The 71,788-nt window shown below is 41.9% G+C and overlaps 2 protein-coding genes and 1 non-coding gene across 4 annotated transcripts; 1 reads left to right on the plus strand and 2 right to left on the minus strand.

Moving 5' to 3' along the window:
* Positions 1–1,498: 1,498 nt before the first annotated feature.
* Positions 1,499–45,156, minus strand: PLRG1 (pleiotropic regulator 1). Of its 2 annotated transcripts, none has more exons than XM_075287791.1 (15): positions 45,054–45,156; positions 34,608–34,714; positions 32,246–32,379; positions 31,166–31,219; positions 29,242–29,335; positions 28,938–29,024; positions 28,040–28,139; positions 22,064–22,156; positions 19,858–20,007; positions 19,380–19,481; positions 18,969–19,071; positions 10,871–10,979; positions 9,217–9,356; positions 8,923–9,116; positions 1,499–1,976 (listed from the first exon to the last, which is right to left on the minus strand). In XM_075287791.1, the coding sequence occupies exons 1-15, from the start codon at positions 45,081–45,083 to the stop codon at positions 1,917–1,919; spliced, it is 1,557 nt and encodes a 518-aa protein (XP_075143892.1). In that variant the 5' UTR covers positions 45,084–45,156; the 3' UTR covers positions 1,499–1,916. The 2 variants fall into 2 exon arrangements, with proteins under 2 accessions (XP_075143892.1, XP_075143884.1); XM_075287783.1 differs by having other exon boundaries at positions 1,500–1,976; positions 28,040–28,141; positions 28,934–29,024.
* LOC142190951 (Z30 small nucleolar RNA) lies at positions 39,933–40,025 on the minus strand. Its single transcript, XR_012714589.1, has one exon. It is a non-coding gene; the product is annotated as a Z30 small nucleolar RNA (small nucleolar RNA).
* Positions 45,157–63,387: 18,231 nt separating the features above from the next.
* On the plus strand, positions 63,388–69,072 carry FGB (fibrinogen beta chain). The gene is made up of 9 exons (XM_075265649.1): positions 63,388–63,477; positions 63,588–63,608; positions 64,306–64,509; positions 64,831–65,014; positions 65,830–66,057; positions 66,240–66,353; positions 67,017–67,139; positions 67,732–68,017; positions 68,338–69,072. Exons 1-9 carry the CDS (start codon positions 63,388–63,390, stop codon positions 68,564–68,566), a joined length of 1,479 nt encoding a protein of 492 aa, XP_075121750.1. The 3' UTR covers positions 68,567–69,072.
* The last annotated feature ends 2,716 nt before the right edge of the window (positions 69,073–71,788 follow it).

Here is a 71,788-nt window from a genome sequence, read left to right on the forward strand (position 1 = left end):
GAGCCACTTTAGTGGGATTTTACTGTGTGATGGGACAATGAAGGGGTATTATATAGAATGGCATTACAATTGCATCCGTGCATCACGTAACTGCTGATGTCAGTCAGTCAGAGGCCCGAAAAAGACTGTGGTCACACCAGAATTTGGAGAGGTGAGTAACACTGTTTACCTTTGTCCACCTACCTTGGGCCTCCTGCTTATCATACTCTGGGCTCTGAGGAGACACCAGAGTATAATAATACAGTCTGGTTTGGGACATTTGGTTTTGGTTATTTTTTAATGCCCTTTCCCTATTATATGGGGACCACTAAGGATGCATTATGCTATGTGGGAGCTACTTAGGGGGGGATGATACCAAATGGGGGCAACGTAGGGGACATGTGTGTGGATGGAATTAAGGCGGCATCATAACTGTATGCTGTACATCGTAGGGCTCTATTATTGTGTTAGGGAGCCTTCACATGAAGTAAACGCACGTGTATTTTTGCAAAATACACGTGTAAAAATACATGTGTAAAAATAAGACTCCCATTGACTTCAATGACATTTTCCAGGCATATTTTTACAGGTGTATTTTTACACTTGTACCTGCACACTGTAGTGGTGGAGTCAGAGAAGTGCAGCTCTGCTCTCATTTACTTGAACCAGAGCCGAGTTGCTTATAGTCATATACAATGTATACAGCTTTTAGCAGCCAAATCAGCTGACTGATCAATGGGGGTCCAATACAAGACAAAAATAGGTTGTAAAAAACAATCCATCAATAACGTCTTATCTGATCCATGCGCAGTTAGTTGATGTATAATGTCTTGTATCAGACTGGCTGTGAAACATTTAAGAATACATGAGAATGTGTGCAGTATCCTGATAGAAGAAGCAGTATGCCGTGAGAGGAGGGCTTTAATGAAGACCATGTGCCAGTTTTGCAAGGTTCTGATTGTGTGGCTTTCCCTGGCATCCGCTGCCACACATTCTTCCATTTGGCTGATGAAGTGTAATTTGACTTGTGATATTCCCATTGATGTGCATGGTTCGCAGACCTCAGACTTAATCTGTCTGAAGGCATAAGCTGTAAATATCCTTCCTGGACTACTGCACAGAATTAGCATTTTTAGGAAGAAGCTGTTTTGTTTAGATAATGTTATAAAGCTTAACCACATTCATTGTTACATCATTTCCATTTTTTTCACCGCAGCTTTGGCCAAAAAAATGGGAATCATTGATTGTTTCCTGTGTTATGACTTGAAGACGTAATCTGACAATCCTGGCACGTTCCTACCAGCCATTGTCTCTTCTGCCTTGATAATAGCTAACATCTTACCTAAACAGCTTCCATCTTTGGGCAAACAGACTAAACGATACATTTATCCACTCCAGAGATTCCTCTTTAACAAGCGCGTCACTTCATAACCTCAAAATTCTGCATCTCGTCTTTCTAAACAGCTCATTAACTCACCAACATAATACAGTTGTAGACCCAGGCATACGTTTTATTGGGAAAAGGGAAATATAAGAACATTTTATGAAAAATATTGATGGCAGCAAAGAAAAAAAAAAAAAACTTTAAGGGTGACACTCACGAGAATTACTGAATTGAAAATTTGCAATATATATAATATATATGCTCACAACATGCTTGCGTCTAAAAAAAAAAGAAAAAAAAATACACAACAGGTTTTTGTTCCTACATTGGGAAGCCTCAGTCTTCAACAGGTTCTTTTTTTTTTTTTTTTCTAAAATGTGACAGCTTCCAGGGATCGTAGAAGAAATAGCCATAACAGGATGTAGTTGAATACAATGATGAAAGACAAAGGCCGCGGCCAATGTTAGGCCTAATGTCTGAAACAGAATCCATGCTATGTCAAACTGTGATAAACAAATTGTAACAAAAAAAAGAAAATTACAGATGCAGCTTATTAAAATCTTTTCCTTTTGATAATTTCAGGTTTCCAGTTGATTGGATGGGTTTCCTCGGACTGAAAGACAAAAATAAGAGCAAAAGGTTAACAAACAAGGCGAATGTATGAGGCGCAGTGTTGTATATATCCTGAATTGGTCAGTTACTCGTCTGTGGCTGCACACCTTGTTCATTGGGATAAGAATATGTACCGCACTGCACCACCATGTGACCACTCTAATATGTCAAGAGTAGAATTATCTGGATTAAAGCACAAAAACATATACCCTTACCAACAGTACAACAAATATCTAATAGCTAGGGGTTCTGCCAACAATCACAAGAGAGGGAGCCCACTGCATAAATGGAACAAAGCAGAAACATGGCCCCCTTCCACTTATTTCTAATAGGATTGATGAACTGCTATACTGCCCATCTCCCTCAGTCCCACAGGAGTGGTTGTAACACAAGCACTACTGTTCCACTCACACATCAGACTCTGGTACCCATGATATCAAGATCAGCTGTGGTAGGGTATAATGTTTATTTGTGGGGAAAAGCCCCTTAAGGCCCCCATGTAGCGAGCCACAGCAGAAACGCATTTCGATTGTTTCCACAGGACTTCACACAGGATTTTAAGGAATATAGGTTTGCAATGGAGCTGTATACTATAATGGTGACCTGCTTTAGCCAGAGACCGATTTCAACAGAATTTCTTTCAACAAAACGTAGAGGGCAGCAGGGAACAACAGTTTGGTTATCCTTCTTTCATTGTAACCTAACCCTATAATTTCTATCACTACACCATGTGCACAGATTACCTGGGGCAGCTCAATATTCACTGGTTTTATTTATTTTGCTTGAAGATTTTGCCAAAAAATTGACAAACGTATGGACGGTTTTCATTTTTAATCTCGTTTTGATTTTTCAGTGGTACTTGGTCTGTACCTCTTTACTTTTATATGTATGTATTAGAATAAAAAAGAGTGGAGCACCGGAATTTATTTTCCATATATTTTTTAAACTTTTAAATGGTTAAGTGAACTCAACGGAAACTGCCATGTGCACCTAAGGGGTTAAGTGCTTTGAATCGGAGCTGTCTCCAGTAGCAGTCTGTGCCAAAATTAAAGCCCTGGCATCGAGGAAAACCTAAATTAATGAACAGAATCCTCAGAAACCTTCAGGGCTAATTAATTGAAACAAGTCACTACATTCTGCAGTCCTTTACAGATATTGTCTTCATTCACTGTCTTAAAGGGGTTGGCCACTTTGAGACCAATATTGAGAAACAAATGTTATTGTTTGTACGATAAAAGGATATACAATTTTCCAATATACTTTCTGTATCAATTCCTCACGGTTCTCTAGATTTCTGCTTGCTGTCATTCATTCTGTTACTTCTAGTGGATAAAACTCTGACCATAGTCATGTGATTTACGGTCCATGGTCATGTGATGAGTACACAGGTGCACAGCTGATTACCAGGCAGATGTCTGATTACTGTGCTGTGACTATAACGAGCGGCGCCTGTGTGCTCATCACATGACCATGGAGCGTAAATCACATGACCATGGTCAGAGTTGTATCCTCTAGAAGTAACAGAATGAATGACAGCAAGCAGAGATCTAGAAAACCGTGAGGAATGGATACAGAAAGTATATTGGAAAATTTTATGTCTTTTTATTATACAAACCATAACATTTGTCTATCAATATTGACAACCCCTTTAAGTAGGATGGGAAGAAACCCGTGCAAACACAGGGAGAACATACAAACTCCAAGCAGATGTTGTCCATGGCTGGTTTTAAACCTAGTACTCAGCTCTAAGCACTGGGCCATCGTTTTGCTCACTGTGAATGGTTATCAGGGCTTTGAAATTGTTGGGCCAAGTCACTGACATTTTTCTCAGGCTAGGTTCACATCTGCACTGGAGTCTACGTAGCAGACTGTGCAGCAGATTCCATCTAAAATCATCAGAGAGAAAACTCCTGCACATAGGACTTTTAACCTGGTGGTCCCCATTATAGTCCACATTGTATCAGACGTGGTCTCCGTCTTTTGGATTCCCATGTGGACCCGAACAATAGCTTGAACCTAGCGTCAGACACCTTCACAAATGGCTGAAAAGGGATTAACTATTAGGGTCCATTCACACGGAGGAAAATGGTGAGGAATTTGGTGTAGAATTTTCTACACTGAAAAAAAAAGCCTCCCATTGATTTCAATGGGTTCTGCTAGCTGTTTTTTCATCTAGCGGAATATTCCTCACCATTTTCCTCCGTGTGAATGGACCCTTAAAGTAAATATGCAATAAGCTGTACATTTAATTATACAATATTAATAATTGACCACAAAAATGAATCATTTTATTTTAAAGCAGTCAGTGACTTCAGCAAAAATTGGTCCTGACTCCAAAGACCTGATTGTTATATGATTTGTGTTAGTTTTGTGTGCTCTATTGCATTTCTGCACTTCATGATTATTATGTTTCAGTGCAGAACTAACTATTTTTGATACCTGGTTGAAACTTTTTCATTGTACTGAAGTCATGTTGTGTTTAGCTATGTATTTACAAAGCTGCTAATCATTTAGGTGCAAATAGTCTTGAAAACAATGTTTTGCAGTCGCACGCAAAAGTACGAAAGACCATTCTCTTGTTGCTCCAAACTTCTGATTCTAGGCCTTCAAATCACATGGTTCATAACTGCTGAAAAATTACTAATTCCGCAAAAGATGGCGAGATACTGAACCTCCCACCGTCCAACAGTGGCGATTACATCATCTTTTACAATTTGAAGAACTCTGCAGTTAGGACAATGGCTCTAGAAAGACCTTCCTTAAAGGGGCTCTATCACTAGGAAAAGTCATTTTTAACTAATCACATCTTTGCATAGCCTTTAGAAAGTCTATTTCACACCTACCTATAGTATGTAGATTGCCTCAGTGGTTTCTGAATAAGTCCGTTTTTATTCATATGCTAATTAGACTGGTGCGTGATAGATGGTGCACACCTCTCCTATTGTTTTCTATGGCAGACTGCTGCTGCTGCTGATGATGATGATGACTCAGCTCCCCGTTTGCTTCACACACATAGAAGATAATAGAAAAGAGGAGGCTGCTGGGAACTTCCTGTGCCGGCTGGAGGCTCATTAGCATATGAATAAAAACGGACTTATTCAGAGACCACTGAAGCAATCTACAATGGGGCAAAAAAAGTATTTAGTCAGTCACCAATAGTGATGAGAGGCGTCTGTAATTTACATCATAGGTAGACCTCAACTATAAGAGACAAAATGAGAAAACAAATCCAGAAAATCACATTGTCTGATTTTGTAAGAATTTATTTGCAAATTATGGTGGAAAATAAGTATTTGGTCACCTACAAGCAATCAAGATTTCTGGCTCTCACAGACCTGTAACTTCTTCTTTAAGAGTCTCCTCTTTCCTCCACTCATTACCTGTAGTAATGGCACCTGTTTAAACTTGTTATCAGTATAAAAAGACACCTGTGCACACCCTCAAACAGTCAGACTCCAAACTCCACTATGGTGAAGATCAAAGAGCTGTCAAAGGACACCAGAAACAAAATTGTAGCCCTGCACCAGGCTGGGAAGACTGAATCTGCAATAGGCAATCAGCTTGGATTGAAGAAATCAACTGTGGGAGCAATAATTAGAAAATGGAAGACATACAAGACCACTGATAATCTCGCTCGATCTGGGGCTCCACGCAAAATCTCACCCTGTGGGGTCAAAATGATCACAAGAATGGTGAGCAAAAATCCCAGAACCACGTGGGGGGACCTAGTGAATGAACTGCAGAGAGCTGGGACCAATGTAACAAAGCCTACCATCAGTAACACACTACGCCGCCAGGGACTCAGATCCTGCAGTGCCAGACGTGTCCCACTGCTTAAGCCAGTACATGTCCGGGCCCATCGGAAGTTTGCTAGAGAGCATTTGGATGATCCAGAAGAGTATTGGGAGAATGTCCTATGGTCTGATGAAACCAAACTGGAACTGTTTGGTAGAAACACAACTTTTCGTGTTTGGAGGAAAAAGAATACTGAGTTGCATCCATCAAACACCATACCTACTGTAAAGCATGGTGGTGGAAACATCATGCTTTGGGGCTGTTTCTCTGCAAAGGGGCCAGGACGACTGATCCGGGTACATGAAAGAATGAATGGGGCCATGTATCGTGAGATTTTGAGTGCAAACCTCCTTCTATCAGCAAGGGCATTGAAGATGAAACGTGGCTGGGTCTTTCAACATGACAATGATCCAAAGCACACCGCCAGGGCAACAAAGGAGTGGCTTTGTAAGAAGCATTTCAAGGTCCTGGAGTAGCCTAGCCAGTCTCCAGATCTCAACCCTATAGAAAACCTTTGGAGGGAGTTGAAAGTCCGTGTTGCCAAGCGACAGCCCCAAAACATCACTGCTCTAGAGGAGATCTGCATGGAGGAATGGGCAAACATACCAACAACAATGTGTGCCAACCTTGTGAAGACTTACAGAAAACGTTTGACCTCTGTCATTGCCAACAAAGGATATATAACAAAGTATTGAGATGAAATTTTGTTACTGACCAAATACTTATTTTCCACCATAATTTGCAAATAAATTCTTACAAAATCAGACAATGTGATTTTCTGGATTTGTTTTCTCATTTTGTCTCTCATAGTTGAGGTCTACCTATGATGTAAAATACAGACGCCTCTCATCTTTTTAAGTGGTGGAACTTGCACTATTGGTGACTGACTAAATACTTTTTTGCCCCACTGTACATACTATAGGTAAGCGTGGAATAGCCTTTCTAAAGCCTATGCAAGCATGTGTTTAGATAAAAATGACTTTTCCCAGTGATAGAGCCCCTTTAAAACATGGGAACCCTGGCAACACACCTCCTCCATCACCCCCTCCAAATATCCATACCACCAGCCACCCTTCCTTTCCTGTACCCCGTTTTCTCTAATCCTAAATAGGTTCAGACATACTCATCTTCCCAAAAAGGCTACTGTTCTTCACACTGGTCACATGCCCATGGCCAAAATCACCTTCCACTAAAATTGTACTTTTGGTATTACCTGAAACCCTGTTTGTTATACTGTTTAATTTGCTATATCCACATCGACTACGTGACTGTCAGGAGCACTTATGCGCACACTGCCGCCTGACATCTACTCGATGTGATTTATTATTTATTTTATATATTCCTTTGTGTTTGTACAAAAATATTTTAATAAAAAATAATAATAATAATAATAAACAGTAGTAATAATAATAATAATTTTTAAAAAGTGGCACCATACAAAAACAAACAAACAAACATTGAACTGCTGCCATACAAGACTGTTGATTTTGGTGTATGAGATTGAATTTTGCCAATCGTATAAATTATGGCTTTGTACCAGATTTAATAAAAAATTGTTCAGGGTTGTATTGATCCAGGATATCTGTAACTAAAAGGTTACATAGACAACCATTCTGTGCCATGAATACACTTTCATAATGCTACAGAGAAATCATTTATTCAGCTGGTTTTAAAGCAGCTTCAATAATTTATCTGGCGCTTCGTATCAAACGTTGTCTCAATGTGATCCTTCTATCTAGTGACAGGAGCCCTTCACAAATCTAATTAAAAAGAAAGACTGCTGAGCGGAGCCTCATTACAGGCCTGCAGACATGCAAAGGACCAAGTTATGAAAGGAACGCAATGGTACCTGGCTTCAGAATGAACCCTGGCATTCAATACATGTCAGCAGAAATCCAAATCTCCACTAATAAGAAAGGCTACACACGAGGCAGTGTGTACACAGAGCAAGTCTCACATCAACTAAACAGCGGCAATAGCAAAAAATGCTTGAGCATTGCTAACCCTAGTAAAGAAATAAAACATACATAACTAGGGACACTTTATCCATAGGGCAAACGGTGAACTTGCACAGGGCTCCATGATAGCAGAGGCTCCCTTTGCATAGCCAACCAACTAGAGTGCTGCCCCGCTGTTATTGACCACCCCGGTATGTCATGACCCACTCCAGAAACAGATGAGTTTAGTACAATGGTGAAGCAGTCTGCTCCCTGCTCCACCATTCGGTTTCTGCCTCTGCTCCCGGAGTCTTGGGATCAATAGGAACAATGTAATGACGTCACTTCCATTGTGCCTGTTGCTCCCCGAAGCCTCTGGGAGCAGAGACTGAAGAGAACAAGGGAATGGAGAGTATTAGTAGGTTTTTGTCTGATATATGCTGTGGGGACAACCTGGAAGGGGGCATGAAACGGTCTCTCTTTATACAACCTATGGCTATAAAGTGTAAAATATGACCTTAGAATTACAGGGTTATCCCTAAGTGATGGCAAGTCATTAGGCTAGGGGTCTACAACCTCGAGCACTTCAGCTGTTGGGAAACTACAATTCCCAGATAGGTGTCAGGGGTATACATGCTGAGAGCTGAAGTAGCCAAGGTTGCAGATTCCTGAACTAGGCTATGTCTTTGCATTATGGTGGGAATGTGACCTTTCAGACTGTCACTGATTCAGATAAGGGACGCAACCCCTTCAAAATATACTGATGGAGCTGCATTGTGGGAAATACATTCCATCAAGTTGGGCTTGTAGATGTCTAGCTGCCATTTTCCAACTGAAGATGGTGAATGTAGTATAAAAAAAAAATGTATGTTGGTTCATGGTTGCAGCAACATTAGGTGCAAAAGTCACATAACTACTTGCCAACGGAGTATGTAGATGCTATTGAAAATTACTGCAGCAACGAGAACACATAAAACAGCACGTTAAAGTTTTATCCAAACATAGAGACAAACCCCATTCGCTTGTATTGAACTGTACTTTGTTGTGCTAAAGATTCTAGGTTTGAATGTAGCCTAAGGGGTTAAATGAGCAGCCGGATCATACAGTGATGATCAATTACATTAAAATCAAGATAAAAAAAAAACCCTCAGTACACACAATTTACAAGTCACACAAGACAAGATTTGTGAGGTCAACTTCCATTATGATACATACCGCAGTATCATCTTCTCTGTAGACTTTTACGGTTTTATCGGCTTCAGCCGTGATTAATCTGCTCTCTGATTGGTCAAAGGTGCAGGCAAAAATTCCAGATTCACTGTCTAGAGAGCCCGGCTGAACAGCAGCGTGAATTCTCTGGAAATTATAACCTGTCCGCCAGTCCCATAAGTGCATTGTTCCATTATCAGCTGCAAAACAAAATTGGGAGGTGTCAGACAAAAAGCACACTTAAATACTCTTACTACAAAAGGTAAGGAAAGGTATAGACATAGAAATAAAACGTGGCACCTCCTGACACCAGCACTCCGTCAGAGTTGACAGCTAAAGTGTTGATGATGGCATTGTGACCGGAGAGGTTCTGGATGAAGTTTCCATCAGGGAATTTCCACTGTTTAATATTATCTGGTGACCCAGATGCAAATGTGTACCTAGAAGAAAAGAAACGTTTATGGAGTGTAGAAATGAAGTGGATAATTTTGGAATACACACAGTGGCATAATAGGAGTTGTGCTGACTATTCTACAAGTCGAGAACTGCAGCCACGGCACTTATTGTGTCACACGCTATGCATCGAAGGCTATTTATGGCTCCTCTCCAGACTAACTGCTGGCATTCTGCAGAAAAAGGTTTTCAGAACAATAACTAGAAGCAATCTTTCCACATCCTTAGGGGTCTTTTACATGGGCTTATGTTCATTCTCGACCATGGCCCTGTGTAAGCTTATACAGAGATCCTCTGGCAAATGCTTGTCTGTCATTGATCGCCTGTCTACACAATAGTTAATAAGTGCCTGACTGGTGGGCATCTAAATGCTGGTACTCCCACAACACCGAACATGAAATTGGGGCTACTGCTCTGCTCAAACTGTATGGAACTGCTAGAGATGGCTGAGCACAATACTTTGCCATTGTCACTTTGCTGAACCACCGCTCCTTTCAAGTATGGGCACGGCACCCCCAGTCTCATGATTGATGAGGTCACAGCAGTAAGATACCCCTGCATTCACACTTATCACCTATTTTGAATATAAATTATCTTGGAAAATCCCCTTTAAAGGGATCCTATCATTAAAACTCAAATTTTTTGTTCCTAACACATCAGAATAGCCTTAAGAAAGGCTATTCTTCTCCTTCCTTTAGATGTCTTCTTCACGCTGCCATTTGGTAGAAATACCGGTTTTCATTGGTATGCAAATGAGTTTTCTTGCAGCACTGAGGGCAGGCCCCAGCGTTCAAACAGCACTGGGGGCGTTCCTAATGCTGCGAGAGAACTCTCCAGCGCCACCTCCATCTTCTTCAGGAACGGGCTCTCTTCGCGTCTTCTACCCGCGTTGGCTTCAAACTTCTAGGCCTCAGGTAGCCGACTGTGCATGCCGGCTGGCCACAAGAAAATGGCCGCTTACAAAACCGTGTAAGCGGCCATTTCCTTGTGGCTGGCGGGCAAGCCAAGTCGGCTTTGCCCTAGGCCAGAGGCCTAGAAGACGACGCAAAGAGAGCGCGTTCCTAAAAAAGATGGAGTCGGTGCTGGATAGTTCTCTCGCAGCGTTGGGGACACCCCTAGTGCTGTTTGAATGCTGGGGCCCACCCTCAGTGCTATGAGAGAACTCATTTGCATAGAGGACATCTAAAAGGTAGGAGAAGAATAGCCTTTCTTAAGGCTATTCCTACGTGTTAGGGCCAAAAAAAAAAAAAAAAAGAGTTTTAATGATAGGATCCCTTTAATTTTAAGAGGTACTGTCTCAGGCTTATCCTTATGAACAGGAGGATATGAGTGTTGTGCTATATTGAAATTACCAGATGTGCTCAAAGGACTCATGCTTCCCAACCCTAGGACTTAACTGGTTAAAGCTGAGGTTTGCAGTGTGAACGAAAATTTGGAAATTCTATCATAAATCATGAAATTAACATGTAATACTAAGTAGTTCAGGATGAAAAGCACTTACTGTCGTGGATGTAATACAACAGCTCTGACAGACTTCTTGTGATTTGTCAGTGTGACGCGAGTCTTTCCACCCACCATATCCCATAGTCTTATTGTGGTGTCATGGCTTCCTGGAAACAGAGGACAACATAAAGAACATCAACATGCATCAAAGTAAAGGCAAAGTAAAATGGCTCCCACAGCTTAAGGAGGAACGCTTCTAACTAACTGCAAAGATAGCAATTCTGTCAGCAGCACCAACAGGATCTAGAGTCATGGATGGAATGGTATGATGTTATTAAATAATACCGTAATGGAGAATGATAGGACATCTGCAGCATGACTACGCATGACTACATGTATAATGATGAATTCCCATTTATTATCATTGTACAGGTAATACTAGAGGTCTCTACTAGAGATGAGCGAACACTGTTCGGATCAGCCGTTCCGAACAGCAGGCTCCCATAGAAATGAATGGAAGCACCCAGCACGGCAACCGGCCGCCGGCAAAGTGTATGTGCCAGGTGCTTCCATTCATTTCTATGGGAGCGTGCTGTTCGGAACGGCTGATCCGAACAGTGTTCGCTCATCTCTAGTCTCTGCACATTCAGTGGATTGCAAGGCCACATGAAAGAGGACCTGTCATTTCTTTTGCCCTCACTCATTTTAGTAAATACTTGTATTTTCTAGGACACAACAATGCTGGAGCAACCTTGTATAACTATAGTACTGATCCTCTTTATGCCTCTGAAGGTTTATTAATATATTGACAACTAGATGTTGTCTATCTCAAAGGAATGGGTTTTATTTAGTTTATTACAAATGAGTATACCGATTTTTTTTTCTCAATAAATTATATAAACGTGTAAAAAATTATTTATAACAGTAGGTGAATATAAATCTGAAACGAGGTGTCAATATAGGCAGAGAGGTTATTTTGTATCAGCGAACTATGTCAAGGAGTTCTCCTAACAATATTAAATGCACTGTAGAATAAGTAGAGGATCAAAAACTCCATCAGGGACAATTATGCAGATTAATGCAGAGTTATAAGAAAAGCTAGTCTAAGTAAATAATTGTATTCCTCATAAAGGGGTTGTCCAGGATAAAATGCAATTTCTACACTAACCTAAACACCCTCTCCCCACCCACTTTCTAAAAGGCTCACTTTAGCAAAAACGTATATTTACGCATCCCTCGGGCTGTCATGTGACCGCCCCAGACACATTTTCTGATTATCCAGTGACCGCCCCCCACCCACACCATCATACCCGTCATCCTGACCAGACCTTTCTTCTGTGGGGATGGCTCCTGCTCTTCTTTGATGACTGCCAGCACGTGTGTAATAGTCCCGATATTGCACTGTATAGTCCCAGCATTGCACTGTAGCCGTGACTCTATCTCTATTGCGGAGGCGTGGGCCTGAGGAGCTACAGAGCAATGATGGGACTATTGCGCATGCGCCAGCAGATGTTGAAGAAGATGAGGAGCAGTCCCCACAGAAGGAAGTCTGGACAGGAAGACAAATAAGTATGATGGGGTGGGGGATGGGCTGAGTTAGTTAGGAAGGGCTAGTAGTTGGCAGGATAGCTAGGGAAACAGGGAGAGGGGTCTGAAGGATCGAAAGAGGGAAGGGGAGAAAGTGACAGGGAGGTAGTGCGAGTAGGCTCATGCAATGCATCATGGTAGTTGTAGACTAAGGCAGCAGGAAGCTACACCAAGTAAACAAATGCAGAGGATGCCAGGCGCTCCCAGAAATCACTCAAAACACTGTTAAAGATATTTGAATGCACTTATTAACACATTAATAGCACTAACAGGCCCTTTTTTGGCCAGAAAATCCCATTAAATAGACATATTAGAAGAGGTGATGAGTCCTCAAGACATGGACTCTTCAAAACTGAAGTCTACTAGGACCCCGTCACATAGCAGAGAAAGTCACAACACACACAATTTTTTTTAGCCCAATACTCACTAGAACAACACCTGTTTCAAGAGAAGGCGGGGGGGGGGGAATCGCACAGCAGAGTCCATTTTAATAAATGTTTGCTTGGAACTACTGAATAAAGCTGCAATGTTTTTTGCTACTGTGAAAAAATTGATGCAAACTGATGCCATTCAGATAGGAAAAGACAGAGGCTACATGCACATTACCGAGTCAAGACAGATGCACTCGGATGACATCAAGTGGCTTCTGTCCCCCACTGACTTCAATGAGGGGAGGGGATTCCGTTCTGTTGCCACAGAGCAGGATAGTAGCTGCTCTATAAATCATGAGAAAGGAATGGAGCTATGGATCTGCTATTAGAAAAGCCTCGGACTGAACACACCGTTTCTGACAACGCACCGATAGAAAGCTGAGCCAACACTGATGTAAAAGTTGGCAGTTTTGTCCTGGCTGAAAATAGAAGAGTTTGTCATCTTTCTTGAGAAACCAGCCTAAGGCCCCATGCACATGTCCAAGTGTACTTTCCATTGCTTTGTTCATGAGGCCTTAAGCTAGCTTCACAATGGCATTGCAATGCCTGTTATTCTTAGGGTGAATTCACACTGAGTAAACGCTAGCTTATTCTGAACGTAAAACACGTTCAGAATAAGCGGCGTCTAAAGCAGCTCCATTCATTTCTATGGGAGCGGGGATACGAGCGCTCCCCATAGAAATGAATGGGCTGCTTCTTTCACTCCGTGCAGTCCCATTGAAGTGAATGGGGAGTGCCGGCGTGTACGCTCCGGCATGAGCAGAGCTTGCCGTATACGCCGGCACTCCCCATTCACTTCAATGGGACTGCACGGAGTGAAAGAAGCAGCCCATTCATTTCTATGGGGAGCGCTCGTATCCCCGCTCCCATAGAAATGAATGGAGCTGCTTTAGACGCCACTTATTCTGAACGTGTTTTACGTTCAGAATAAGCTAGCGTTTACTCAGTGTGAATGCACCCTTACCCTGTCAGTGAATCAGTACAATGGACATAAAAAGTGCAAAAATGGTGGATACCATCTGAACACTTTCCATTTGTATTAGACAAAGTAAAAACAGAAGACAACATGCTATAAAAATGGAAAGCCAATGCAACGAGCCTTCAGTTTTTATTTCAACCCTTCTGTCTATGCTGACTAATACAGATGGTAAGTGTTCCATTTACACCTGTCAGCTTCAACGTTCCTCATTTTGATCCTCTGATGGATCAGAACAACAGACATTACAACACTAGTGTGACAATAGCCCAAGAGGTTATTGCTAGTAATTAGGGTTGAGCAATCGGGATTCTGATCGGCGATTGAGTAAATTTCACAATCGCGATCGGAATTCCGATCCCGATCATTTTAGGCAGGATCGAGGTTGGAGGTTATTTCCCAAAATACTTTGCAAGAATTGTGGGAAAAGCAAACAATGTTAAGAATCAATGAATGCCGCCGGCACACAGCCTGGCATCTACTCTTCTGTTTCCTCCCTGCTATGCCGTAGGAATGAATTGACGCAGCCGGTGCGCAGGACGCCGGCACAGGCTGTGTGTCGGCGGCATCCATTCATTCCTATACTCATCAGCTCTGCTACATCTGAGATCTACATCTCAGATGTAGCAGAGCTGAGTATACAATAAAGAGTCGATAGACAAGTCCACTTACCGCTGCCACTCCCCGTCTGTTCTCTTCTTGCCTCTTCTCGGTCCGTGCACGCCCCTAGCTCCCAGGTTACTGTTACAGACCTAGGAAGAAGGAGGGGCTTGTGGCTTAGGAGAGTGTGGGCGGGTACAGTATCCGCCCACACTCTCCTAAGCCACAACAAGCCCCGCCTACTCCCAGCATCAGTAACACTAGCCTGGGAGGTGGGGGCACATACAGTGCTCTGAAGACATGCGCAGAAGAAAGAAGAGGAGCGAGAACAGCGCGGATCGGTAGTGGCAGCTAGTAAGTAGACAACAGGTGGGACTTAGGTAGCCGGGGGATTTTTTAATCACTACACATCATGAATTCTAACAATTAAAGCTTTCAATTGTTAGATTCCATGCTGTGTAGTGAATAGGATCGTTTTTAAAATACGATCTCCGATTAGTAAAAAAAAATCCCATTGACTTACATTGGGATCGGAATTGGGATCGAGATCGGGTTCGAATGAAAAAATGATCGGATTTCAAAATTGATCCTGAAAAGTCAAGATCGACTCAACCCTAATAGTAATGCTTTCACTAGCTTCAATAGTTTACAGCATTTTGTACATTATTGAATGAATAATTCAGTACAAAGGTTTTTCTGACACTTGTTGATTCAGTCAAGACTGGAAGGATAAAAAAAAAAAAAAAAAAAAAACGACATTTCGCAGATGACTCTAAAGATGTGTTTGGCAGATGTGCCAGCAGCTGGAGAGTGTAAAGAAGATGTGCCTGGCGTGCCAGCAGGTATACTACACAGTAACCAGAAAAACACTTCCACACTCATTGTAACAGACTCACAGGTGTAAACCTATTATGTCATCCCACGCCTCATCGTATTCATTCTTCATTTCTGAACCTCAGGTGGATTTTCTTGCTACTCCTGTCACATTTCTAACAACATTACAGAACAAATACAAAAACTCTAATTTAGCAACCCACTGTACATTTAGGTCACCTTCATTTTTCCTCAGTATTAGGAACTACTGTAAACAGGGTTACACACCTTAAGCCATTAAAGGGGTTGTCCAAAATGTGATATTGATGGCCTTTCCTTAACATAGGTCATGAATGTCAGAGCGGATCCGGGAAACATATCTGCACAAATAAATGTATATAGACGGAAGCAGACTGCCCTCATAACAGTGTAGTGGCCATGCTGAGGTACTGCAACTTAGCTCACTTTCAAGTGAATAAGAGTCAAGTTGCATTAGCACAGCCATCACAGTGTGTACAGAGCCGTCTGCTGCCACCTCCATATACTATATGCATATACTATAGAAGCTGCTTAGTGGAGGTACAGATTGTTGGATTCTAACCTATTTGATAAAGTTGGCCTATGCCAAGGGTAGACCCACTATTCAATTTCAAACATCCCTTTTACATAGGAAATCTGATAGAAAAATTGGGTCCTTTGTATTTTCAGTGGATTCAAGACAAACAGAACATTACTTGTAATTTAGAATATGCTGACCCAATAAAGGAACCAATCCTGCCCACAACTAGTGACCAGCTAAGCTGGTGAAAATATCACACCAACTATATCCAAATTCAACAACTTCAATACACTTTAGCTATGTTTACCAGTGACTGGCTCCCTTTAATATAAATCTGCTTCTGCTGAATTAACCATTTGTGATGAATAAAACCCCCCTGCAATCTAGTCTCAGCTGACACTTCCTCCGAATACATGATGTACATATCATGTTACATTAAAAAACAAACAAAAAAAAAAAACAACCTAATTTGTAGCAAATGTGATAGGTTAAAGGGATCCCATCATTTAACCCCTTTTTGTTTTCTGGTTGACACGTAGGAATAGCCTTAAAGAGGACCTTTCACCATATCTGGGCACATGCAGTGTTATATACTGCCGGAAAGCTGACAGTGCGCTGAGTTCAGCACACTGTCGGCTTTCCCGATCTGTGCCCGGTGTGAAGAGCTTACGGTCCGGTACCGTAGCTCTTCTATGGTCAGAAGGGCGTTTCTGACCATTAGCCAGAGACGTCCTTCTGCCTCGCGGCGCCTATCACGCTGTGCTGTGGAGCGGGGAGGAACGCCCCCTCCCTCTCCTGATAATACTCGTCTATGGACGAGCTGTGTGAGCAGAGGGAGGGGGCGTTCCTCCCCGCTCCACAGCACAGCGTGATAGGCGCTGCGAGGCAGAAGGACGTCTCTGGCTAATGGTCAGAAACGCCCTTCTGACCATAGAAGAGCTACGGTACCGGACCGTAAGCTCTTCACACCGGGCACAGATCGGGAAAGCCTACCTTTAGATGTCTTCTCCGGGCCGCTGTTCGCCTGAAATCCCGGTTTTTGCCAATATGCAAATGAGTTCTCTCGCAGCACTGGGGGCGGGCCCCAGTGCTCAAACAGCACTGGGGGCGTCCGCAGTGCTGCAAGAGAACTCTCCAGCGCACCTCCATCTTCTTCCAGAACGGGTATTCTTCACGTCTTCTTCCGGTGGTGGCTTCAAACTTCTAGGGTAAAGCCGACTGCGCATGCCTGCCAGCCACAAGAAAATGGCCACTTACACAGTATTGTATTTATACCAAATGGCGGCCCGGAGAAAACATCTAAAGGTAGGAGACAAATAGCCTTTCTTAAGGCTATCCCTACGTGTCAACCAGAAAAAAATTTGTTTAAATGATAGGATCCCTTTAAAGAATACAAATCAGATCAATTAAACTTATCAAAAATTGAAGCCGGACATGGGTGTAAACAAAGCTTTAATTTACAGGTATCATTGCATTAAAGGAGTTAGCCACTTTCAGACTAATATTGAGAGAAATCTTGTTTGTTTAGAAAAATAAAAATTGTACTATTTTCCAATATACTTTCTGTATCAATTCCTCTTGTTTTTCTAGATCTTGGCTTGCTGTCATTCATTCTCCTTACTCCCAGTGGATAAACATCATGCCATGGTCATGTGATGGACTGTCAATGATCATGTGATGGACTGTCAATGATCATGTGATGGACTGCCCACGGTCATGTGATGGACACACAGGTGCACAGCTCGTTATAGTTACAGCACAGTAATCAGACATCTGCCTGGTGCACCCGTGTGTCCATGCCCATTGACAATCCATTACATGACCATGGCATGATTATTATCCACTGGAAGTAAGCAGAATGAATGAAAACAAGCAGAGATCTAGAACAAGAGTAGTTCATACAGAAAGTATATTGGAAAATAGCAGAACTTTTTATTACAAAAACAATAAAATTGGTCCCTCAATATTGGTCTGAAAGTGGACAACTCCTTTAAGGTTAGCTTAAAGTGCACCTAAACTTTTGATTAACCTTTGATAACAACTGTTGTAGTATACTTTATTAACAAATTTTGTCTCCTTTCTGTGAAATCCCGCTTTGAAATTCACTTTCTGTCCTATGTTTACGCTTTCCCCTTTTTGTCTTTTGGCAGCAGAAAAACTCTCCTTGTGCATACAGCTGGGCAGGCGGCTCCTATGTAATAGAAAGAATCTGAAGCCGAAGGGGGTAACTTCACATACTTCAGGCATAACAAAATCTAGAACACTGCTGCCATATCAAAGATGATAATCTGCTTTCAAGCACCACCGAGATCAGAGTTCTACCTGTATTATTTCCAGAGAAATTATCAATTAAAACATATTCTGGATATGGGAGATGTAATGATATATATATATGGAGGACCTCATTTTTCATATGACACCAGAATCACTGTTATAAGTTTTATGATGCCAGAGATACAACTGTTTGAAGTGGCTCCCACTCTGTATTTTAAGGAGCCCGTCCATACCCACAGTGCAAAGTAGAGGGAAGATTTCTGCTGACATTAGAGAAATACAGTAAAGCATACATAAAGGAAAAGAAAGCTGGTTTCAGCAAATGATTGAGTGGAAAGGAGCCAAAATCCGGTAATAAATTATATTACATTTATTAATGTCACAAATGCTGCCAGAAAATCAAAAGTTGTTCGAAAGTTTAGATACACTTTAAATATCCCTCTGAAGCAGTCAAATGCTCTTGAGCAACTACAGACAGAAAGTATTGAGTCAGTCTCATTGATCTTTCTACTCCCGGGACTTATTCAATACACTTGTCTGAACACTATATATGTTTGTACCGTGCCAGCTTGCTTGCATAAAGGAGCTCATCCTCTGTAACAGTTGAAGGATAGTGTGCCCTTCTCCCCCCCCAACGAAAACAAGGAGAATCTATAAGTGTATACTTGTATTAAAAAAAAAAAAAAGGGTTGATTAACTGCTTATGTACAAGAATAATTTCCAATCATTTTCGTCCGAGAAGAAGAACCGGGACTCTTGGCTGCAACGGGGACAGGCGAGTATGCATTTTTTTATTTAAACGTTAAAAGGGTTGTCCATTTTTGCCTGGACAACCCCTTTAAGGATTACACAAGTAACACATCCAGAAAAAAAATCCTCAAACTCAAAGACAAAAAGGTAAAAGACAAGTAAGTACCTGTTATAATCTGAGGTTCAGCAGACTGGCATCGTACTGTAGCCACAGCATTGGTATGTCCAACAAGAGTATGTACACCGGCTTTTGTTCTTATATCCCAGATCTAGGCACCAAAGCAAAAAAAAACATAAATATGGAACTGCATTGGATTAATAGAGTCTGAGAAAGGGTAAGGACACATTCACGGTTCAGCAAATTCAGTTTTTAAAGCCAAAAATAGGTTTGGTTCATAAAGGTTGAGAACCTATAACTTTCGGGTGGTATTTTTCTTTGTTTTCGATCCACTCTGTATTTTAGCTCCACAAACTGCACCAATAAAATGTGTCTGCTTAGGGTGCCTGCTACCACATACAGGGTTGACCCATGTAAAAGGCCCTTTAAACATAGAAGGTAACCTCTGACATTACTTACTCGAGCTGTGGAATCTCTGCTGCAAGTCACCAGCACATCAATGGTGGGATGCAAGTCTAAACCATAAACTGCACTTAAATGACCATGGTAATGCCTAATAACCTAGTCAGGGGACAAAAACAAGACACATGAGCTTTAAACTGTAGTGGTTTATACAGGGGAAAAAATAACAAACATCTGTTTTAAAAAAATAAAAATAAAAAAAAATTGAGATGCCTCATTCTGATCCGTATGAGGAGAGAGTCCATGCGGAGTTAAAAGCAAACGCTATTCAGAGAACAAAAAAAAAAAAATACACAAAGCAACCGAACAGACTATTCTACAAATCCACAAAAGTAATTTTCAAGTAAAATAGCTAGCAATAAGCAAAGCTTAAATGGAGGGGAGGGGGAAAAGAAGAAAAAGAAAAAAACATATTGTGGGTTGTGGGAAAGCATAAAGGGCAGTTGAACCCTGAGTTTATGGATGTACTGCATACCTTATTATATTCCAGATCCCAGCATTTCACCTGCTTGTCTTCGCCACAAGAAAACAAATATGGGCTCCGGGCACTTACAATCACTCCCCGGACAGTGCTTATGTGTCCTGTTAAGGACAGCTTTAATTTACCACTTGCCAGATCCCAGATCTAGAGAGCAGGGAGAAATAAAGTCAAACTCCGAGCAGCACATCATTAATATTGCATGACACAAATACTCTCCATAAAGCAGGAACCTTATTAAAACAATGGCATGAAAAGCACGCTAGAGTTGTGCTTTGTATTAAGAGGATTTCTCAAGGGTCCACTAACGGGAAGAAACACTCTGATGCAACAGACAATGCAAGACGACAACCTGAGAGCTTAGCAACTTGGAGCTGGACATGACAGTGACCAAAACCAATTTCCCCCAACTCCAGAATCACCCAGGGTGTCCTGTACCGTGACCACATGCACTGAATGTGTAATGTAAGCAAATAGCTCCTTTACTATTTTTAATTCACACATACAGCTTTTACAGCCAGATAGGTTCTTCTGTAGTAAAAGTCGCTAGTACAACAAAGTGTTACAAAGAAAAAGTGAATTTGGGATACTAAATTAGCACAGCAGGCTCTTAGTATCACAAAAAGTCAACATCATGCCTGTCCACCCCAGGGGTGCTTACATTATACGAGATAAAGGCCTGATAACTGACCAACATTGTTCCAGTGCTAGAATATTTATTCAATGAGGCCCAAGCAGCTCACCTCACTTTCCTGTGCATGCACATAGTATCCAGCACCCGCACAATAAAGCAGAGATTACTGCCTGGGCTTCACTTTAAGAAATGCACATATATAGAAGACTATAGGCATATGGTGCTTCCAAACTTAAGGCATACTTACGACACTAAACCACCAGTCCATAAAACATTCTGGGGATTTGGTGTCCCAAATTTGCCTGACTTGGCCCCTTTAACTGTACCATTTTTCTTAGAGAAGAAATGAACTGATGAATTGCTGGATGACCTCAACTGAGATGATATGACTGTGTGCGAGTATACATATTGGCACATCCCCATGTGCTAAATTGCCTAAATTCTTGAAATGGAGGCCTTAAGAGGACCTTTCATGTCCTCATGAATATGTGGTTTTATATACTACTAGAAAGCAGACAGTGCACTGAATTTAGTATGTGCCCAGGGCTGGAGATATCTCCCCATTGTCAGAAGGGCGATCCTCATAGCTCCGCGTCATAATTTCGCAGAGCATTGGTCCCCAGCCTGTTATCTGATCCAGAATGGATGGCATGACTACTTGCTCTATGGTCAGGACAATGAGTTCAGATAATTGCTGTTTGCTGATAAATGCTTGGACAGTTTGTATGTCTTTATGTCAACACATAGACAACAGAGTTTTCTGCAAGGCCATTGTCTCTGAGCATGGGAAGTGCTCTCCTACCCTGTGTAATGTAATATACATTAACTGTGCATATCTGATCCACAATTTTACAGATTTTTAATAATCGTAATAATATTACTATGCTGCTGTAACATGCTGAAATTTCCCCACTATCTTAATACCTCATGATAAAGGCAATGTTTATATCTACTGAGGTACAGTACTTCATAGTGTCCTGTCAATCAAACCCACCAACTTGTTAAAGAATACAGAAAGAGCAGGAAAACTGATGAGACGGAGATGGGAAAACCCATTTAAAAACCGCCTAACAGGAAAACTGTCTGCTGTCCATAGCAACCAATCACACACCGCTATCATTTATCAAAAGTACAATGAGAAATAAAAGCTGCTCTATGACTGGTTCATATGGACATCAAAATCAAGTTTCTGTAACACACTTTAATGAATCTCTCTCACAGAATACAAAGTATAGAATAAACCTAGACAATCCGCATGAAACAAAACATGTAGTCACAACCAGCACTCTTAAGAGAGTGGCTGGTAAACAACTAGCTATGCCATATTATAGTTGAAGGATGAACCCGAGTTCAGTAAGGATGTTTCTATTTCAGCAATTTACTTAGTTGTATTGATTCCAACTTCTAAACATCCCAATATGGAAAAGAAAATTGCTTTTTCTCCATTGCGCTAAAAGCTGCTGAAGCTGGCATGAAGAAAATTACAAAGGCCCGGCAGGAGCATGGGAAATTATACCCTTAAGCACTTTGATTCACAAAAGAAATGCTTCCTTAGCGAAGGCTTCTTACCTTTATTGTTCTATCTGCTGAGCCTGTGACAAACCACTGATTCCCGGGTTCGACTGCTAAGCAACGTACCCACCCTAAGTGACCACTGATGACCTGTGAAAGAAAACTACAATTATCATGTAAAGCCTATAAAAACATTGCATCTAAATGTAGAGATACAGCAACGCCGTCCTTCACATAGTAAACACACATAAGTTAGGGCCAACTTTCACACAGTCAGAATCTTACATCAGTATCTGTATCCCAAACCAGAAATAAAACATTCATAATAGAAAGATTTGGACCTTGTTTTGGACCCAAAAAATAGTGATGACTTAAAAAATACTGACTGCTTGAAAGTGGCCTTAAAGGGGTTGGCCACTTTCTAACTAACAGTGTGTAATGTGTAGCCCAAAGATAAACAAACTTTCTCATAGACATTCATTTTTAATTCTGCACCTGTCTCTTTATTTTTGAGGCCACGCCCCCTGCTTACTTGGCTCTGCCGGCTCTCTGACACTCCTCCTCTGACCACTGAGCTCGTGACATGGAGGGGCATGTGACCCAGCTTGACCATGTCACATGTCTGTGCCTGCTCTGCTCTTCTGCCTGGTCTTTCACTACTCAGCAAGGACCTTATGACGTCACAGTCACATGACTCTCTAGTCTTGTTACTGGGTAGGCGGGTCTGTGCTTGCAAGAAGGTCCTTGAACTATATAGAAAAGTTGTATGCCATTGCAGTGGAGGAACATGCAGAGATGTGAGGTGCCTGGTGTAATGTGGGGATGTGAAAGATGTGGGGTTTATTGTGTAGTGTGGGTGAGATGTAGGGTGCATGGTGTGGAGGGGAGGACAAATCTGGGGGATAGATCTGGGCTGCATTGTGTAGTGGGGCTGAGATGTAGGTGCATGGTGTACTGGGGAGGGGGCAGATCTCAGGTGCATGGTGTACTATGGGGTAAGAGTTGTAGGATGCATGTTGTAGTGTGGAGGTGGAGAGATGTGGGGTGCATTGTATAATGTGGGGTGCATTGTCTAATGGGGAGAGATATAGGGTGCACAGTGTACTGTGGGGGGCAGATTTGGGGTGCATTGTGTAGTGGGGGTGAGAGATGAAGGGTGCATGGAGTACTGTGGGGGGGATATCTTGGGTGCCTGGTGTACTATGGGAGTTGTCGGGTGTGTGTTGTAGTGTGGAGGTGGAGAGATGTGGGGTGCATTGTATAATGTGGGGTGTAGTGTGTACTGTGGGGGAAGAGATGTGGGGTGCATAGTAGAGAGGCACGTGGCAAGCTGGGGGGTGGTTGTGTGTGCTCCTTGCACTGAAGGTACATTCAGGAAGGGGGGGGGGTTTGGCGATGCACAAGAGGCTCATGAAGAATGGAGGAATCTTTCATATCTGTGTTAGGGCTAGTTCACACGGGAACATGGAGGCAGATTTTGACTGCAGAATCCACGTCGTAATCCGCCTCCATACAATGATAGTCTATGTAAAGGGCTTGTTTTTTTGTTTTTTTTTCGCTAGCGTTTTTTTACGCTAGATGAAAAAAAAAAAGCGACATGACCTTTCTTCAGGCCTTTTTCTGCCTGAAGAAAGCAAGAGAAGTGAATGGGAAGCACAAAACGCACGTTTTTTTACCACGCATTTTTTTTGTATAAAAATGCATCACGTTTTTTTACAAAACAAGTGCGGTAAAAACGCAATGCATTTCTTGCAGCCCGTTCTTTTTTTAAGGGATGGGAAAACCGCCTGGCCTTGTTGGAAGCGGTTTTTACAACAAAAAAAAAACTCCACAAAAAGCAGGCCAAGGTCCCAAAAAACACTTCCTAATTAGGAAGCGTTTTTTCCGGTGCCAGAATAAGCCGCACGTTATTTACGTGTGAACTAAGCCTTAGGTTTGCATGAGAGGCACAAAGAAACTCTGGAACATGCTGCAGTTTTTGCCGTGCTTTTACCACCACATTGGGCTTCGGCCATAAAAGACACATGGGGAGCTGTGTGAAACTTGTTTGGAGTGTTCTGAGCTGTGAAGTGCTTATTAACACTATGGGGGTGCACTAGAAAGATATAGAGTGCTTGTCTGGGGGTGCACAGGAAATATATGGCTATTGGTGAAATAACTGCTAGCAGTGCGGGGGTAGACTTACAGGGGTTATGCCCTCCTCTGTGGGTATCTTGCAAGGGGGCATATATCTTGTGAATAATGAACCGTCACTCGGTGATTAGGCTGGTGCTCGGAAATGGCGTCTCACGGCCATCATGATATAGTAAATGAAATTCCCGGCACTCTAAGTATACTTCCAAAGTGAAATTTTATTCCGACAAACGTTTCGGTCTACAAGACCTTCCTCAGTGTGTCGGTAGGAAGAAGGAGGTATAGGAAGCCAAACAAAATGGATAGGGAGTCCTGGGCACTCATCCACCAGGACTCCCTATCCATTTTGTTTAGCTTCCTATACCTCCTTCTTCCTACCGACACACTGAGGAAGGTCTTGTAGACCGAAACGTTTATTTGTCGGAATAAAATTTCACTTTGGAAGCATACTTAGAGTGCCGGGAATTTCATTTACTATATCTTGCAAGGGGGGTCATAAGAATTTGGACTCTTCTCTGGAATTTGGACTGGTGAGGACCTGGCTGTGTACATATATATATATATATATATATATATATATATATATATATATGTACATGTATGAGTCACTAGTGAGGACCTGGTCCCTCTGGAGTAGGGGATTTGGCCATCTTACTGTGAGCTGGCTAAATACTACTTCAGTTCAGATCCTGACCACTAGGGGGGAAAAAGGTCCTGACCAGTAATGGGAAATAGATCATACTGAGGCGGCTAATACTATAAGTGATAAGGACCAGGTTCTTACTGAGTATAGTATTTAGTCACAACCCTATTGTAATCGATGGTGTTCGGTGGCATTTTATTGAATTTAGCGCTAAAGAAGGTGTTTTGGGGCTCCATTCAAATTGGATGAATCATAGCGGCCCTCAGCGGCTATTAGTTGTGCAGGACCCCTAGGATTCAGCCCAGTGTTGTGACAGTGACAGCTATTGTGAGCGCACTCTGCTAGCCAGAGGTGCTGAGGTGAATGAAGCTGTGTGATCACATCCTATGTGTGGGCAGCGCTGTGATGGGCCTCAGTCTGGAATGTAGGCCAGGAGATTTACTTTCAGTTTGTTGATGTCCCGCCCACTCAGGCCGGCTGAGCTCACATTGCAATATCTCATTTTAATGGGGAACAGGTAAAATAAATTTCATTTTTACAGCACATTTGTCCTATAACCATCTTTCTGAGTTGCCTGGGGCACTTTGGTTTTTTCAGCTTAAGGGTGGCCAACCCCTTTAATGGATAGAAGATCGTATGAGTATACAAGAAAAAAAAAAAAAAAAAAACCTAATCAATAGAAAATCTACTTTGGGAACACATTTGTGTCAGAATTACATCAAAATATAGACAAATCAAATGCAGTAAAACGTAAAAAGCACAACGTAGATGGACACACTGGGGCAGATTCACTAATACTGTCTAAAAGTAAGAGTGCAAACTGAGAACAGATAATATGAGAGAAAATGTTGGCACATCATTGACACACTATATCGTATCTTACATTCTTGCCCCCTTTCCACTACAAGTTTCTCCTCATTTCTAATAAGACACAGACTTTCAGAAAGAGTCAAAAACATTTAATAATTGAGGTGTAAAGCATGCATGGTAGCTTGTTAGCAAAAATCGTATCACCAGTATATCTATCTCCAATAGGGTCATTTACGAAGGCCGTTTTTGTAGGTTAGTCTAAGGCTACATGCATAGATAGTATTCGCCAAACATGCACATTGCATACTGGGTTTTTTGTACTATACCTTTCTTGCCCTTATGGGTATTAGGCATTTTTGCAATATAACGTAATGTGACAACTTAGTGGTTAGTTCTTACTTATCCAGCACCACCCACCCTGGATTGCTTACTCTAAGGGTAAGTTCACACAGGATTTTTTGGTCAGGAATTTGAGGCGGATATGAAATCAATGGGAGCCGGTCAGCTCTTTTTTCCAGGAGCCGTTTGTTCCGGCTCCCGGAAAAAGAAGCGACATGCTCATTCTTCAAGCTGATTCGCCTTGCGATTGGCCTGAAGACACTTCCTCTTCCCAACTAGGCCCATTCATTGAGCCTAATCCGGAGCGGAGTGCGCGACTGGATGCCGATGCAGTGCCTCTGCCTCAGGTTCCAGACAAAAAAAAAACCCATGTGAACTTACCCTAACAGTGCATGAGCAACAAATGACGGGCATGTGCACTTTATGCCTGTCATCTGTCTGTGCTAGCAGGAGCGCTCCTGGCTCATCTAGCCCTATTTAAAAGCTTAACATAGCTATTTGGCACCTTCAGTATAGCATGCTTTGCTTCCATGATGGCATTGGTGAGCTTCTTCTTACATGTTGTATATTGACTTTCCTTTCGTTCTGACTCTGCCTCAAATGATTCCAATCATACGTGGTGTGAGCAGTTCATATCTCCTTTGGAGCATTAGGCTATGTTTTTTTTCTTTTATCCTGGGCTACTCTACACAGTTTTCTTTATTTTTCCTCCTTTAAAGTGTCTGTTTTGGTTCCATAGAATATATGTTCACAGCTTTGTGAACTTGTGTTAAATACCTTAGAATATCTTATATCACACTGATTACTAATATATGGTATTAAGGAAATTACCATTTTTTTGTTCACCTGATTATGACACATTTAATGGTTGCATTTTTTTTTATTATATTTTTTTTTTATACTATTTTAGATTGTTATTAATCTGTTTGATATTATGACTTACGCTAGGTTCACACTAGCGTTCGGCAGTCTGTTCTCAGCTTTCCGTCTTCTGCATTTTTAAAATCGGACACAGAGTACTGCATGTCCGAATCTGTGTCCGGTTTTAAAAAAAACGGTTTCGCGGCGGAGAGCATAAAACGTTCACCGCCGCTCATGGCCGGACATATTTCAAACCCATTCAAATGAATGGGTATGAAAGAGTCCTGCAGGTTTCCGTCTCCTGCCTCTGTTTTGTGCAGGAAACGGAAACCTGCAGAACGAAGACTGGGCGCAGATGTGAACGAGCCCTTAGGACTCCGTGAAGTTGTGTAATGCATCAGTGATTGGGCCAACTTGGGTAGGAACTGTCAGTTATTGATATTAATTCAACTAACATGTATATTTATCTTTTATCATAAACTTCCATTAAAAAGGATCAAGGTATTAACAGAAACTGTTTTTTTGGAATTGTCATGTTTTTATACAGACCTATCTGTTGATGCCACCGCTGATGTCTTTTCTTTATGTTTGACTGCTAAAAAAACCTTCAATGTGCATGATTGGCGAGTGCTGTGGACTTTCTATGGTATATATTGTTGGCATTATTCACCTTCAAGCACTCTGGCTACGCAACACAAGAAGCGCTTAGCATATTAAAACTGTCATATTCATATGGCCGTGGTGGTGTTTACCGGCCACAAAATCAGATCAGTATTATGCAAAAAATACAAAAACCTCCACCTAGAATCAGTATGTCATGGTTCTGCAAAAACATTGGCATGATTTCTGTGCTACAAATATAGACAGGAATAAAACCTGCTTCATATTTTGCTATTGGTTTCTACAGCCTGGATACTGACCTGTAAGAAGTACAGATGTGTACACTGAAGCAAGATGAGGCATATTAAGGAGTTCATAGATCTTCATAGGTTTGGCACATATTTTTCTGTACATGTGCCAATAAGGCAAATCTATGCATGTTATGAGCAGGTATAGATTTGCATCATATTTTAAACAACTTTTAGCATAAGTAATGGTAAATCTGTTTCGCTCTCGATCACAAAATCCCACCAGTTTTTATGCAAGTGACAAAAAGTAAAAAGGCATTTTATTTCTTTTTAGCAAATGTAATTTAGATGGCATAAACTCCTCGAAATAAGTTGTTGAAGTAAAAACTCAAGACTCACTCTGTACAGTTTCCAAGGTGGATGCCATTGTGGTTTGGGCATGGTTGGTGCTTTCTTGGCCATTAATGCAGAGTTCTTCATTCCACCAGACTCCATTGAAGACTAGAACAGATAAGATAAATGTAAGTTGCCTCAGACAACTATGAACAATTTAACTAAACAAAGTCAACAGGAGATGATACATACTGAACAGGTGGGCTTGAGGGAACGTTTGACCATTATATAGGTCATAATTATAAAACATAAGAGAATGGACACATTTTTCAAACATGAATTTGTAGGCTATATGAAGAAAGTATCTATACACTACATTGCTAGTGAAATGATTTACACCTTTACAGGAACATGTCTGCACAGATCACATGTACATAGGGAACAGTCAATACAAATACAGAAAACCGCAATACAACAATAGCACAAATTTAAGGATACGACATAAAAGTATGGAAGTGCAAAGAACAAGCTCTGTAGAGAAGTGTGTAATATACCTGACTGTATGTGAATAAGTAATGGATATTAAGAAAGCAAGGTTATGTGAAATAATAATAATAATGATGATGATGATGATGATGATGATGATAAGTGACTGAAAGAATATGTATAAGAAAAAATATATCTTTATACCGTGTTAGCCAGTGGATATGAAATGAAAATTTTTTTGAGAGAAGTCCTCAGTAGTTGATACCCTTTTTTAATGGCTAACTTAAAAAAATTATATTGATGACATATTTCAAGCTTTTGGGACTACTAAAGGTCCCTTCATCCAAAAAATTTTTCACATGATAAAGAATAGTACACTAAGATACACTTAGCCTCTCGACCACAAACAGTCCATATACTAGCCTTCACATTTATAGAATTGGAAAACACCTTTATATGTAAGTATGACCTTACCATTGACAAGCCAGGGGGCTGTGAACGTTCGGGATGTCCAGCCTGTCTGTAAATATCTCCAATACCAGCGGCAGTGCGATGAGCATCCTGTCTGGTGACAGATGAAGATCAGAGAATGTGGGTTACTATTACAATATTAACACAAAATATTCTGGAAATGCTTTTGAGTTATATTCAGAAGTTTTCTATATTTTTCTGTTATAAGGAGTTTAAAGAAACTACAATCCTGCAAGTGTGGTTGCAAAAAGATGATACTGTAAAGTCTCCACATTCCCCAAAAAGACAGAAGAGAGCTTTGACATAGTTACCTTGCCTGGGAAGGTGGAAGTGCCAGTGCCAAAGATTGTGCTGCCGATTCACTTGGCATCCTTTGGATCTGAGTGTCAGCTGTCAAGGCTACACCTGAAAAAGAAATATTATTAAGTTGATCAAATCCCTATGAAAGAAAACACCAGTACATTTACATATTATACATTACAGCCCAATAAACATGCAAATTCAATTGCTTTCATGATTTGAGTAGTTGTTAGTTTAGAATTTCCAGAAATCTAAAGATATCTAACAAATAATAAAGGGGACCAAGACTGACATTAATGGCATTATCCTGAGGAAAGTCTATCATTATCAGATTTCTGGGGGTCTTACTCAGGTCACGCTTGCCAATGAGCTGAGTGAAGAGGCCACAGTGTTTTAGTGAATGCCACATCTCCATTCTTGAAGGCTTACCAGGAGAAGCACTGTACATTTGGTTGAGATGATGGCTACTACTTCTGTTCTCTGCATTGACTGGAAATGAGCTGTGCAGAGCTGTGACATCAGGCTCATCCACCACCAAATGCAGTGTTGTGCAGAGTCTGGTTAGCACCCAATTCATTTCTATTGCCAGTGACAGTAAAACACTGACGGTCCCAAAAGTAGCAACACGCCTACACAATCTGCCACTCCATTCATACAAGGAACTCTGCACCTCATTTTTGGGATTGCTTCGGTTAGGTGATAAGCTGTTGACTTGGTCGATCCCCTCAGACAATGGTGGCAAACGTAGATATTTTTGTAGTACATAGATGAAGATATATTTTTATATTAAAGGAGCTCTATCATTGGGAAAAGTCATTTTTAACTAATTACATCCTTGCATACCCTTTAGAAAGGTTATTTCACACCTACCTTCTGTATGTAAATTGCCTCATTGATTTTTGAATGAGCCTGTTTTATTCACATGCTAATTAGCCTCTCGGGTCCCCAGTGTTCCTGACCACTGACCTGCTCATGACTGATGTAACCAATCAGTGGCTAAACGGTAATGCTTGTTCAGACAGCTGTATCGCTCATGTGCAGGTTAAGGGCAAACAAAGACTGGAGACCCAAACTGAGACTCTGGATACCTGGCCGAGCACAGAGGTGAGTATATAGTGTGTAATATTTAAAGTTTTCCAGACTCAGATGGATTTTTCATACTGATGGTCAGACCTCCAAAGATCACATACTAATCATTAAAGATGAGCGAACACTGTTCGGAACAGCCGTTCCGAACAGCATGCTCACAGCACGCTCCCATAGAAATGAATGGAAGCGGCTGGCATGCGGGGGGGGGGGGGGGGGGGTGTTCAAGCGGCCGGCCGCCGGCAAAGTCTGCGTGCCAGGTGCTTCCATTCATTTCTATGGGAGCGTGCTGTTTGGATCGGCTGATCAGAACAGTGTTCGCTCATCTCTACTAATCATGTCTATTTGATTCAGGTGCATGGATGGGTATCTGAACTCTCTAGTGAAAAGTAATGCTCCGGTATCAGCTAGACATGAACTGAAGAGAGGGTTGCAAGAGAACCCATTTAACATATATGAAATTTACAACTAACACTAACATAAATCCATTAAAAGAGTGTTCCAAGGTAAATACTTAAAATAATAAATCATGAGCATTCACCTGGGTGTTCAGTCAGAGATTCAGAAGAGCCTGAGTCTCTAAGATTAGCTCCTCATGTGAGTCAAGCAGTCAGAGATTGAGCAGAGACGCTCCTTTCAATAAAAGCATCTTAGTCAAGCAGAGGCTCAAGTGTAGGCAGAAGGATCAGCAAAGACTGTGGACCTAAATAGAGACTTCCCAATGGAGCCCTGGACATATGGTGAGGCGACTATGCATAATATGTTATTTTAAGCCTCTGCAAGGGGTGAAATCAAACTTTTAATACTCCTTTAATACTGCTTAATATAAAAAAAAATCTCATAAAATACCTGGTCCTGAAGGATATGGGTGTGTTCCAGTTACCATGTATTCAGATTCAATACCTGATAAAACAGATACATATTAGCAACAGTCTTAAGGTTTCTGTCACAGGAAATATGACTGGGAACAAATCATTGAGTGGTAAATGTAAAAGCTCTAGTTTCACAGATTATGAAGAGCTACATTGTACCAACCTCCATTACTACACTGTTGGAACAGAAAACCTGGTCCTGCAAAGTCTACAGGACCAAACTAATGGCAAAAACAATTTACAACAATAAAACAAAACTTATGAGGTTCAGTGATGTCAGACAAAAGCGATTAGTTTACTTGACTTTAGGATTACAACTACCATGGGGTACAACAGTCTTTGGCCCACATTTACCAATAGAGAAGATGAACAGACTTAAAATAGACCCAGACTTATCCCAGTGACTGATGTGGGATGATGAATCTGGTGCCTCTTACCTATTAGTCGGCTTATATTGAGCCAGAATTTTTGAAAAGGACCCTTCCCCACCTCCACCAATTCCAGTTCTTAGTATCTGTTATAGGCACTGCACTGATCTGTATATTTTTTCCTTTATGCATTATATCAGTGTTCTACTTTTATACAAATTTAATTAAAAAAAATACAATTGAATACAATTTTTCTTGTGGGGGCTACAGAGAAAACGTTGCCAGAATCAGTGGAATAGAGACTATGTAAATGACGTAAAAAGCTGGAGTTGTTGGAGATGGTGAAAGTCAAACTTTGGTACAATTATGGCATACACGGTCGCATCATAAGCCACGCCAAGTCACTGTCCTAGGCGGGGGTGAGGGGGAGCACTATATTTTTGGACAAAACTTAGGCATAGCCAATATAGTAAATTTCTCCAATTGTTTCTCCCACATACAACGAGACATAATCTCAGAGAGCAAACATATCACATACATAATACACGCTCTCTCATAGGTCTGCAACTTTGCTCTTTCCTATCAGTGAAGGATGGGTATCTAGAATACTTCATTTACGTAGAAAAATAACAACGGCTACTTGTACTATTGCAAATCTTCATTCTGCAAATCACAAGTGGTGCACAAACCTTGAATACTCGGGTAGTGTTCATAAGGATCCCCCATGATGCCATGTCCCTTTTCACGGTTTTCTTTAACAGTAGGCATGTGTAACACAGGTCCGTATTCTGTATGTAATTTCACAGCCATCTTCAGTCTGTGACTAAGGAGGAATGAAATAAGAGTGTACAGAGTTATTGTGCACATAAACACATCCTATACAGCACATTTCCAGCACCCAAACGGGTTAGAATCAAGAAACAGGATACCAGAAGAGTTGCTGGAACACGTCAGGTATCTACTACACTTTACTAAAGAAATACATACTGTATGTTTAAGGCAAAGTGAATTCTCACATGTTATAATGTCTGATTTCTACCTGGGTGCTGTCTATTCTTCTGCTGTCACAAAATCCCCTTAAAGGGGAGGCCACACATTGCAGAAAACAAGTATAAGTGCTTCCTTAAAAGGTCTCATTCCTGGTTTTGTCTCAACAACACACAACGAAATCTGTATTAAAAATAAATAAATTTCCACAATTTGTGACATCAGCCCAAGGTTGCTTGTTTTACCTACAGATGTGAGGTTATTGAAAACCAATAATTTCTGATCTTCATTGCAGTGAGTTTGCATAGTGCCTGCCAAATGAATGCTGTTACAGTCGTCACATTCCCCTGTTCTTTAGGACCCCCAAATACTAGAGCAAAGTTGGTGAAAGCCAATTTTGCAGGTTTGACTATCTGTCTTGCGTATAGTGAGCAGCCAGCTCACCTCTGATAGATGATGTTGGAGGAAAGAAGAAACAAGCATGTAGAAAGATAGATAGATGATAGATAGATAGATAGATAGATAGATAGATAGATAGATAGATAGATAGATAGATAGATAGATAGATACCTGGTTTGGATGCCTGCTGGGTATTTTTAAGCCTGCAACAGATGGTCTTACAGTCTGGAAAATATAATCTGTATATTGGGCCATATTTCCTGAGTGCACTCCGGAGAACTAATCTCACAATATCATAGTTATCTACAATGCTGGAGTTACTACTTCACACCAAGACTACTGTCCTTATTGTGATCTTCAGGTGACACTAGACCCATAGTGAATCGTGACTCTCCACATCAGAGCTATGTTTATGGGAGTCTGGTTTGCCAACAGTTCAGGAAATACGACCAATATACACACTGTAATTTCTAGACTATAAAGGACCGTGTGCAGCTTGCCTTAGGCCTGCAATGGTGGTTTTTAAGCATCTCACGAATGACATTATTTAATCTGGCAATATCTCCACAGCAAATGCTTAAAATGCTTAGAAGATAGATAGATAGATAGATAGATAGATGTAAGGTGACCGCAGCATGTGTAGCATCAAGTAATGACCCTTCCTATGGTGCCCCTCATTACACTCCATGATGTTGAAAAGTCAATTTAACAACCTTAGTTTGGCATTTGCAAATATACCTTAACTCATAACGTGTGGGGGGGGGGGGGGGGGGGAGTGCAGCTTCATCTAGTCATGCAGTATTCATACTAAATCACATCGAGTGAGGCCAGAAATTGGGCAGCAACCATGTCTCACAAGGTGTGATCGGGGTACGACGACTGCATGGCCAGACAAAGCTGCTCCCCGCCACCCTCTGTGGTTAGGTAAGTTAAATTTGCATATTCAAATCTAAGGTTTTAAAAACTTCCAATTTGTTTTTTCAGCAACAGAAATCTTAGTGAGGGGCGCCATAGGACAGGTCATTATTTAATGTTACACATGAGGTGACCAGTTTGGGATGGACAAACCTAATTTGAAGGGTTCCCTATTAAATAAATCATTAAAGGACATGTTTTACAATTGAGGTAGCAGCAGAGGCTGCCATTATTCACACCTAAAATGCTATTTAGAGGTTGTATGCTGGAAAATAACAGGCAGGTAAATTGTAGGCTAGGTGGTCGGATGCCAGGGCCACTGTTCTAGGAAATTCATGAAATGGATAGGAGGAGAGCCACACAGAACAGCTCCTACAGTGCGTGTAATAGTCTTATTTAGCACACAGGTATTTGATGAAATAATCATGTAAAGCTTTGCTCTGACTGGAGCAGCAGGTACGACGATAACCTGTTTATTTCTCTGCATTATTTATAGTGCTGGCGTTTAGGAGCCGGCAGGACACAGGTAATTGAATTCCCCACATGCTGCTTGAGGAAGCCTTCAAAGTCCATCAGATGCTACTTAATTGTCAATGCCTTTAGCAGCTCTCATAGCATAACAGTCTATTCTACAGAAGGTATGGATCGCCAGCTCCATCTAACTGCATATTTACTTAAAACCCATTAAACAGAGCGACAGGCTCCATTGACTCATACCAAAGTAAAACGGATATCAGCCATGTATCTTACCCTGTTTCATCTATAGGGATGGGCTTGGTATTGTCAGCCACAAACATGTCATGGGTCCTCTTCAAAGATCTAAATACCAGTGTGTGGACGGAGTGTTTCTGCACATCCTGCAAAAAGAAAACGTGAAGTATTACGCAACTTTCAGACGTAGCTATGAAGTATGGTAATGAAATACAAGGCTGGAGTCTGGACAGCTCATTCACTGAAAATTACTACTGGCATCTTATTTGTAAGGCTTATTTCACAGTGAGCACCACCCTGGGATTTTATTTATTCCATGGTTTTTTGGCTGTTACAGCTGGAAGATTTGCCAATACTGACACAAGATTGTGAATACGAGCGCTGTTGCAGTAGTGCCGCTGACTACTTTGTTCTTTGCATTATTTGTAAGGCTGTTCTCAAATGATGTCTGTGACAGCTATTATCTCTAAACTGTCTTCTAAGGTCTACTGAGTCTTCACCATTTCAGAACGAATGCCTTGAACATTTGGTGCTGGAATATGTGGAAATTGCATATTCTACAACACAGAAAGACACCAAGGCATAACCCTCATTATCTGCCACTAAACTGAGCAGAGTGCGAGTTACCCGGCCCTCAATCCAATCAGAACAGAGGATTAAAGACCCCAGTCAGACCCCCACTGATATGAAAGTTATTCCCTCTCTTCAGGATAGGACGCAACTGGTTTTGTAGGAAAACCCTTTAAGACCGGGGCCGGACAGAAATACCATGATTCGCCTGCGGCATAAACGTTGCGGGAAAAAATGTCGCATTGTACAGTACTTGCAAAGTGGGTGGGATTCATGTGAATCCCATGCCCACTTTGCAGTAAAAATGGACACGCACGGACAGCAAGGTTTTTGGAAATCGCAGCATGTCAATTATATTTACGGAAACACCGGCGGCTTCCCCGTAGATATAATTGTAAAAGAAAGCCAGGAAAGCTCTGTGAACTCTCTTTTCAAAGGACTGTGAGAAGAACCGCAATGCGTTGCCGCCAACTTTTTTCCGGCAGTGCTTTAGAGCTGCAGAACGTCCCGTGGGGCCTTAGCCTCAAACAAAGATTTATAGTTTGAAGAAACGCTAAAATGCCAATTGCTAACAACTCCATGTGTCCTAAATGCAAAATAATGTGGGAAACTTATAATGCAAACACTGATGCAACTTTATATCAGTAGGATCTAGTATTCCTGGCTCCATGAGAGTATGCAAACACAAAACAATGCAAAAGCACTCTGCTAGCACCAAGAGAATTTCTGCTAATCCCTACTGTATATATAAATGAGGTTCTTGGTCTCCATTTTGTTCACAATGTGTAAGCCCATCTGCCAGCAACAAGATGACCTCTTTTATATGGATCTTTCTACTAAATTGACTCCCCTCTCTTTGGGTCTTGGCTTCTCATGAATTAAGACCAAGTGTATTTCAGCCATATTATGCTTGATCTTGCCACTGATTCAGCCACAGAACCCGTGCCACAAGACTCACTGACTAGTAACACTGTGCCTGTGACTAGTCAGCGAGCAAAGCCATGGCAGTAAGCCAAAGGGAATAGCCTCTTATATTCCTTTTCACCGTGTGAACCCGACCTAATCTTTCTATAGCAACAAAGTGAAATTCTAAATGTTTGCAAACATTAAGAGTCATAGGAATTTAACCTAGGCAGTTATGGTACATGAGGAGCAGCTTCAGCCTAGTCACACTGTCCATCTGCTAGTCCATTCTGGGCATGACTGACTCCGCCCTCACTCCCCGATATCATCAGAACTCCAACCATCCCATTGGTCAAATCCTGTATAGGATCAGACTGGACGCTCCTGCTCACTGCTTTGATCTTCACACACACGTGTGTGCGCGCGTGTGTGTGCGCGCTAAACAGTGAGCGGAGCTTGACACCTTTGTCCTCTTGTACCACCAGCTCCTATACATGGGCATGTCAGCCTCTAAAAGCCAGCAGCACACCAATGAGAAGCAGGTACAACTGGGTAGGAAAGGGAAGTCTTTATATAAAGTCAAAATACGCAGGGCCAAGCCTTCTACATTCTGGGTATCAGTTAGGGACGGTTATCTAGGGCAGATTGTGAAGCCCCTAATGCCCTTTCAGCCATTCTGCAGAAGAATGAAGTCCAGCTTTTCATGAAAATGGAGCTAAGGCAGAATACGATTATATAGCTGTCCGGCCAACTAATGTCTCTCCTAAATCTCCAGACATACAAGCTCAGCTGAGCAATCTTCTGTTTCCCCATAAGTCAGAAGAATGCCACCTCTAGACTCCTCCAACAGCAGCTTATACTCCTTCAGACTCAAAGGAACATCTCAAACCTAATTTCCTCAACCTCTCACATTGGGAGAGAGCAGAGAGGTCATTATAGACATTATATTGTAGACACCTGTTGACCGATTTGGTCAACATCACTATGAAGTGTATGTTCACCTTACATGGCTGTCCATCATTGGATTTGGCCTGCAGCAGTCCAATGTCATAAAGGGTCTATATCAGGACTGCTTTTGGTGCCTACTATATAGGCAGTATATGAAGGAATGATAAGTAACCCTATTACAGTATCAGATTTATTTTCAATTCTTCACCTTGACACCACTGAACTTACCGTCCTGCCACTACCATAGTGTTGTACTGATGTACAAAGATGGTGGGTAGAATGATCGCCTCATGTGACTGAATGCAAACACGCCAGTCTTCATATGTGTACTAGGGGGATATGCACACCAGTTTCTGACATATATTATAGTGGGTCTGTGTGGTCTACTGAGTTCTGATAAATATATGATGTGCATGTAGACACAGAAATAAATGCCATTATATATATATATATAGATATATATATATATATATATAAAATTTCAGAGGAAATTAGATTTTATGTGCATCTTATCAGGATAGAGCTCCATTTTCAGTTGGGAGCTCCAAGTTTGCTATATCCCATAACAGAGCGCGCTAAATGATAACAGAGAGAGATTTACCACTAGTACTGAGCTAATAACACATCTGTAATATGCTCCCCCTAGTGGCGGTTGATAATGTTGGTGCATTACTTATTTTGGCCATACCCATTTCTCTACATAATATATTTGTCTGCCTCTTACATCTCCTCCTTATGCGTCATGGAGCGTAACCTTAGTGCCAGCGCTGTGACACAACATCATTTCTGGCCAGCAATGTACAAGAACTGCAGAATCAGACATCGGCAGCGAACATGATCTGAATAACTATGCGAACAGTGGAGGCAAGGAGCGACTACATGACAAACCGCAACCAGCGGTAGTATTCTCCCAAGGGCAGGATTTTCTCATTGCTCACCGTACAGGCCAAGTCCTCTACATATACAGAATATAACAAGAAGAAAACGATGCCTGGCTTGGGAATGGTGGCAACAAATAATTCCCCAGCAGGGAAGTACTGCAGATCTACGATACACACACAGAAATCACAGGGACAGGATGAAATAGTCGTCTGGAATTTAAAAAAAATCAAAACAATAAAGTGGGTTCCTGTTGGAAAAATGTAGGAGTAAAAATACACTATGCAAGTGTTACTAATTATGATGGAGAAATAACAATACTCTGCGGCATCTGCACTCATGTTTTCCACAAAAATCATATTTAGAACATTCCAATGGAGTTCTGTTTATGCCATGTGCATCCATGTGTTTCCTGTTCCCCTGCTGTTTATAATATCGCCAAATTCACGCACTCTGAGCTAGGACTGCACGAAGTAGAGGAATTATCGCTCTACATCCAGGGATAGATAGCTGCAAATGTTAGGAGCCCATGTTGATCACTCCACAGCCCATGAAAATAAGACCTTATAGCCAAACATATACACCACTGACACTGGCTACCTGGCATTATCTAGTCCTGTATGCATAGCAAGCTTTCCATGGTTACTATCTAGAGCCCTGATCTTTAGAGGAACTGCTTGTAAAATTGGACTATCCGGGTAATATGAGCAATAGTGGCACCCTGAAATGGAGTCCAAAGACAATGTGTACAATGCCTTAGAAAGAGAATGATGTAAAACAATAAATCAATAAAAATAGATTACAAAGAGAATAAAAAAATAAATACACTGACAACAAATTTCAAGAAACATTTTTGCAACAGTGAGAAATAATTATAGCACTAATAACTCAGGAGATGTAATAGGGGTGGCATCACTTGCATGTAACAATATGGTAGGCCTTGGCTAAGTTGGGGGCACACTATATACACTTGTTTTTATATACGGTACCTACTGAGCGGTGAGCACAGGACTGCTGAGCAGCTAGTTTATTTCCATTGTACGTGGTCCAGCACCGACTGCTAGTAGGGCTGAGTGATTATGGTCTAAATAATGTGAGACGGTGACAGGCAGGTTGCTGGAGTCACTGTACATTTCCCCCAGATTTCTGACTTATGTGTTGTCCAAAGCGGGTCTTGAATAGGCTTTAGGCCAGGTTTAGGTCCCTGGCTCATTACTGGGCCATAAAAGCCTGCACTTCAGATCCTGGGAGTGAGAGGAAGTGCCTGGGTCTGTCCTGACACTGAGGGCGGGTTCACACCAGCGCCCGATCTCCGTTATGCAGGTTTCTGGCAGCAGAAGACGGAAACCCGGCATTCAGTGTCTGCTAGTGAGCGTCTTCTGCTCTCTGTGGCGAAAACGTTTTTGTTTTTTTTTGTAACTGGACACAAAGTCCTGCATGTCCGACTATGTGTCCAGTTAAAAAAAAACGGTTTCACCGTGGAGAGAAGTAGACGCTCGCGGGCGGACAGTTTTCAAACCCCTTCAAATGAGTGGGTTTGAAAACTGCCTGCCGGTCTCCATCTCCTGTTCAGTCTCTCGGGCAAGAAATGGAAACCTGCAAAACAGAGACCGGGGTGCAGGTGTGAACCTGCCGTGAGTCTAGAAAGATTGTACTGTGATATTTTTGTTTACTCATGTGGCTGGTAGTAAGCCACACGTCAATTAATGACCCAGCCCTATGACAAAGTGAAACTTTTGGTCACAATATGAGTCCTGCACTTCTATTGTGCGTGGCTTTGTCGGGTATTGCTGCTTAGGCCAATTCAAGTGAAAGCAGACCCTATTTTCATCCCTGCACAAACCCATTAACGAAAGTCAGAAAAGTTAAAGAAGTGACCAAGTTCTCTGTGCCATCCCAGAGAGCCATGTTAGAGAATTTAGAATCACTCAATTTAGAATTACTCAACATCCAACACTCACCAGATCCAGATTTACAATACAGCACAACTATAGGAAAACTATGGCAAGCTTTGGCTTAAGCAAAATGATAAGACTTTATGGAGAGCTCTAGGCCTGCTAGTCTCAGCTCAGAGAGAAGATTATGTGACCATTTTCTGGTCAATGCAGATTTAACTCTTGCAATACCAGATCACAGTATATCTGACTCATCACAGCTGAAAACAAGCCAAGAAATGCAAGCTCAAAAGTTGGAAATGATGCCATAATGAAGAAATAAGCCTATGCTGAAGTCTTTGCAACGATTCCCAAAGCCCCAGCTGTTTGCTCAGTACAGTATCAGCCTGCAAGTGCACCAGAGGCGGGCCTAATATGCCAATCCTAGATATCATCATGAAGGATCCAGCTGGGATCAGAAAGTTAGACCAGGGGTCCGCAACCTTCGTCACTCCAGTTACTGTGAAACTAATGGCTCTTAACATGCTCCATTCACTTCCATGGGAATTCCAAGAACCGCAGAGCAAGAACGCATGCTGGGAGTTGTAGTTCTACAACAGCTGGGATGCCGAAGGTTGCCTACCTCTGAAGTAGACGCTTGTTATTGGCTTTTACAGCGTTTTGCTTATCAATAAGATAGCATACCTTTTTGATTTTTGGCACGCTGGCTATGTTTTAGAGGTGGATTTGAAGCTTTATCCTTTACATTTATCTACCTGGTTCTGTTATTTAGATATTGCTCTTTATTAGGGTTGAGCGTTCAGGATCAAAAAAGATCGTATTCCGATGGGCGATCGAGCAAATTTCACGATCGTGATCGGAATTCCGATCCCAATCTTTTTAGGCGGGATCGAGGTCGGAGGTTATTTCCCACAATGCTTTGCTACTGGCCAAGCATTGTGGGAAAAGTTAACAATGTTAGCTAGTCTAGAGATGAGCGAGTATTATTCGAAACTGCCGTTTCTAATAGCACGCTCCCATAGGAATGAATGGATGCAGCCGGCACACAGCCTGTGCCGGCGTCCGGCCGCTTAACCCCCTGCGCGCCCGCTGAGTCCATTCATTCCTATGGGAGCGGAGATGTAGCAGAGTCCAGTATACAGCATAGATACTATCTACTCTTCTGTTTCCTCCCTGCTATGCCGTATACTGGACTCTGCTACATCTGCATTACTGTACATTGACTTGTCTATCTACTCTTCTGCTTCATACCTGCTTTACCGTATACAGTACTCAGCTCTACTACATCTGAGATCTACAGATCATTCAGTCCCATGGGTGCGTGCTATTCAAAACGGGAGTTTCGAATAGTGTTCACTCATCTCTATTAGTGACTGTTAGGGTCCATTCACTTTGAGGAAAATGGTGAGGAATTTGGGGTGGAATTTCTGTGCTGAAAAAAAGCCTCCCATTGACTTCAATGGGCACCTTTTGCAGAAAAAGGAACCCATTGAAGTCAATTGGAGGCTTTTTTTTCAGTGCTGAAATTCCACACCAAATTCGTCACCATTTTCCTCCGTGTGAATGGACCCTAAGTGTCAGTTTTAAACCAAATCTGTTACAAGTACGTTTTTTCGCAGACAAAAAAATCGTACATGCACACTTGTGTCTGTTAAAGGAAAACTGTTTCCTAACAGACGTCAAGCGTCCGTTATTTTTTAGCGTTTAGGTCTATGGGTAATGGACTGTTACTTTGCATCTGGATTTTTCCTGTGCATACTCAGAAGGCAGAAGTATATAAAAAAAAAAACGCAAAAAATGAACAATATATATATATATATATATATATATATATATATAAAAAGACACTAACTGATGCTAATGTGTCTGTTTTTTAACTGATCTATTAAATTGTGTCTGTTATATGTATCTGGTTTTTGGTTTTTTTAACTGACACTATCATAACGGACATCCGATGGTAGTGTGAACCAAGCCTTATACTTATAGTCCATCCGAGTGTCATGTCTATGCTAAAAATAAATAAATAAAAATCAACACACACATCGCCATTCACATATCTTTAAAATAAATAAACAGTCGAGATGAGCCAGTAGTATTCGATCGAGTAGGTATTCGAACGAATACTACGGTATTCAAAATACTCGTACTCGTTCGAATACTATCGCTATTCGCAGTACAGATTCGATTCAGAACCAGCGCTGATTTGCCGGCATATCAATGCTGGTTCTGCAGCAGGCTCTTCTTTGCTAGTCAGGAGAGCTGACAGCTTGCAGTTATGCGGGAGCTGACTTTTTCTCATAGGAATGAACTGACCAGCGTTGATTTGCCAGTGTACAGCATTTGGCCAATTAACGCTGGTCCTGCCGGAGGCTCGTCTGTGAGGAGGCGGAGTCTAAGATCAGACCACAGCAGTCTCCATTGTGGTCCAATCTTAGACTCCGCCTCCTCAGACCAGCCTCCAGCAGAAGCAGCGTTGATTGGCCGAATGCTATAAACTGTATAGCGAGTAAGGGCCGGTTCACATTAGCAATTGTCTCCCATCCGGAAGAAGTCCGCAGGAGGACCCCCCCGAACGGAATATCAGCACAACTACAAGCACTGTGCAGTTAAAGCGCACGGACGCCATAGACTATAACGGGGTCCGTGCGTTTTACCTGCACAGCGCTCCTCCTACTACTTGTGGACTTGGTGACTCTCCTTTAGTCGAATAGTGGTCTCCCCTGAAACGAGCATTTTTTTCCCATAGACTATAGTGGGATTCGATCGAGTAATCAAATATTGAGGCTCTACTTGAAACGAATCTCGAATATTTCACTACTCACTCATCTCAAATAATTGATTTATCAGACCAGAGAATTCTGCAGCTACACAGAAAACTGCAATATACTGTGGCTTCTGACAACTTTCTACCCAGCTTTTGGTCTAAGAAAGGATAACTGTTTTACCACCAATAAGGTCAGGGGTGTCCAAGGCTGATTGATGCTGAAGGAGTAACGTCTAGCCTATCTGGACTGACCCAATATAAGAGCTTCTGTTGCGTAAATTGCTAAAAATGGTTGTTTTGGCTATGATAGGTATCAGAACAATGCACATGTTGATCCCTTCGCACCTATAGTTCGCATATAAGCATAAGAAATTGACCGAGAGAAGGCAATGTAATACTCATGGCATTGTTTTACTGGCAAACCTTTGGTTCTGGCCTTCATGTGCATGTTACGCTAACACATACTGTATCACCAATTATTATCACCAACATTAAAACAAAGTGTACCCCTTCATGAGAACAGCATCCCCTAATGCTAGAGTCCTCTTCATCATAATAATGTGCCATGCAACATGGCAACAATTGCTTAGGAATATTCTGAATTCTAAGTGTTTTCGTGGCCTCCAAACCCCAAGAATCTGAAACATAAGGCTGGGTTCATATCCGCGTTGGCTCTACGTACTGGAATTCCATTCTCCACTCTGCATGAAAAATGCAAAGAGAAAAGCACTGAAAGCATCACTTCTCTCTCCGCATTTTTTGCCCTTTTCAGGCAGAAACAACGTGGACTCTATTAGAATCTATGTGGTCCACGGGTAACTGCTATAAGTGGATTAGGTATCCATTCGGGGGGGGGGGACGACCTCAAGCGGATCCCCCGAACAGAAACCCGAACACAGTTGTGAACCTAGCCTGAGTCTTCTCCATGGAGGCCATGCATCACAATTTAAAGGGCTAGTCCATAAAACCCACTAGTGGTTGAAGGAGCTGGAAAATAAAAAAAGAAATACTCTCCTTCCCCCAGACACTTTTGGTTCCATGCTCTGTCTTTCTCAAATGGACCAGACGTGGTAAAGCTCAAATGAGGCCCTCATAACTGCTGCAGTCAACCAGTGATCACATCTTCAAGAATGGTGATGTATCAGTAGTGACATCACCGATACTGCACATGTGACTGAGATAAGAGGGGACAGAGAGCAAGTGGCCTATCAAATTTATTACAACTCACAAAAGAAAACTGACATGAGTTACACATAAAATTCTAACTCCGTTCCTAACTAGCGAAGAATACAATTGTGGTGTCTAACAGAGCATCAGATTTTTTTTTTTTTTTTTAAACAGAGTTGTCCAGGATTTGGTACAACCTGTATGAAATTCAGGGAAGAAGAGATATATATATATATATATATATATATATATATATATATATATATATATATATACTCTCACCTGTCCTTGGCACACTGTTGTCCCCTTAGTCTCGTGTCACTGAATCAGAAATCCTTAGCCCCACGTAACCACTGAGATCAGTCAGCAGCTTCCTGAGAGGGACCAGTGATGTCACCGTCTCCTTGCCAGCAATTGCTTAGTGGAAGTCTTAGTAGACTTCCAGTATCGATGCACTGGTGCAAAACTGTATGGATATGGGCAGCGGACCACAGAGTATTGTGAACAGGTGAGTAGAGTTTTTTTATTTGACACCTTCAATGGCATCCAGATTGGTTACTCCAATTCCCAAACAGCCACATCTAAACACTGCCTTGGTAAGTTTTGGCAGAGCTGGACACGCTGTTACAGATATGAGGTCTTACAAGCATGGCTAGCAGAATGGACAAAAACATTTCCATAAACAAGAGTAGTCAGGTATGCAAGTGTATATGAAGAAGGATTAGAGGCTGTCAGAGTCTTATACAGGAGGCGCTTGTCTCCCGCAGCACAGAATTGGGCATAATGAAAACTAACATGCAGACACTGGGTCAGTTAGGCTACATACATATACAGGTACAATAGGCTCTGCTAGTTAGGCTACATACATATACAGGTACAATAGGCTCTGCTCACATCACCCAATTTGCCTACACATCAAGGAAATCTCCCAGTATATGAGGCAAATGTAAGAACCTTAAGAATGGCCCAGCCTACTACACATCATACATAAGCCACCATGATACTGTGTGTGCTGTTCTATAGGGATCTTTGGATATATCTGCACTTGGTGTGAACAGAGCAGCCATACATCACTCATGAAGTCATCCTTCATACTGGAAATAAATCAAGCCCCTGCAGCAATTGTGTTCTAGTCACCAGTCATGTGATATGTCCAGCTCTGTACCGCACCCTGACACTGTGCAGAGGAGATGATACAGGATCTACATGCACGTACTATATAGCAGCACACCTAGTGACATACTAGCAGAGCGATGTCAGTAGACACATGCACCATGCGCGGACAGGCAGTATGGAGCCGGAGCACGCACATACCAGCCACATACAGACCCCTCCATTATTTACACCCACAACACTTACCGCCACGGCTCCCCATTCCCGCTGAGACATCCCGCCTGATAGTCACAAGCGCCTAGATAGGAAAACACACCGCTCCTCCAACACAAACCTGACCGGACGTGACGTACCGGAAAGCGGCGGAAGGGCATAGAGTTACATGTGCGGACCACTGCTCAGCGACACCAAGCGGCTGGGAGGACTGCATGCAATTATTGTACTGCACGATATGAACGATACATAAAGGGGCCATAATTTTTGTTCTTTATAAATCTTTAAAAAATTTTTACTATTTTTTCAGCGCTCACATCGATATTCTGCCATTATTACTATTGCATTTTTAGTGAAATTTTGTATTTTGTGTAACTTATGTGTAAGATTCTCAAGTCTTTTTTAGGCTGGGTCTACACATTGCAGAAAAGCAGTGCTTTTCTGTTGCGGTTGTTTGAGCCAAAGCCAGTAATGGATTTAGAAGGGAGACGTATAAGAGGTTCCTTTATATTTGGCGTTCCTTTGGAAGCTATGCAGGGGCTCTATCAGCAAAATTCTGCTGTATGAGCCCCACATATGTGAATAGCCTTTAAAAAGGCCATTCAGGCACCGCTAATCTTATTTTAAACCTCGCGTCCCTGTTTTAAAATAAAACCATATACGTAAATCATACCTATCGTGCACGGTGGGCGGTCCTCCATGGTCCGATGTCATCTTGCTGTCACGCCTTCCTCTTCTTTCTTCTTCCATCGACGCCCTCCTGTCCTTGCTCTTCCACGCCTTCATCTTCTTTTCTTCTGGAAAGAAGAAGTTCGTGAGCGTATTGCTCATGTGCAGTACGCTCGTGTAGTTCTATGGGATACTTAGAACTACAACAAAAATGGTGCACGCGTGGGATTTGAACACAACCTGCCAGAAGAACAGAAGATCAAGGCGGGGAAGAGCCAGGACAGGAGGACGTCGCTGGAAGAAGAAAGAAGAGGAAGGCATGACAGCAAAATGACGTCAGACAGTGCACGACCCCCCATCGTGCATGGTAAGTATCATTTGCATAATTGTTTTTAGGGTATTATTTTAAAACGGGTGGGGGGGGGGGTAAAATTAGATTAGCGGTGCCTGAATAGCCTTTAAAAAGGATATTCAGGCATATGTGGGGCTCATACAGCATAATTTTGCTGATAGAGCCCCTTTAAAGAAACATAGCAAAATCAGCAAGAAAAAAAGCAGTTTTTCTTATTTTATTATGCTTACTTATATAGTGCCATCATATTTCGCAGCGCTTTACAGATATTGTCAGTCACAGTTCCATGTAGGACTCACAACCTACATTCCCTATCAGTCTGTCTTTGGAAGGCAAGAACCAGAGGTTCAAGATGAAGTGGAAAAACTGCGCTCCCTGGTTGTTGATAGGTAGTGACACCAAGACCAATTGTCCACGTATGGATTTATTAAGAAACAAAAGCAAAAAGTGCTTTTGTTTCTTAATAAATCCATACGTGGACAATTGGTCTTTGTGTCACTACCTATCAACAACCAGGGAGCGCAGTTTTTCCACTTCATCTTGAACCTCTGGTTCTTGCCTTCCACTGTCTTCTCTCCGGGATTCCGGTACATCGTGGATTCTGCTGCCACTCTCACCTGGATTGTTTACCAACTTAAATCCACATTGGGGTTGTGATATCCCACAACCCTTCAGGTGAGAGGCCAACTGGTCTAAATTAATATTAATGAATATTGTCTGCCACCATTTTAACAGATCTACTACGCTTAGAGCGCTCGGTGTCTTTTTCCTCTCTTATCAGTCTGTCTTTGGAGTTGTGGGAGGAAACCGGAGTACCTGGAGGAAACCCACACAAACACGGGGAGAACATACAAACTCCTTACAGATGTTGTCCTTGGCTGGTGTCCAACCCAAGACTCCAACACTGCAATACTGCATTGCTAACCACTGAGTTTTTCTTTAACTTTTCTTTCTCTCTTCTTACAGGAGAGGTGAGGCAGGGTCAGTATTAACAGTTTACTATGTTGCAGCTCCTCCATTGTGCAATCCATGTATATTCTGAATATACCACAGAGTATAATAGAGATTTGAGGCTGGCGAAACCCAAAAGTTTCAGGTTTAGGTTGAACCCGAAACTTTTGGAAAATTTAAGGCGAATCTGGTTCAGTACAAATCAGTTGGCGCATCTCATCGAAGACTGGGAACCAGATGGGAGTCCTGAGGCTTGAAGATGGGAATTAATAACATCTCCTATCAATGTGTGTTTGGTCACTTGTTATAATAAGGACAGAGCGTGGGGGAGGCAGTGGCCAGGTAACCTGTGTAACTGGAGCTGTGTTGTCTTTGTGTTGGCTCTGCTTGCTTACTTATTGGCTGTAGGCTGGCGCTGGCATCCTGTGAATAAGGAGGTATGTCATGGTGTTAATGGACAGTTATGGATTGTTGAAGTGTTTAGTGTTTTTCTTGTTCATTGGATGTCCCCCCCCCTTCCGTGTAGAGGTAACTGAGAAAAGATTCATGTACCACAGGGTTTGGTTTATTGGTTGACTAGTGGTTCAGACCCATGAGGTAAACAACAGTGCCCTGGCCAGGCACCAATCTGTAAGTAACTTGGGATTTATGTGACTTAGGTCCTATAAGCAGCTTTGGCCTTGTGAGTAGCTTGAGCCTTGTGTGTCTTACGTCCTTTGAGTAGCTAGGGCCCCATAGATGTTTTAGGTCGAGTAGCTGGGGTCTTGTGAGTAGCATGGCCCTTGTCTTGTTACGGTCCCGTAGATGTCTTAGGTCCTCTGAGTTGCTTGGGCCTTCTGTGTTTTAGCAAACTTGTAGCAATGTCATGAACTTTGTCGGATGCCATCATTGGAGCAACAAGCATATATACATACTATTAACCACAGGGCTGCATTGATAAGAGGACAGATTGTGCATTTCCACCTGACCCTACAGCAGTGGGGTCCCTGTCAGAATTCCCAGATCTAGCACAATTGGGGACATGTCCCAATTTCAACTCTTATCTTAATCCTCATATGCAGATAGAGTTGAAATGGGGCATGTCACTCAGGACAGAAATCTGCTATGATTTTTGCGTCTGCAGTACATACTTACTGCACTTCTCCATCTTCTCCTGACTGATTTAGTTGCTGATGGGAAGAGTGTTGTGGCATGGGATATGGATTGGCAGGGGTACAGCAGGGGAAGCATAAAACCTTCTTGTTCTGAGTCTGGAAGGGCTGTCAGTCAGTAGAAATGGATGTCAACAGCAGCTGTTCTGCTGCTTTCTCTCACCAGGGACTCACGTCACGAATGGCGGGCAGCATTGGCATTCAGTTTAGTTTATTTATGCTGTTGCTCTGCTTAACCAACCCTTTTCTCCAAGGTGGGGCCATACTGAGCCACAGCATGACAGGGAGACACATGGGAAGGACATGAAGAATTGGCCTGGGAGCTGCCTTTGGGGTGATTCTGGGATGGGATAGGGATGAGGGAATTAGGCAACAACTGAAAAACTCAGGAAAGTGGCCATTCCTAAAGTAGAAGGAAGCAGTGAACATATCCCTCCTTCCCACCCTATTGCAGGAGGTTTGTAACTTACTTATATGTATGGAAGGCGGTTGTGGTTGGGTAATGTGCCCTATACAAATGTACAGGTTGCACACCCCAAGGCCAGCCTTGCCTAAAATCAGGTGGTTGGAGGCTCAGATGGGTCTTACTAATGAATTAGTTTTTGGACCCAAAGAGATTTCCTTGTTATTTCAGTGAACGTGAGACAATTTTATTGTAATATAATGCATACAAGGGGCAACACGGTGGCTCAGTGGTTTGCACTGCAGCCTTGCAGCACTGGAGTCCTGGGTTTGAATCCCTCCAGGAACAACATCTGCAAGGAGTTTGTATGTTCTTCCCGTGTTTGCGTGGATTTCCTCCCATTCTATAAAAAGACATACTGATAGGAGAAAAAAATGTACATTGTGATCCCTATATGGGGCTCACAATCTACATTAAGAAAAAAAAAATAATGCATACCATCTAACCGTCTTAGATTAAGCTGGATATTGTGGTGAAGCAGAGAGGTGCCAGTTTCCTGCTTCACATTTGACGCACACACCCCCCCCCCCCCCCGCCCCCATTTGATCTGTACAAATCACTGAATGGCATACATCATTCTCACTGTTATAAACTTTACTTTGAAACTCTATTCACAAATTCAAGAGATATTGTTACCGAAAAATTATTCACCAGGTAGGCGTAAACCTTTTGTTTTTCTGACAGAGAATAAAAGGTTACCACCCACTTGGTGAATAAGAGCTAATCTGCATATAATTTTCTTGGGGCCAACATCAAATTGATCAGGGGCACAGTGAGAATCAAACAATGTATGCCATTTAGTATTTTGTACTTGGTGACGGATCCTTCTGAAAAGGCATTATAGTGTGGTGTGTATAATATGGAGGCCTCATTAAGGGAGACATTATACAATAAAGCAAATGAAGCAATTTGAAACAACTATAGATCATTCAATGCAGTGTTAACAAATATATCACATTTTGCTGATGCTGGGTTCACACTAGCGCTGGCTCTCGCCTCCATGCGTGACTTTTTCTGCCTGAATCCGGTAAACTCTCCAACGGACATTCCAATGCAGATGTGAACCTAGCCTTGTTTGAATTTCCCCTTTTCTCCTGTAAATATACATTTTTACACTAGGGGGAGACATTTACCAACACTACTAATCAGCAGGGATTACATAGGTCTTGTGACTGTAACTTGTTATGTAAGATTACACACAGGACCTACATACCTTTATGCATTCTTATTGGCTTTACATGAATATCACATTATAAAAGTAATTTATGCACCATATACCACTTTTATTAAGGAGCTTATATTGTACTGATGACCAGTTGTCAGTGCAAATTGTAGCCAGTGATACATTTCCATAGTAGTGGCTGTCTTTATGTAATACATATGCAGACTCACGCTAGGACTGTTCTCTGTTCTGTTCATCTTTTTCTAACTTCATTGAGGAAATGTAAATTTATTTTGTTAACTGTGGTCTGATTCCTTTGGAGGACACATTATTGTCTGGGCCCCTAAATGTTACGAGCCTCTTCACACGGCGGAAAATGAGGAGGAAATTCCTCTTCATTTTCCACCGCCGGCATTTTTCAGCGACGGGATGCCGATGCGATGCATCAGCATTCTGTCGCAGCATCCCTCTCCTGATTAGGCCCAGATGAATGGGCCTAATCAAGAGAGAGTCTCGAGCTGTGGACACAGCGGGTGGAATCCGTGGCAAAATCGAGCGGAATGCTTCTTTTTTCCACGTACTGCTGCGATCTCTGCCTCCCATTGTAAATAATGGAAGGCAGATTTGGGCGGAGTCTGCTCCAGATTCGGGAATGAAATCTCCCCCAAACCCATGTCAAATACCTCCGTGTGAACTGACCCTTAAAGGGATTCTACCATTAAAAACTTTTTTTTCTAACACGTCGGAATAGCCTTAAGAAAGGCTATTCGTCTCCTACCTTTAGATGTCTTCTCCGTGCCACCGTTCGGTTAAAAATCTGTTTTTCGTTGGTATGCAAATTAGTTCTCTCGCAGCACTGGGGGCGGACCCCAGCGCTCAAACAGTACTGGGGGTGTCCCCAGTGCTGTGAGAGAACGCTCTATAGCGCTGCCTCCATCATCATCAGCAATGGCCTCTTCATCTTCTTCTTCTGGCACTGGGGGGGGGGTCACTCTTGTGCGCCTGCGCAGTCGGCACTGCCATCAGGCTGCAGGCAGAGCCAAGTGCACATGCTGGCGGCCATTTTTTTGTGGCGGATTACGCGGGCATGCACAGTATGCTCTGTACTCCATAGAACTACAGTAGTTCTATGCTCAAAAAAATGGCCGCTGGCATGTGCACACGGCTCTGCCTGCGGCCCGATGGCAGAGCCAACTGCGCAGGCACACAAGTGTGACCCCTAGCGCCGGAAGAAGAAGATGGAGAGGCCGTTGCTAACGAAGATGGAGGTAGCGCTGGAGAGAGTTCTCTGGCAGCATGAGACGCCCCCATGCTGCAAGAGAACTAATTTGCATAATAGGGACATTAAGTCTGCACAGGAAAACTCTGCAGACTTTTTGTGAAGAACACTGCGGGAAAAAATGGGATACTTTTTTCCACAGCATTTTTCGGCTGCAGCTTGCTACCAGGGGCTTTAGCCTTAAAGCTTTTTTTTTTTAAGCAGACTGAAATTTAATGCGCAAAGAGGCAGAATAAGCTGAAAATCTTTAAACATTAGTTCATTTCAGTGATCCTCTGTTGCTGCCATTCATACTTAACCCTCCAATGTAGATTGACAACTTTCCCTGTATCCGTGTGTGTACACAGTATGCAGTCAGTCATTGGATGAGCGATGCAAGCAGGACTCTATCAATCACTATGTGTGGGGGCAAACAGTGTGGTGGCGGGGCAAGTAGGACTCTCACTGCCTCTCCTAGGAGTCCTGTTAGTCCTACTCCAAATCATATAAACCTATATATCACAGAGCTCATCTTTACTACTTGCACTATTGTAACCTGCTTTAGGTAGGGCAGAAAAGTAATGACCTGGCAGGTAACCCTAAATTCACAGTGATGTGGCTGCATTAAATTCGATGTAACTGATTTGGGACTGTTTTTTTATCATGTCCTATTTTTACCTGTTTAAACAAATCCCTCAATACATTCAAATATTTGAGGAATCGGTGAAAACGGACACCCCTAAGGATTTATCACGTCGATACAAAATCCTTAATTAAAAGTGTTATGTGTATGTTCAGTTTTACCCCATCCCATTATGTTCTGTGTTACACATAAAACATATCTAGGTGGTAATACAGCATCTGTGGTACAAGTTGGCCCTGTTTGCCAATTTAACGCACAACGTATATGAGGACATGCACATCCCAGGTCAGCTAGCTTTACATGTCAAATTAGACTTCAGTGCTTTACAATGAAATATCTTCATATCCATTTACTAGTCAGTTCCTCCTATCTCACAGGGAAAATATTGCACATGCAGTAGGTGCTTTCTCACCATCTTGTTAATCTGCACAGTTTTACATGTACTTCCACCTACATTCCCATTGTAGCTACTGATGTTTGTGAGGGTTCAGGACTGATGCAATAATGACACAGGACAAGGCGATCTTTGTCCGAACATTCGTCCTTCTGTGGGCTGAGGAAGGTGCATTGCCCTTGGGAACAGATACTGAGAAAAAACAACCATTGTGATACGATTAGAAAAGTAATCAAATGCATTTTAGGGTTAGGAAGGGTGTTATTGTGTAATTTCAGTCTAAATATATATCTCAATCAGTTATTGAATATTTTGTTTGTGAGATAGAATTTATCTAGTTCTGCAGCAATATAGGATATGTTTCCATGTATAAATACAATGATTTCAGACATCTGGATGACTTGAAGGAAGTGTCAAAACTTACTACAGAAAAAAAAAAATCTAATTTTAATACATGTGTAAATGAACTGCACGGTGAATTTAGAAAGCTCCAGAAAAAAATTGTGGCAAGAAACACCAACACCAGTTTTTGCCAAAAAGACAATAATGTGCATTCATTGAAACCAGCATAATATGTGCAATAATTATTAAGAGGTGCGGGTCACTTTACAAATGGCAAATGAGCCCTGAGGGCAGAATCTGGAGTAGATTTCAGGTGTTACAAGTTTTCCGCCATTATTGTGCTGGTAGTGATGTATAAGGCCCTTTTCACACGGCGTAAGTGCTCGGCTCATTCCGAGCCGTACATGGGAGTGCTTCTAAACACTTCCCATTCACTTCAATGGGAGCGCTCGCAAAGCTCGTAAATATGCTGCGTTCTCGAAAAAGACACGTGTTTTTGAAAATGCCGCTTTTCTGTAGCTCTTTTTTCTGCAATGGGTGGAGGAGATTATCCAGAATTATTGACTTAGGGTCCATTCACAAGGAGAAAAATGGTGAGGAATTTGTTGGTGTAGAATTTCAGCGCTGAAATTCCACACCAAATTCCTCACCATTTTCCTCCATATACTGTAGAACACAGCGATTTCTTTTCTGTTGCATTTCCGCAGCATTTTTAGATGCGATTCGCGGCATGTTGCCTTTGCCTTAGTTAACCCTGTAACTTCTGTGCAGATGCAGAAGTCTTGTAGTGCCATTTCCATATCAATGATAAATTGATCCTGATCACATAGAACTGCACTTATTCCCCAATAAGGGCAGACACTATACTACATAGATGGGCCTAGCCAGTGGAGGAGGGTCAATCACACTTTTGGTCTATTTATGACCACATGTAGCAATATATTACAGAGTTGTAATGGTTACACAATAAGGTTTGTTCTGTTCTGCAGATTTAGCAGTGATTCACTGTATATTATTGCACAAGCAGATGACATTGTACTTTATTTGTGTATTCTGGTACAATAAGGTATTATTGCTATTAATCCTACTAATATTATAAAGGTGAAAGTATGTGTGTTTGGATGTTTGTTCCTCAATCACACCTACACGGGCGAACGGCTTTGTCTGAAAATGCGCACACACATACCTTGGGTCCCGGATTGAACGATAGGCTACATGGAATTCCCGTATACCACCGCAATTCGCTCCTGTGCCCGGTGCTTCTCACGGTTCGATTCGCTGCAGGACCTGGCACGCTGTAGGACCTGGGATCACGTCATCCCAGCCCCTTCAGCAGCTCACCTGATTGGATGCCGCTGCTCTATGTGGGCGGAGTTACCATCCAGCCGCCGTCCACACCAACATGGCGTCTCTGAGAGCTCCATAGCGTCCTGTACAAGGGCCTCTACTCTGGGGCAGCGACAAGTCCATACGCTGCCCCACCTGTGTGGCCTCACAATGGGACTGCAGTACTCTGCCACGGCCGGACAGTAGATTGCCTGCGCCGCGCTCTGGAACACCGGTTCGGCCAGCTGTCCCACAGTGTCTGATGTCTCTGGACACTACAAGTCGGAACATCGGTGCACGGGAAGCCCAGGGTGTGGTGAGCCTGGGGCCACAGGTTGGTAGGGGGAAAGGGGACACACAGTTGGCAGGGTCTGGTGGGGGGTAAAGGGGGCACGGGGTAGGTAAGATGGGGGAAGGGGCATGGGGTAGGAGGAAGGAGTGACCACATGGGGAAGCGGGTAGGGACAAAGGGGGGTGGCGGGTGCCAGGAGGGAGAGGAGGTAAAGAGTTACAGTGGGCCGCAGGGTAGGTAAGACGGGGGAAGAGGGCATGAGGTAGGGGGAAAAAGGGGGCACGGAGTAGGTAACACGGGGGAAGGGGGGACGTTCCTGGGGGGCAAAGGGGCACGGGGTAGACGGAAGGAGTGACCACATGGGGAAGCGGGTAGGGAGAAAGGGGGTGGCGGCCGCCAGGAGGGAGAGGAGGTAAACAGTTCCAGGGTCCACAGAGTGGGCCCCAAGGGTCCATGGACCCACAGGTGTAGGAAGGGCCCACTGCGGACACAAGGCAAAGGAACAAGCCTGCGCACCGCCCCAGGTGAGTCCCACAGGGGGTCAGGGTTCCGCGGACGAAGTCGCGGGTAAAAGCTAGTAAAATGTATACTTTAAAAACATATTTCACTACAAATGCTTCCAGTTTTATTTGCACATGGATTAATGAGTCTTGTATTTCTGTATCAGATGTTTTTCTATGGTGTAAGCAAAAGTATGGAACACAGATCGCCCTCTTATGGGAAAAGGAGACCATTTTTACCACTGATAATCTGTTTAAGTATGTTTTACTTGTATCAAACTATCAAAGAGTGACACTACAACTAACTGTAACATTCAAAATATGTTGCAAGTGCGTGTACAGGAGTCATGTTCTCAAAAATGTAGGATTCAGCACTAGGAAATTAAAAGTATGGGCGCTGCAACACTTAAAAGGGTTTGTATAATGAAAAGTTACACAACTATCCAATATACTTTCTGTATAAGTTCTTTACAGTTTTTTAGATCTCTGCTTGCTGACATTCATTCCGCTTACTCTCAGTCGATAAAAATCTGCTCAGACATTACAAAGATATAAGCACTAGAGATGAGCGAACAGTGTTCTATCGAACACATGTTCGATCGGATATCAGGGTGTTCGCCATGTTCGAATCGAATCGAACACCACGTGGTAAAGTGCGCCAAAATTCGATTCCCCTCCCACCTTCCCTGGCGCCTTTTTTGCACCAATAACAGCGCAGGGGAGGTGGGACAGGAACTACGACACTGGGGGCATTGAAAAAAATTGGAAAAAGTCATTGGCTGCCGAAATCAGGTGACCTCCATTTTAGACGAATAGTGGATTTCAAATCCGGGTCATATGAGAATGTGAACTTTGTGACTATGAGACAGGGATAGCTGTACAGGCAGGGATAGCTAGGGATAACCTTTATTTAGGGGGGAATGTTATTAAAAATAACTTTTTGGGGCTCTATCGGGTGTGTAATTGTGATTTTTGTGAGATAAACTTTTTCCCATAGGGATGCATTGGCCAGCGCTGATTGGCCGAATTCCGTACTCTGGCCAATCAGTGCTGGCCAATGCATTCTATTAGCTTGATGAAGCAGAGTGTGCACAAGGGTTCAAGCGCACCCTCGGCTCTGATGTAGCAGAGCCGAGGCTGCACAAGGGTTCAAGCGCACCCTCGGCTCTGATGTAGGAGAGCCGAGGGTGCACTTGAACCCTTGTGCACCCTCAGCTCTGCTACATCAGAGCCGAGGGTGCGCTTGAACCCTTGTGCACACTCTGCTTCATCAAGCTAATAGAATGCATTGGCCAGCGCTGATTGGCCAATGTATTCTATTAGCCTGATGAAGTAGAGCTGAATGTGTGTGCTAAGCACACACATTCAGCTCTACTTCATCGGGCTAATAGAATGCATTGGCCAGCGCTGATTGGCCAGAGTACGGAACTCGACCAATCAGCGCTGGCTCTGCTGGAGGAGGCGAAGTCTAAGATCGCTCCACACCAGTCTCCATTCAGGTCCGACCTTAGACTCCGCCTCCTCCGGCAGAGCCAGCGCGGATTGGCCGAAGGCTGGCCAATGCATTCCTATGCGAATGCAGAGACTTAGCAGTGCTGAGTCAGTTTTGCTCAACTACACATCTGATGCACACTCGGCACTGCTACATCAGATGTAGCAATCTGATGTAGCAGAGCCGAGGGTGCACTAGAACCCCTGTGCAAACTCAGTTCACGCTAATAGAATGCATTGGCCAGCGCTGATTGGCCAATGCATTCTATTAGCCCGATGAAGTAGAGCTGAATGTGTGTGCTAAGCACACACATTCAGCACTGCTTCATCACGCCAATACAATGCATTAGCCAGTGCTGATTGGCCAGAGTACGGAATTCGGCCAATCAGCGCTGGCTCTGCTGGAGGAGGCGGAGTCTAAGGTCGGACCTGAATGGAGACTGGTGTGGAGCGATCTTAGACTCCGCCTCCTCCAGCAGAGCCAGCGCTGATTGGTCGAGTTCCGTACTCTGGCCAATCAGCGCTGGCCAATGCATTCTATTAGCCCGATGAAGTAGAGCTGAATGTGTGTGCTTAGCACACACATTCAGCTCTACTTCATCAGGCTAATAGAATACATTGGCCAATCAGCGCTGGCCAATGCATTCTATTAGCTTGATGAAGCAGAGTGTGCACAAGGGTTCAAGCGCACCCTCGGCTCTGATGTAGCAGAGCCGAGGCTGCACAAGGGTTCAAGTGCACCCTCGGCTCTCCTACATCAGAGCCGAGGGTGCGCTTGAACCCTTGTGCAGCCTCGGCTCTGCTACATCAGAGCCGAGGGTGCGCTTGAACCCTTGTGCACACTCTGCTTCATCAAGCTAATAGAATGCATTGGCCAGCACTGATTGGCCAGAGTACGGAATTCGGCCAATCAGCGCTGGCCAATGCATTCTATTAGCCCGATGAAGTAGAGCTGAATGTGTGTGCTTAGCACACACATTCAGCTCTACTTCATCAGGCTAATAGAATACATTGGCCAATCAGCGCTGGCCAATGCATTCTATTAGCTTGATGAAGCAGAGTGTGCACAAGGGTTCAAGCGCACCCTCGGCTCTGATGTAGCAGAGCCGAGGCTGCACAAGGGTTCAAGTGCACCCTCGGCTCTCCTACATCAGAGCCGAGGGTGCGCTTGAACCCTTGTGCAGCCTCGGCTCTGCTACATCAGAGCCGAGGGTGCGCTTGAACCCTTGTGCACACTCTGCTTCATCAAGCTAATAGAATGCATTGGCCAGCACTGATTGGCCAGAGTACGGAATTCGGCCAATCAGCGCTGGCCAATGCATTCTATTAGCCCGATGAAGTAGAGCTGAATGTGTGTGCTTAGCACACACATTCAGCTCTACTTCATCAGGCTAATAGAATACATTGGCCAATCAGCGCTGGCCAATGCATTCTATTAGCTTGATGAAGCAGAGTGTGCACAAGGGTTCAAGCGCACCCTCGGCTCTGATGTAGCAGAGCCGAGGCTGCACAAGGGTTCAAGTGCACCCTCGGCTCTCCTACATCAGAGCCGAGGGTGCGCTTGAACCCTTGTGCAGCCTCGGCTCTGCTACATCAGAGCCGAGGGTGCGCTTGAACCCTTGTGCACACTCTGCTTCATCAAGCTAATAGAATGCATTGGCCAGCACTGATTGGCCAGAGTACGGAATTCGGCCAATCAGCGCTGGCCAATGCATTCTATTAGCCCGATGAAGTAGAGCTGAATGTGTGTGCTAAGCACACACATTCAGCACTGCTTCATCACGCCAATACAATGCATTAGCCAGTGCTGATTGGCCAGAGTACGGAATTCGGCCAATCAGCGCTGGCTCTGCTGGAGGAGGCGGAGTCTAAGATCGCTCCACACCAGTCTCCATTCAGGTCCGACCTTAGACTCCGCCTCCTCCAGCAGAGCCAGCGCTGATTGGCCGAATTCCGTACTCTGGCCAATCAGCACTGGCTAATGCATTGTATTGGCTTGATGAAGCAGTGCTGAATGTGTGTGCTTAGCACACACATTCAGCTCTACTTCATCGGGCTAATAGAATGCATTGGCCAATCAGCGCTGGCCAATGCATTCTATTAGCGTGAACTGAGTTTGCACAGGGGTTCTAGTGCACCCTCGGCTCTGCTACATCAGATTGCTACATCTGATGTAGCAGTGCCGAGTGTGCATCAGATGTGTAGTTGAGCAAAACTGACTCAGCACTGCTAAGTCTGCATTCGCATAGGAATGCATTGGCCAGCCTTCGGCCAATCAGCGCTGGCTCTGCCGGAGGAGGCGGAGTCTAAGGTCGGACCTGAATGGAGACTGGTGTGGAGCTATCTTAGACTCCGCCTCCTCCAGCAGAGCCAGCGCTGATTGGTCGAGTTCCGTACTCTGGCCAATCAGCACTGGCCAATGCATTTCTATGGGGAAAAGTTAGCTTGCGAAAATCGCAAACTGACAGGGATTTCCATGAAATAAAGTGACTTTTATGCCCCCAGACATGCTTCCCCTGCTGTCCCAGTGTCATTCCAGGGTGTTGGTATCATTTCCTGGGGTGTCATAGTGGACTTGGTGACCCTCCAGACACGAATTTGGGTTTCCCCCTTAACGAGTTTATGTTCCCCATAGACTATAATGGGGTTCGAAACCCATTCGAACACTCGAACAGTGAGCGGCTGTTCGAATCGAATTTCGAACCTCGAACATTTTAGTGTTCGCTCATCTCTAATAAGCACATTTCATGTTTATGTAAATAAGGGTACATTAGCCAAGTAGGCGGTAACACTGCGGTTTCTCTGGGGTGGGGTCTCTGCATGTAAGTCAGTAAGTATATTAATGGATCACAATGTATATTTTTTTTCCCTATCAGTATGTCTTTGTAGAATGGGAGGAAATCCACAGGGAGAACATACAAACTTGTGTTGCCCTAATGCACATCTATTTTGGCTATATAAAAAAGTAACATTTAAGGAGCAAAGAAAGACAGAGGGACTTGTGTCAAAAGCAAGGATTGTCCATCCAAATGAAGGAGGTGAGAGAAGTTTGTTACAATGGGATTGTTATACTTTTGATGCAAGGGGTAACTGAGATGACATCTAGTTGAAGAGTTACGCCAACCAGTGTCCCTCCTTCACAGGCCCCATCTTCTTAAAGGGGCTCTATCACTAGGAAAAGTCATTTTTAACTAATCACACCTTTGCATAGCTTTTAGAAAGTCTATTCCACACCTACCATTAGTATGTAGATTGCCTCAGTGGTTTCTCAATAAGTCCGTTTTTATTCATATGCTAATTAGACTGGTACACGATAGATCGTGCACTCCTCTCCCTGTTGTTTCCTATACGGTTGGTTCTTTACCTTCTATGTATGCAATTTTCACATATGTCTCTCTGTTGTGCATTCTTACATATGGGATATTTTTATCTGCTTTGGAACTGCCACACTTGCAACAACATGTGAACCCTTATTATTTGACTGTGATATACATACTTTTTCCACCCTAGACCTATATACTATTTATTACCACACACCACCCGCCTCTTTGTGAAGCATTTACCCCCTGTTGTTTATGTGTAATTTATGTTTTCATATTTATTATCACTTAATAAAAATTGTCATTTTATTTATTGTGTTGCTTCTGTCCCTTCTTGGACAGTCATACAGGGTAAGGACCAGGCAGCAGACTATAACAGACTATAACAGGGCCCTAGGACAGAAACAATCAGAGGCAAGGCAGCAAGCTAATACTGGAAAATACAATTATATTGCTGACATTTTAGGTATGTGTGAATGAATCTCAGGTAATATGTGTATGGAGCTGTGTAGTGGGCCCCCAGAATGAATTGTACCAGTAGGCCATGGGCACCAGTCCAACACTGCAGGGAGTCTATTTATTTGATGATGTTTTTTCTCTATCAAAATGCTCAGTACAGAGCCTGAGGAAAAGCTGGTTTGTTGTAGAAATTACTCTCACTAAAAATCCATGCCATAAGTCTGAATGGGTTTCTTTCTGCAGTATGTGCATGTACAGTTGCAGAACTTTCTTTAACAAATTGTGCAGCTGTAGAACATAAATATATACCAAAGAGAAGGCAGGGATGGTTTATTATCTGTGTATACACAGCTTATGCTGCTCCCCTTTCAGTACAGTGGTCATACAATCCATCAGGGGCTGGGAGATGTAGGAACTGCTGAGTCCTAGAGGACCCAGATCGACTCTGCAGTATAGCTCAGGAGACTGTAATGTATCAGCTCTATTTACAAAGATCTATTATGACCTTATGGGGGTCATAATAAAAAAAATAAAATAAACAGAAAGTAAACTAAACAAAAACACAACTCAAAGACACAACACTCTACATCACCTACATAAAAATGACCATAATAGAGAAAAAAACTGTAACATACAGAAAAATTACATGGAAATGAAGCACAATGTATCAAAAAAGACACTAAAATTATTTAAATAATCCAAATAAGAAAATGCTATAGCCCTCAAAATCACATACTGTACCAAAAAAACAAGAATAAGTGTTCAGTCCTGAACCAGGGAAAGTGGCCCAGTCCTGAGGTGGTTAATATGGCTTCAATATCCAAAACCAGCGCAGTTTTGGAAATCGTATCATGCCAATTATAACTACGGAAACACCGGCAGTTTCCCCATAGGTATAACTGAAGCAGAAAGTCTGCAGAGGAAACCTCATGGAAAGTAAGCCTCTGCTTATCCAGGTGGATGGAGACTTACTCTTCTCTCCCCCTTGAAAATACATTTGCACTTAGCCCAAGCAAGTGTGCAAATGTATTGGACTTCATTAAAAATAGCTGCAAATCAATCATGAAAGCTATTCTTCATGTATGACCAACTTAAAGAGGCCCTGTCACTACCTCCAGCAAAGTTCAACTCTTTGCATTCATTAATGAGTGCCACTCCAGTGATTTCCACACAGTAGGATTTTTGGGGACCCCTACTGTCCCCAAGCAATCAGTGTTTTTAGTTTCAGCACCCAATATGCTAATTGGGCTTTCTACTGTCAAGTGGGCGGTCCCTAACTATCTGCCCCAGCCTATGACTACTTGCCTGTGAGCACATAATCAGCTTATTGGATGATAAAACCAACAGCATTGATTACTCAGAAACATTGGGGGCTAATTATAAAATTACTAGTCATATATATGTGGCTAGGGTACTGGGTATGTCATTTATAAAGGGATCAAGATCGTTTTGTGTTTGTTATTTCTTAATGATAAAATTCCAGCACTGGAATCAGTGAAGAGGGACCTATTATAGGATGCCAAGAATTGGAGTTGGTAAAAGCTCCTTTTAACTCCTTAATATAGAATGCTGAACATGTATGTCATTCTTTTTGTGCTGTCACAGAAATTTTGCAAATGCAATCACAGCAGGAGCCCTACTATAACTGATAGAAAGGCTCCTGCTGCAAGGGCTGCAGTTGGTAATAATGCCGCTATTTAACCCCTTCCTCCATAGCATCTATTGTGTCTCAAAAAATGAAAATGAAAAAAAACATACATTTGAACAAACATTTGATATCACCACATGGATAACAGCTCAACCTGTTAACAACTCATACTATTTAACCTTGACAGCAGATGCTGTCAGGCTAAGGGCCCTCAGGGCATCCCGCAAAAAAGTGCTGTGGGAAAAACCACGGCGTCAACACATTGCGGTTCTTCCCTTATTCTTATTTTTTTTTTTCTTATTCTTATGGTAGAGTTGGAAGGGACCTCAAGGGCCATCGGGTCCAACCCCCTGCGAGTGCAGGTTTTCCTAAATCATCCCAGCTATATGTTTATCCAGATTCTGCTTGAAGATTTCCATTGATGGAGCGCCCACCACCTCCCGTGGCAGCCTATTCCACTCTCTCACTACCCTCACTGTCAGAAAGTTTTTCCTAATGTCTAATCTGTATCTCTTTCTCTTTAGTTTCATCCCATTGCTTCTTGTACTTCCTTGTGCTAATGAGAATAGGGTAGATCCCTCTGCACTGTGACTACCTTTCAGATATTTGTAGACTGCTATTAAATCTCCCCTCAGCCTTCTCTTCTGCAAACTAAACAATCCCAGTTCTTTTAGCCGCTCCTCATAGGACATGGTTTGCAGACCTTCCACCATTTTGGTTGCTCTTCTCTGGACTTCCCGCTGTGCTTTAGACAGAAAGTTTGCAGAGGTTTCCTCCGTGGACTTTCTGTTTCAATTATACCTGTGGGGAAACCGCCGGAGTTTCTATAGGTATAATTGACATGCTGCGATTTCCAAAACTGCACTGGTTTTGGAAATTGTGGCGTGTCTGCACTGCAAATTTTACTGCAAAGTGGGCATGAGATTCCCTAGAATTCCTTCCACTTTGCCCTGACTGTAAAACTGTGATTTTTCTCGCGGCTTATCCGCCACTGGCAAAGCGTGGTGTTAAAGTCCTGTGGGGCCCTGGCCTAAAAGTGTTAAAAAAGAACTTGCCACATCTTGCCAACTTTTGCCACATCCTCAAAACGTAATAAAAAGCAATAAAAAAAAATAAGTAACCCAGAATTGTAACAATTAAAATTAAACTCATTCTGCAGAAAAATAATGCCCTCAAACATCTCCACCCATGGAAAAATAAAATAGTTATGATGTAATGAAATAGTGAAGATAGTGTTGTAGGACAGCGCTGCAATAACTACATTTGCTGCTACAGTTGGTACCATGAGTGAGCAGTGCAACTTGCGGTATGTAAACAATACCAAGTGCTGCGCTGTCTATACCACCTATGTATTGACAGGCCATTAATGTTAGAAACCGGATAACCCCTTTAAGTCTAGTAACCCTCATCTTAACAATACTGTCAAGACAAAGCAAACACTGTGATCTACCAAACCTCTGGATTCAATAGAACCATTTATCAGTCATGTTTTAGTTTTTTCATGGTTGTTGACTATCATGGTGATATGTTTTTCACATTTGGATGATTTGGGAACCACTTTGAAGAACATTGTATGTACTGAGTGCTGATCTTCAATTCACGATCAAGTGTTTACAAAATGTTTGTTACTTTTATGACTAATGTGATTATTTCTAGATTTCCGGTAAAATTGTTACAAATGGGATCGATTAGACTATGGTTTGTCAATCTTACAAAATATTTAGAGTGGGTGTTCTGCAGTCATTTAACTCCACTGACATGTTTGAGTCCGCCTACACATCCAAACTCATAGTTCCCATAAATGATAGGACTGGTTACCTATTAACATGACTGCAGTCTGTATGCAATAGCAGTGTCCCTATGACAGCTCACCAAGCGGTCACATGTCAGTACCTGGAGACTATATAAAGTGAAGCTTCCCTCCAGAAAGGCTATCACAGCTAGGCATGGCTAAATTATTGAGGGTGGTGGTGTTACTAGTCCTCTGCACCACAGCAGTGTGGTGCGCCAGTGACTATGATGGTGAAGATGATGGGGTAATTATATACTTCTGACAATTGTATCATTACATCTAATAATACCTTTGTTGATAATTCCTCACACTTAGGACGTGTTATTCTAACTATTGTTCTCCTATTGTTTGCAGGAAGAGGCCGAAGGATCAAAGGTAATGAATGATGCATGTATATTAGACTATACTTACATATTGCTTACCATATTGCATGCAACATGGACATCACCATTTTTTAAAGAAATTGAATCCGTACAATGACCTGTATGTGGAACTATAAACTATTAGAAATTGTTTGTGTAGTGCACATACACTTTTCCCTATTGTGGTTTTTACTCATTCAAGTCAATAGAGAATAAAAGCCACAAAATAAGGCAATGTAATTTGGTCTAATATGATAATAATATTAACGTAACATACTGAAACATATATTTAATACCTCCTTAAGGAGCAGGCCTGTCTGGAATACAATATGTAGTATATAGCAACACTGGGTTTTGTTCACAGGCACTTGGTGAAAATCTTTGCTAAACCAATCACTTGGCTTGGTATATGCAGATAGAAATTTAGGTAGGCCTTCATACATATAGATATAGCAAGTTGTGTATAGGGTAACTGCACTAGTAGATATGCACTATAACATAATGCATACATACACAAAGAGGTAAATGTGCAGTAATCCAAGATGTATCATAGCGGTTACCAATATGTTCCCCGCTACATTCATGACATACAGTATGTGTTTTACATATGAGTCAGTAAACCATATCCTCTGGGTTCTCTAGTTGTAACAATTCAATGTATTTGTACTGATTTCAGAGACACTATACTGATTTATCAAATATTTTTTCAGACCTCTGACCCATCAGTTGATGCAAGAGGACACAGACCACTTCCTGCAGGACAAAAACTATCTCCAACCAGACGACCTCCCCCACCACCAGTCAGCGGAGGTGGCTACAGAGCACGGCCAACCAAAGCTCCAGTAGGAGGACAGAAGAAAGAACCCGTGGTGCACCCTGACAGTGGAGGCTGTAAACATCTACAGGACGAGTTGGTAGGAACAATTTTCAGGAAAAAATAATAAAATTAAAGAAAGGTTATTACATGGACTTGGGGAGTTCTACTAGGCATATTGCGACACATTAACATACATAATAATAAAGGTATGGATAGTTAAAATTACTTGGTAAATGTAATTTTAAAAAATAAAAAATATAAAAATATTTTGCTGTGTTTTATTAGGAAACAACTGATCTTGGGTTGTGGTTTCTGATGGGGAAATGCGGCTACTTGGATCTCAGTTTATGTGACTACTTATTTTTAGAGTTATTATCTTTTTTTTATATAATACAATTCTTATCTTTCATAATTCCAGGGAGTCTTATGCCCCACTGGTTGTGAATTGCGTACCGGTCTTCTAAAACAAGAGAAGAATGTCAAAAAATCTCTGAGTGATATCCGTCCCAGGCTGGAGTCCTTGTCTCATTCATCAAATAATATATACAAGTATGCTTCCCTCCTTGGAGAAAAATTCAAAGAAAGACAGCAACAAAACACAGGTAGATTTTCTATTATATCTCAACATATAGCATGCTAATATACAAGCAATGATTATGTAACTAAGACTCTGTTGTATATAGTCATCACTTGTGGTAGGTAATAACAAGTGCAAGTGCCTTACAGAGAACACATGGCAACCTGGTGCAGATACTCTAGTCAAGGATATATGACTGTTTCTCAATTTTAAGCCCATAGAAATCCGCTGAAATCTCATTTTATGGTCAAAATAGTCATTCCCATTGTTGCAAATATCATTCATTTGTGTTGTGGCAGGTAAGTCCCAAGTCAAATCCCCTACAGTATTGTTGCCTGACAACCCCATACTGTAGATGTTGTAGAAGGTCTTAGATGATTAGATGAAGCTTGTTTGCTTTCATCAAAAAGCAGTGCCACACAGGTCCACAGGTTGTGTCTGGTATTGCAGCTTGGCTTCATGTAAAATAAATAAATGGCGCTGAACCACAGTCATACACAACTGAAGCTACTATGTTTTATTAATCCTGGACAACCAGTGTCTGTGAAGAAGCTGGAAGCTTTTTGCCAGTGAGAAAGCTAAGTATATCTCATGTCAGACTGTAATTAGAGAATTTAAAAAAATAATAAAATATATAATATAATATGTATATATATATATATATATACATAATGTTTATTCTTTTGTTCAACTTTGCATAAATATTCTTAGGTATGTGTTCTATGTGTATACAATAAAAGTCACATGTGCTATTGATGTGCTGTCTGCCACATCAGTTGTCTTTGTTTTTATAGAGCTATAAGCAATACATCATGTAAATGTGAAATATTTCTTTTCCAGAAAACGAGAATGTTGTTAAAGAATATAATATTGATCTGGAGGAACAGTACACTTATATCAAGGAAAATGTGGATACCATTATTCCATCCAACATCCGCATCCTCCGCCAAATGTTAGAGAATCTAAGATCCAAAATCCAGAAGATGGAAGCCACAATTTCCTCCCAGGTGGAGAACTGCAGATCTCCATGTGTTACATCTTGCAACATTCCAGTGGTATCTGGCAAAGGTACTGACTACTGCTTCTCACATTTACTGTATATCCAGATGTTAGAACAATACAAGATTCAGCAGATCCTGTAGCTCGACTCCTATAATGTTTTGACTACTTTACAAGCCTGTTATCCATTTCTTATGTACATCTTTGCTGTTCACTAGCAAATGATTGTTTTCTTTCATGAATGATTGCAGAGTGTGAAGAAATCTACCGGAAAGGTGGGGAAACATCAGAAATGTATCTTATACAGCCAGATGGATTCTTCAGACCATACAAAGTTTACTGCGATATGACCACACAAGATGGCGGTAAGCATGCCAATAATATAATAACTGCTATATTTTTTTTCACAGCCACAAAGAAAAACTTTTCAACAGTTGAGGTTTACCTTGTAGATGGAGTTTCCTTTAAGATGCTCTAAATGTGATTAAATTTATATTGAATTTCTAATAAAATTGGTAACAAACATCAAATTATATTACTAATACCAGTTACTGATAATACATGGAAGCAATGACAACTTGGGGTCTTTTTGCACAAGGCAACGCGCAACAATGAACATGTAAAAGAGCCTTTTATGTAGTCATCTATATAGCCGCATGACTTATTTGGTCATGGGATTGCAGCAGATATCATAGATATGAGGAATAACATCTTTAGTCTTGCAAATATTATTTGATATAATATCCAGTATCCTTTCTACATGTTATTGGGGGAGTTGTTTCCTATAGATATTAGTTAAATTGACATATTCTAATATCCCGAGGTATCAATTACTTCTAGGCCCTCTATTCTGAGGAGGTCCAAAGGGCTCTCTACAACATAAAAGGAAACCAATATTATAGATAGTATATGGCATTTGGGAACATTATTTAAGATTTTGTTTTAGGGTCCAAATTACGCCTCAGCCTGAATTTTGTATAGATTCAGATTATACAATGCAAAATATAATGCAACTATTATGTTTTCAGGATGGACATTAATCCAGAACAGACAAGATGGCAGTGTTAACTTTGGAAGAACATGGGATAGCTATAAGAATGGTTTCGGAAATATTGCTTTCAATGGAGGAAAAGGAGTCTGCGATGTACCAGGTACATTTTAGCTACACCTGTGATATGGGGTATGGTCTCTGACTGCACTTAGACAAAGAAAACAGTCACATTTGCTTAGTGGTTAATATGTTCCCTTCATTCCAGTAAAGAGTACAGTTTTGGCCACTTCTCTATCAATGTCCAGGATTGGGAATTACACATTGCCAAGATAGTTATAGGTCCAACATGATAGAACCTTTAGATTAGACTTTACAGCCATTAACCATTACAGCCAACCTCAGAGGGACTTATATTTACAGCACATTGCAGTATTTCATACTGTATATGTCAATTCCCTATATGTGTGTTCATTTTTTATGGGGCATTGTCATAGCAGTGTGGGTGGTGGGGAAGGGAGTGCCAACTCCTGAGAATACAAGCTGTTTAATAACTATGTGTGCAGCACCTTAAAATAAATACAAGTCGCCAAAAAGACAGTCTTCATTCAGCCGAGGGTTGTTGTGTTTTTTTTTTTTTAAATGCCCCTATGATAAACTTATACACTGAGTTACAGGATATGTTATCGGAATATATGTTAGGATTCCATGCAAGTTCTGTAATCAGAAATATAACAATGTCTGACTTTTTTCAGGTGAATACTGGCTGGGCAATGATAGAATTAGCCAGCTTACTAACCTTGGACCCACAGAAGCTTTGTTTGAAATGGAAGACTGGGAAGGCAACAGAGTCTCAGCCAAGTATACTAGTTTCACCGTGCAAAACGAGGCCAATAAATATCAGCTGTCTGTCAATGGCTACCAGGGTAATGCCGGAAATGCTCTTATGGAAGGAGCTTCAGAACTGAGAGGAGAAAACAGAACCATGACAATACACAATGGCATGTTCTTTAGTACTCATGACAGAGACAACGATGGATGGTACGTATGGTACTTACTCTATAACTATTTATTTTCTACTGAGAATATCTCAATGATCTATAGCCTAACACCATTTCTTATAGAATATCTGTGCTCAAAGTCACATTCTTCCTATACTTCCAAGCTTAGAGGGTGGTTCAGATTGCATCTTATGAATACAACTTCTACAGTTAAAAATTTTCCAACTATAATTTGGGTTACCCCAGGGGGACAAAGGCTAACAGGACCCAGATATCCACATGGCAAAGCCCTCTCCCAACCATTCTTAATGTTACTGTTATATACTATATTTGAATACTGAAGTAATGTTTTATTTCTAGGATACACGCAGATCCAAACAAACAGTGCGCCAAAGAAGACGGTGGTGGCTGGTGGTACAACAGATGCCACTCTGCTAATCCTAATGGCAGATATTACTGGGGTGGTCATTACACATATGATATGGCAAAACATGGCACAGATGATGGTGTAGTATGGATGAACTGGAAGAGATCGTGGTATTCAATGAAGATAATGACCATAAAAATACGCCCTTTCTTCAGTAGTTAAAAACATGTTATTTCGTGCCTGAAACAGCAAGACATGAAACATAAAAGACGCCAAAATACATCATCAGACACTTGGAGCACTTCAGGTCACCTCTTAAGATGATGTTCTATGCATTGCTCTTGTCTTATCTACAATATTGACAACTAAGTATATATAATATGTGAGGCAGATATGCTAGGTATAAATATCTTACTCTTAGGGTCGCCAACCCATAATGTTGCCCACAGTAAGAATAATAAACAAGATATACAAGGACACGTAACATCTTACAATACAATACAGTCTGAAAATGCTGGATGTAGGTCTTCAGTGAAAAGGATAACGCTATACAAGGATGGCCATTTGCTGTCTTTCCTGTTTTCTTATTTATGACTCAATATTGAGTTTCTATCTAGAAGTTAAATCTACTCACTGTTGATAACTCCGGCTGCTACATTAGAAGAATAAGAATATTGAGGGGGTGATCAGTGCGACATGTTGTTCTGGTGATGTCACTTAAAAGCTGTGGAACAATAAAGATGCTGAAGCAATATCAAAGTTTCTTGTTTCTTACAACACATTAACACACCAATATTTATGTAAAAAAAAAATCATTTTTATCCGAAACATAAAATTGAACTTATTTATTTTTTGTATTTATTTACCACCTGAACATTTTGTACAAGTGTCATCAGGTACCAGTTATCAGTTTTCATTTAGCTTTGCTAAGATAAAGCTTTTACCTTGGTAATACTAAACCATACTGATGTAACAGTAAAAACTTCAAGACGTCAAATCAAAAGTGACAACCAATATGGCTGCACTTCCTGTCTCCAGTTTTTTTTTTTTTGTATGTAGATTTTGAGCCCCACATAGGGGGCTCACAATCTACTTTTTTTCCCCCTATCAGTATTACTTTTTGGAGTATAGGAAGAAATCCAAACACAGGAAGAACATTCAAACTCCTTGCAGATGTTGTTTCTGGTAGTATTTGAACCCAGGACTCCAGCGCTGCAAGGCTGCAGCTCTAACCACTGAGCCAGTTTTGTGAAAATGCTCATGTAATAACAAATAAAACAATGCCAATATCACTGAAATGAAACTATTCAATTTTATGTTAAAAGGGTTTTCCTACAACGCAGGATTTGTGATAAAAGTATTTTCAAAGGAGGTCTGACCACTGAGACCTTAACCTATCTTAAGAACTGAGTTCCTTGAGTCCCCTGTGTGAATGGAGAGGTAATGTGTGTGACCATTGCTCCATTCACATCTATAAGACTGACCGAAATAACCAAATAGAGCTCTCTTCAGTCCCATAGAAGTAAATGGACTGGGGGTCACGCCTGTGCACTAGCTCTCCGTTTGCACAGGGGACTCAGGTCTTGTGTATGGTAGGTGTCCCATATATTTATCACCTATAACTCTTTAACAAACTTCTGATTTACTTATATGAGCCCAATTTGAGGGACAATGACAGGGAGTCCTGTTGGGGGGCTCCAGCCATTTGTAACCTGTTAGAGAATTCAGCAGCAAGTACATCATCCCTTTGCAGCCTGTATAGTGCATTACACTGTTCTCTTTGAAAGAAATAACGTTCTTAGCCCTTATAGTAAGAGATGTTCTTTGTAGCTTCTGTCTTCTAAGGTTAATAGGTGACAGTCCTAAATTCATTTGCTTCTACTGTCTTCATGATGGGTCTTGAAAACCAGACAACTCTTTAAAGAGTCCTCTGCTCTCCCACAATGACTATTATTGCTATGATTTTGATGGCAAACCTGAGATAGTAATACAATAATAATAATAAAAAATGTACATCACAGTCTCTAGCTATATATCACTAATTATATACAGCATAGACTGTAACTATATATCTCTAACCATATATAGCACAGACTGTAACTAATTATTTCACACTATACAATAAATCACTAGCTAATATTTAATGAGAACTCACATCTAAGGCCCAGTTCACATCTTCGTTCATCACTCCGTTCAGGAAGTCTGCATGGGGACCCCCCGAACGGACTACCGAACGCATTGACTAGCGGTGAGCACTGAAAGCACACGGACCCCATAGACGTTAATGGAGTCTGTGTGTTTTCCACGTGGACTCCGCACGAGTCATACGGAGAGGAAAGTAGTTCATGAAGTACTTTTCTCTCCGCATGATTTGTGTGGACACCACATGGAAAACACACGGACCTAATTATAGTCTATGCGGTCCGTGTGCTTTCACTGCTCACTGCTTGTCAATGGGTTCGGTATTCCATTCGGGGGGTTCCCATGTGAACTCCCCGAACAGAATACCGAACACAGATGTGAACCAGGCCCTTATATCTGGATTCTATATTGTCTTACAAACAATAGAAATGCAACCAAAATACCCTGGCCCAGATTTACTAATAGTTAGACATGGTAAACTTAGGCAGTCTGAAAATGCACCAGATGTATCATAGCAGCTTATGTTGGATAATATATCTGGTGTATCTTTAGACCTAGCATCTGTTAGTTGGCTTACTTTGAGCCAGAATTTTACAACAAAATTTGGATGTATATTTGGCAGCCACTTTTTCTGAGAAGCCATACCTCTATAGTTGTTTCAGGAGTCTATCATTCATGGCGTAGGATAGGTTATGAATGTTTGACTGTTGGTGGACAGACCTCTGTGACCCCAGTTAATCAGTACAATGAATGGTCAATGCTCCTTGCATAATTTGGATGAGTTACAGCACCAGGCAGGGTCATGATCAGGGCAATACTGGTGTTACTGCTATTAGGAGAAAAACACAAATCCAGCACCAAAAATATAATAAGATCACATAAAACTTAACTCTCTTAAATGAGAATTATTTAAGAGAAACAACATGAATAAATATACCACCGATGAAAAAACATCCAAGACATGGTGAAAACATCATACATTATTTTTTTTGTGCTATGATGTTTTCACCATGTTTTGAATGTTTTTTTGTAGGTATATTTATTCATGTTGTTTTTTTTAAATACTTCTCATTAGAAATTAAGTTTTGTGTGATCTTAATTTATTTTTGGTGCTGGATTTGCATTTTTTCATTAGTTTTTGTCTGTAACCAAGAGGTTTTCCTGTGTACCATTAGAGTAAATTATTTGCATGATTTGAATATTTTGGGCTGTGTTTCTTTCTTTTTTCATTACTGCTATCAGGGGCCATTTTCGCAGCTCAATGGATAGGAGGCATAAGCCAGTGTGTAAGGCCAGGGCTCC

The sequence above is a fragment of the Leptodactylus fuscus genome, chromosome 1 (assembly GCF_031893055.1).
Source record: "Leptodactylus fuscus isolate aLepFus1 chromosome 1, aLepFus1.hap2, whole genome shotgun sequence".
Taxonomy (NCBI): domain Eukaryota; kingdom Metazoa; phylum Chordata; class Amphibia; order Anura; family Leptodactylidae; genus Leptodactylus; species Leptodactylus fuscus.

Excerpts from the sequence above, each read along its gene's own strand:
- PLRG1 (XM_075287783.1), bottom strand. The coding sequence starts at position 45,083 with ATGTCTCAGCGGGAATGGGGAGCCGTGGCG. Across the intron at positions 29,025-29,241 it reads CTTCCACCTTCCCAGGCAAG|ACAGGATGCTCATCGCACTG; the intron begins GTAACTATGTCA and ends ATCTGTCACCAG. Across the intron at positions 20,008-22,063 it reads CAGCAGATAGAACAATAAAG|ATCTGGGATCTGGCAAGTGG; the intron begins GTAAGAAGCCTT and ends CCTGCTCTCTAG.
- FGB (XM_075265649.1), top strand. The coding sequence starts at position 63,388 with ATGGCTAAATTATTGAGGGTGGTGGTGTTACTAGTCCTCTGCACCACA. Across the intron at positions 65,015-65,829 it reads AAGACAGCAACAAAACACAG|AAAACGAGAATGTTGTTAAA; the intron begins GTAGATTTTCTA and ends TTTCTTTTCCAG. Across the intron at positions 67,140-67,731 it reads AGGAGTCTGCGATGTACCAG|GTGAATACTGGCTGGGCAAT; the intron begins GTACATTTTAGC and ends GACTTTTTTCAG.